This window comes from Triticum aestivum, chromosome 1A (genome assembly GCF_018294505.1).
Source record: "Triticum aestivum cultivar Chinese Spring chromosome 1A, IWGSC CS RefSeq v2.1, whole genome shotgun sequence".
In the NCBI taxonomy this organism is placed as follows: domain Eukaryota; kingdom Viridiplantae; phylum Streptophyta; class Magnoliopsida; order Poales; family Poaceae; genus Triticum; species Triticum aestivum.
The window spans coordinates 56,392,808-56,464,896 of NC_057794.1; the positions used below are offsets into that span (position 1 = coordinate 56,392,808).

General features: G+C 44.1%; 1 protein-coding gene and 2 long non-coding RNA genes across 7 annotated transcripts; all 3 read right to left on the reverse strand.

Moving 5' to 3' along the window:
- Nucleotides 1-12,292: 12,292 nt before the first annotated feature.
- Nucleotides 12,293-15,419, reverse strand: LOC123189604 (uncharacterized). 2 transcript variants are annotated; one of them, XR_006495907.1, is made up of 5 exons: nucleotides 15,266-15,419; nucleotides 14,233-14,432; nucleotides 13,589-13,775; nucleotides 12,902-13,065; nucleotides 12,293-12,730 (listed from the first exon to the last, which is right to left on the reverse strand). It is a non-coding gene; the product is annotated as an uncharacterized lncRNA (long non-coding RNA). The 2 variants fall into 2 exon arrangements; XR_006495906.1 differs by having other exon boundaries at nucleotides 14,233-15,419.
- Nucleotides 15,420-15,502: 83 nt separating this feature from the next.
- LOC123189612 (uncharacterized) lies at nucleotides 15,503-16,301 on the reverse strand. 3 transcript variants are annotated; one of them, XR_006495908.1, is made up of 3 exons: nucleotides 15,890-16,295; nucleotides 15,676-15,760; nucleotides 15,503-15,571 (listed from the first exon to the last, which is right to left on the reverse strand). It is a non-coding gene; the product is annotated as an uncharacterized lncRNA (long non-coding RNA). The 3 variants fall into 3 exon arrangements; XR_006495910.1 differs by having other exon boundaries at nucleotides 15,662-15,760; XR_006495909.1 differs by having other exon boundaries at nucleotides 15,503-15,760; nucleotides 15,890-16,301.
- Nucleotides 16,302-18,506: 2,205 nt separating this feature from the next.
- LOC123189622 (calmodulin-interacting protein 111) lies at nucleotides 18,507-27,124 on the reverse strand. 2 transcript variants are annotated; one of them, XM_044602091.1, is made up of 14 exons: nucleotides 26,876-27,124; nucleotides 25,346-25,421; nucleotides 25,186-25,235; nucleotides 24,736-25,050; nucleotides 24,187-24,348; nucleotides 23,259-24,094; nucleotides 22,984-23,173; nucleotides 22,085-22,292; nucleotides 21,133-21,590; nucleotides 20,298-20,724; nucleotides 19,484-19,564; nucleotides 19,169-19,359; nucleotides 18,858-19,073; nucleotides 18,507-18,782 (listed from the first exon to the last, which is right to left on the reverse strand). In XM_044602091.1, exons 4-13 carry the CDS (start codon nucleotides 25,027-25,029, stop codon nucleotides 18,903-18,905), a joined length of 3,018 nt encoding a protein of 1,005 aa, XP_044458026.1. In that variant the 5' UTR covers nucleotides 25,030-25,050; nucleotides 25,186-25,235; nucleotides 25,346-25,421; nucleotides 26,876-27,124; the 3' UTR covers nucleotides 18,507-18,782; nucleotides 18,858-18,902. The 2 variants fall into 2 exon arrangements, with proteins under 2 accessions (XP_044458026.1, XP_044458019.1); XM_044602084.1 differs by having other exon boundaries at nucleotides 24,736-25,058; nucleotides 26,876-27,123.
- Nucleotides 27,125-72,089: the final 44,965 nt, after the last annotated feature.

Genomic DNA, 72,089 nt, shown 5'->3' on the forward strand with positions numbered 1-72,089 from the left:
ACATGACAAGTAACGATGCTAGGTGTGCCCAATCGCGGTAGTAGGTGATACCGACGAAGGGGGGAAAACATCCGGGAAAGTATTCCCGGTGTTTTGCGTTTTCGGACAGATGAACCGGAGGGGAAAAGTTGCGAGTTCGATAGGTTAGGGGTGTGTGGCGGACGAACGGACTGCGTATCCGAAATCGTCTCGTCGTTCTGAGCAACTTTCATGTATAAAGTTTTTCCATCCGGGCTACGGTTTATTTTATATTGATTTTCTAAAGTTTAAATCATTTTTAGAATTTATTTAATTAATTTAATCAACATTATCCAGAATAGTGTCTGCTGACGTCATGATGACGTCAGCATGACGTCAGCAGTCAACAGGGGTTGACTTGGTCAACCTGACGTGTGGGTCCAGTGGGACCCACCTGTCATACCCTGTTTAGGCTAATCAGGTTTTAGCTAAACTAATCACAGTTTAATTAGACTAATTAGTTAATTTGATTAATCTAATTATGATTAATTAACTTAATTAATTCCTTAATTAATTAATTAATTAATTAATTAATTTTATTATTATTAATTTTAATTCCTTTTTTTTAATAAAACGTTCTGGGGCATGGGGCCCCCATGTCATTGGCCCCAGGGGGCCGATGCGGGCACGGGCGCGTGGGTGCCTGATACGGCACCCGCCCAGGCCAACCGCGGTGGCGGGACTGGCGGGGCACGGTGGGGTGCCGGCGACGCAGGGAGGCAGGGGGCGTGCGCTCGTGGAGCCGGGCAAGGACGGCGACGAGCGGGCACGATGGAGGCGGGGCCGCTGTGAGCGCGGCCGAGGCGCGGGCCCGGCGCGTCGAGCGCGCATGCGGGCGCAGGCCGATGGCCGCAGGGGGTAGAGGGGCTCCGGGGTGCCGGAGCACGGCAACGAGCGGGCGAGGCGGTGTGGTCCGATGACCAAACGCGGCCACGGCGGGTGCGGTGGGGAACGAGGGGGAAGAGGAGGGGGACCTCGGCCGAGCGAGGGGAGGGACGCGGGCGCGGTGAGCCGGCGCAAGCCGGAGCGCGGCAAGCGCGGCACCGGAGCGGGCTCCGGCCACGGCGACCGAGCGCGCGCGGGGGGGGGGAGATGGGATCGATCCCAGGGGGATCGGGGGCGCGAAGGGGGGGGGGGAAGCTCACAGCGGGGGGCGTAGGGTCTCGGGAAAGCGGGCTCGGGGGCGGTCGGGGGCGACCGGCGAGGAGGAGGGCGGTGAGGCGCTCGACGGCGACGGGGCGGTGGCGTGCAGCGTGGTGGTCGTCGGGGGCGGCACGGGACCTCCCCGATCCAGTCGAGTGGGGGCGCCTGGGAGGAGGCAGGGGCGGCGTCCGACAGGGTGGAGGTCCGGCGGCGGTGGGCGTCGTCAGGGGGGCGGGGGGGGGGGCTCCAGGCGGCGGCGATGGGCGCTCGATCCCGATTGGATCGGGCGAGAGGGAGAGATGAGGGAGAATGTGGGGAATCGGGGGGAGTGGGTAGTGGGGGATCTGGGGTTAGGGTTTCGGGGCGTGGGGGTTATGGGGGTGGCCGACTGGGCCTGGGATCGGCCCAGTTGGGCCAGGGTCCAGGGGGGGTTTCTCTTCCCTTTTTTTTTGTATTGTTTTCTGTTTTCTTTTTATTTATTTTCTTTTCTGTTTTTATTTATTTATAATCACTTAGGCATTTTATAAAATTGTGAACCTTACACCATAATTATCTTTATAATATTTGGCAACCACCGAACATTTTTGTTTTAATTTTTGAAAACTTTTATTGTTTTCTTTTATTTAAATTTTGAATTTGTTTCGGTTCTGAACTATCGAGAGTTTATCACAGTAACCGTGGTGACGTGGCATCATTAGCGGGGAATCACTGTAGCTTAATTATCCGGGCGTCACAATTCTCCTCCACTACAAGAAATCTTGTCCCGAGATTTAGGAGGGGAGTAAGGGGGAAAGTTCTGGTTACGATATTCTAACGGATCTTCTCGAAGAAGTTAATCCCTTTCGTTGATGTCTTCAATTCTCTGCTTCAGGTCATTATGGTGAAGTCGTCCTTTTCTTGGGGCACTCCAACGTACTTACGAATAGGTAAGGGGCAGCTCAGCTATGACAAAATGTTTATGAGGGAAACCATCTGGGTTTAACCTTTGAATGAGCATAAGATTATCTCTCGAGTTGAACATATAAAATACATCAAGAGTAAGGTACGAAGGTACCATGAGAAGTTTCAAATGGATAGGCAATCGTTCGATGCCTAAAGCAACACGCGAAAGGGGTCCGGAGCAACGAGATTGAGTATTGCGTCTGTTACCAGAATAGATCACTAGGACGGTGGTCCGTGAATTACATACAAGGCCACGCACGAGGAATAACTTTAGGAACAGGAGGTGTACAGGAGATTCAGGTTTCGATCCTGTGGAACTGTGGGTTATGGGCCCACCATGTGGGTTAAAGTAGGAAGGGCAGTGACGTCTTGCAAGATCATGTAAGCAAGGCATGTCAGAGGATAGCCTGTTAGTTATGTCGGCAACAACATCGATACCAAGGGCGAGGGACGAAGAGAACCATTCTCCTGCTCGTTGAACGAGGCGGACCAATAGGCAAAGTTCTCATCCATCGGTGGTTACCAGAATGTCATCAACAATAGAAACAAGGTCTTACTGACAGAATTGTACACCGAGGTGTTTACCTAAGTAGGAGAAAACTACTGCTTACATCATATAGATCACAAGAAGGTTTAAACAATCCCAATGGAAAGGAAAAGTGATTGTCAGGTTTAAGCAGAACAATGGAAAGGAAAATGTGTTTAAACACATATTTCAAGGGTATATCCTTCCCAAGGACAAGCAGAGTAAGATATCCATGACAGGATATAATGTAGAAAACCCTTTAGAAACGGGGAGAGAAACTTCATGACATTACCCATACAACGGTGTTTGGATAATTTAGCAGGAAACATTTAGCATTGGCTACAAATGTCCTTGTTGACAATCGGAGTACCACAAACATGCTTCGAGATAGCATTACATGGTCTTCAAGCAAGTTCAGGCTTTGTAAACAAAAAGGGTCCATCAGGAAGAACTTATAGAATAAGTCTTACAATTTCCTCATGGAAGAAAGGATAGCCTGGCTGAAAAGGGAAACTATAACAATTGGGCCTCCAGCCAGGTGTGCTAGGCATGACATCACCTTACCGGGTCACATAAGGACCATTGTTGTAACTCTTGGAAATATGTTCCAACCATCATATCTGACCTAGATTCAGATCTGATTAGTGCCAGGATACCTCCGACTTAGTAAGCCTGAGAAGAAAAGGTGCAACACAATTGACGAGATGACAATGTAAGGTTCTCGGGAAATGAACTATGAAGTGATTTCCGTTAACAAGAGTTCATCATTAATCCAAGGAGAGGACAAAGAGGTGTCTGGTGAACTCAACGGCAATTCATCGAGATTTCCAAAAGATGGATTTCCACAATTAAGTGAACAAGGAGATAACATTTGTCAGATCAAATGATATAAGGAAGTATGCTCACGGAAAACATACACAATTAAACATTGGTTGAAAGGTGCGCCCAAAATATGGGTTGGGTTGCACGACCAATGTCAGAATGGTGATTCAATAATCAATAGCCTAAGAATAAACTTTCGACCACTAACTTCAAAAATAGGGTTGCTAGAAGGAAAGAATCCAAACAACACTGTTCACTTGTTGGAATTAACACGGGGACCAAGAAAGAATGGTGATGGTGAGAAGTATTTCCATGTCAAGAATTCTCAAGAGGTGGAACAAATCTCAGAACATTCTTGACATAAAGGATGGTAATACTCCGCGGTAGAATATAACATAAGTTGGATAGCAAGGAACCCAAGGTACAACACAATACAGGAACAAGTTTTGTGTTGGAGGGAATGCAATAATGTTGTCGCTGATAACACCAATCATCGAGGGCAAGGATGGTATTCCTCATCATGGTTTCAATAGATCTCTTGGAAGAGCTCAGAATGTTGATGATATTCACGACACATTTGTCGCGAGAGTTCATGAAGATGTAATCGATCGGTGATGACATCAAGTCAAAGTAATGATAAAGTGAAAGGTTATCGGAACCAAGGGTACGACACAAACTCGAAACCAAGCTTGTTGTTCAAGGCGAAATGATAAGACGATGATGATCGACGTAAGGTTAGTTCATCGTCGAAAATTGTGCTCCGGGAAGAAGGACCGGGTAGCACAGTTAGAATCGTCACGACAATGATATAGCCAGACAGGCTAGGAATGGCGTGATTGGGTACAAACTCGTACTTATAGAAGCTTACTGAAGAGTTGTTGAACCGAAGAGCGGACTCGGTTCAGTTATCGGTGTCTTTGAGTGTTCAATAACTCAGAGCCCGCGAAAAATTGGAATCAGTGGGAAGGTAGCACTTGATGAAGAACTCATAAGGAGTTATGCAGTTCCATGATAGTCTCGAGATACCAGGGGGGTAATACTCGACACAAGATCAAAGTAAAGGTGGGACTGGTGTATTGATCCATAGAAGACAATTGCTTTAACTTGTCCGAGAAATGAGATCAAAGAAGAACAATCATGGTCGGAACCACGGTTGCAAAAGGCCAGATCCTAGATATAAGATGAACTTATACCAAAGGAATAATTTATTTAAAAGAAGCTTTAATGATATGATCTACATCGTGTCCATGGGCATGAACACAAGTTCAAGGTCGACTCGCACTTCTCCAATGCATATCCTTTCATTCACTTCTCACGTTCGATGAAGTTGCAGTGTTGAAATTTTATCTGGTGAAGCACCAGAAGAGTATGACTCGTGAAAACTTTCGGGTTCACACGGTTTAGAGAAGGCATATGTTCAACCCACAGGGGCTTCTTAGAAACGTATACCACAAGTTTCAAGAGCAAATAACACAAGCTCGAAAGTAGAGCAAGGTTGAGAAAGTAGATGATACAATTATCAAGGGCATTATGTATCCAAGGGAAGGCTCACAAGGTTATTGAATATGAAGGATGCTGACGGATAAAATCCAACAATGGGCCTGATGGTCCACAAGGGATCTGACGTGAGCATCGGTACTCAACTAGAGGAAGCAAATTATAGAAACAACTGACTAACTCAATTGTCAAATGCAAAGGAATTATGATTTCCAAATCAAGGGATCAGAAGCAATGCTCTGATTAGGGGTGGATAAGTTGAATAGCCTTAGGGTACAATCAAAGACAATTGGATTGGTCGAGAACCAATTCCAGTTAAAAGGATGGCAGCTCAGCCGAAAAATTAATTTATAAGGATCAATGATGATTGCGTGTATTCGCAAACATATTGAGTCAACGGACTCAAAATGATAATGACAAGGAATGTCATTAAGACTACGAGACTTATGGGATTAACCATAATGCAAGCAAGCAAGAATTTCAAGAGCCAAAGGCTCCAGAGGATTTTCGGAAGATCGAATATTATTTTGAAGACTTTCGTGAAACACATGAACAACTGGGGATAGCGGTTACTCGACAAGTGCGAGAATTATCCATAGGGGTATTCAGGTGACAAGGAATTGCAAGACAGTAGGCACAAGATATTCTCGGATCAATAGAGAGAATTTCGGGGTATCTTGTAATAACAAGATCAACTGGGAATAAAAGTAAGAACGTCAAGTGTATGTATTTATCCATAGGGATATTTCGATGGTAGGGAATTGCAAAAGCAACGGACATAAGGTCTCAAAAGAGTTTCGGCGAGTAACTTCGAAATCTTCTGGTGCCGTCGGCGATCACCTGGACTGAAGGGGCTCTCCGGGAGAAAGTATTTTCGAGAACCTAAAGTCAGATTATAGTAGAAATCGTTTAACCCGAGTAGAAGAGAGTTCAGAGTCCCAGAGTAAAGGTCGAGGAGTAAAAGATCCTAATACCACCCAATGGCGACGTGGGCCCATGGGCCGCACAGCCATGTTAGTAAAAGTTTTGTAAAGTCTAGACTCGACTTCGGCCAAGGAGTTGGAAGGGGGATTCCTACAGGCAGTCGGCTCTGATACCAACTTGTGACACCCCCGATTCAATCGTACACTAATCATGCACGCAAATGTGTACGATCAAGATCAGGGACTCACGGGAAGATATCACAACACAACTCTAAAACATAAATAAGTCATACAAGCATCATAATACAAGCCAGGGGCCTCGAGGGCTCGAATACAAGTGCTCGATCATAGACGAGTCAGCGGAAGCAACAATATCTGAGTACAGACATAAGTTAAACAAGTTTGCCTTAAGAAGGCTAGCACAAACTGGGATACAGATCGAAAGAGGCGCAGGCCTCCTGCCTGGGATCCTCCTAAACTACTCCAGGTCGTCGTCAGCGGCCTACACGTAGTAGAAGGCACCTCCATTGTAGCAGGAATCGTCGTCGATGGTGGCGTCTGGCTCCAAGGCTCCAGCATCTGGTTGCGACAACCAGGTAGAAGGGAAAAGGGGGAAAAGAGGGAGAAAAGCAACCGTGAGTACTCATCCAAAGTACTCGCAAGCAAGGAGCTACACTACATATGCATGGGTATATGTGTAAGGAGGCCATATCGGTGGACTGAACTGCAGAATGCCAGAATAAGAGGGGGATAGCTAGTCCTATCGAAGACTACGCTTCTGGCAGCCTCCGTCTCGCAGCACGTAGAAGAGAGTAGATTGAAGTCCTCCAAGTAGCATCTCCAAGTAGCATCTCATAGCATAATCCTACCCGGCGATCCCCTCCTCGTATCCCTGAGAGAGAGCGACCACCGGTTGTATCTGGCACTTGGAAGGGTGTGTTTTATTAAGTATCCGGTTCTAGTTGTCATAAGGTCAAGGTACAACTCCAAGTCGTCCTGTTACCGAAGATCACGGCTATTCGAATAGATTAACTTCCCTGCAGGGGTGCACCACATAACCCAACACGCTTGATCCCATTTGGCCGGACACACTTTCCTGGGTCATGCCCGGCCGCGGAAGATCAACACGTCGCAGCCCCACCTAGGCAAAACAGAGAGGCCAGCACGCCGGTCTAAACCTAAGCGCGCAGGGGTCTGGGCCCATCGCCCTGAGCACACCTGCACGTTGCGTGGGCGGCCGAAAGCAGACCTAGCCTAGTGGCGTTCCAGTCCAATTCGGCGCGCGCCGCTCCGTCGCTGACGTCTGAAGTGCTTCGGCTGATACCACGACGTCGGGATACCCATAACTACTCCCACGTAGATGGTTAGTGCGTATAGGCTCGTAGCCGACTCAAATCAAATACCATGATCTCGTTAAGCGTGTTAAGTATCCGCGAACGCCGAACAGGGCCAGGCCCACCTGTCTCCTAGGTGGTCTCAACCTGCCCTGTCACTCCGCCACAAAGTAACAGTCGAGGGCCGTCGGGAACCCAGGCCCACCTCTACCGGGATGGAGCCACCTGTCCTTTCAGCCCCCTCATCAGAATCACTTGCGGTTACTCATCGAGCTGACCCGACTTTAGTCACCATCTGTATAGTATGTATGTATGTATATACCCGTGATCACCTCCCGAGTGATCACGGCCCAATAGTATAGCAAGGCAGACTGACAAGAATGTAGGGCCAATGATGATAAACTAGCATCCTATACTAAGCATTTAGGATTGCAGGTAAGGTATCAACAGGTGTAGCAACAATGTCAGGCTATGCATCAGAATATGATCAACGGAAAGCAGTAACATGCTACACTACTCTAATGCAAGCAGTATAGAGTAGAATAGGCGATATCTGGTGATCAAGGGGGGGGGCTTGCCTGGTTGCTCTGGCAAGAGAGAGGGGTCGTCAACTCCGTAGTCGAACTGGGCAGCAGCAGCGTCGGTCTCGTAGTCTACCGGAGAGAAGAGGGGGAAGAAATAATGAATACAATGCAAACAAATGCATATCGATGCATGACATGACAAGTAACGATGCTAGGTGTGCCCAATCGCGGTAGTAGGTGATACCGACGAAGGGGGGAAACATCCGGGAAAGTATTCCCGGTGTTTCGCGTTTTCGGACAGATGAACCGAAGGGGAAAAGTTGCGAGTTCGATAGGTTAGGGGTGTGTGGCGGACGAACGGACTGCGTATCCGAAATCGTCTCGTCGTTCTGAGCAACTTTCATGTATAAAGTTTTTCCATCCGGGCTACGGTTTATTTTATATTGATTTTCTAAAGTTTAAATCATTTTTAGAATTTATTTAATTAATTTAATCAACATTATCCAGAATAGTGTCTGCTGACGTCATGATGACGTCAGCATGACATCAGCAGTCAACAGGGGTTGACTTGGTCAACCTGACGTGTGGGTCCAGTGGGACCCACCTGTCATACCCTGTTTAGGCTAATCAGGTTTTAGCTAAACTAATCACAGTTTAATTAGACTAATTAGTTAATTTGATTAATCTAATTATGATTAATTAACTTAATTAATTCCTTAATTAATTAATTAATTAATTAATTATTTTTATTATTATTAATTTTAATTCCTTTTTTTAATAAAACGTTCTGGGGCATGGGGCCCCCATGTCATTGGCCCCAGGGGGCCGATGCGGGCACGGGCGCGTGGGTGCCTGATACGGCACCCACCCAGGCCAACCGCGGTGGCGGGACTGGCGGGGCACGGTGGGGTGCCGGCGACGCAGGGAGGTAGGGGGCGTGCGCTCGTGGAGCCGGGCAAGGACGGCGATGAGCGGGCACGATGGAGGCGGGGCCGCTGTGAGCGCGGCCGAGGCGTGGGCCCGGCGCGTCGAGCGCGCACGCGGGCGCAGGCCGATGGCCGCAGGGGGTAGAGGGGCTCCGGGGTGCCGGAGCACGGCAACGAGCGGGCGAGGCGGTGTGGTCCGATGACCAAACGCGGCCACAGCGGGTGCGGTGGGGAACGAGGGGGAAGAGGAGGGGGACCTCGGCCGAGCGAGGAGGCGCGAGGGAAGGGACGCGGGCGCGGTGAGCCGGCGCGAGCCGGAGCGCGGCAAGCGCGGCACCGGAGCGGGCTCCGGCCACGGCGACCGAGCGCGCGGGGGGGGGGGAGATGGGATCGATCCCAGGGGAATCGGGGGCGCGAAGGGGGGGGAAGCTCACGGCGGGGGGCGTGGGGTCTCGGGAAAGCGGGCTCGGGGGCGGTCGGGGGCGACCGGCGAGGAGGAGGGCGGTGAGGCGCTCGACGGCGACGGAGCGGTGGCGTGCAGCGTGGTGGTCGTCGGGGGCGGCGCGGGACCTCCCCGATCCAGTCGAGTGGGGGCGCCTGGGAGGAGGCAGGGGCGGCGTCCGACGGGGTGGAGGTCCGGCGGCGGTGGGCGTCGTCAGGGGGGCGGGGGGGCTCCAGGCGGCGGCGATGGGCGCTCGATCCCGATTGGATCGGGCGAGAGGGAGAGATGAGGGAGAATGTGGGGAATCGGGGGGAGTTGGTAGTGGGGGATCTGGGGTTAGGGTTTCGGGGCGTGGGGGTTATGGGGGTGGCCGACTGGGCCTGGGATCGGCCCAGTTGGGCCAGGGTCCAGGGGGGGTTTCTCTTCCTTTTCTTTTTTTTGTATTGTTTTCTGTTTTCTTCTTATTTATTTTCTTTTCTGTTTTTATTTATCTATAATCACTTAGGCATTTTATAAAATTGTGAACCTTACACCATAATTATTTTTGTAATATTTGGCAACCACCGAACATTTTTGTTTTAATTTTTGAAAACTTTTATTGTTTTCTTTTATTTAAATTTTGAATTTGTTTCGGTTCTGAACTATCGAGAGTTTATCACAGTAACCGTGGTGACGTGGCATCATTAGCGGGGAATCACTGTAGCTTAATTATCCGGGCGTCACAAGCATAGACAACAAGGTTATTCCTAAATGTAAACAAAACAGAATGTTTTGCACATCCAAGTTTCAGTCACCAAATTTGAGTGTTTTAAAAGGAAAGTGAGCGAGGTAGGCTGACATACTGGACCAAGCAAATACAATGCTTTTGTATTACCTGTGGAATAACATGGTCTAAATTAGATATCACAGATAGGGAAAGAGATAATGTGTATGAGCGAGACCCAAATTAACAATCTACCATATCATACAAAAAAAGGAAAGCAACAGAATAGTAAAACTATGCTTTTATATGCTGAATCATATTTTTGAACAGACTATCGACTTGAAAGAAAGGAATTAATCATGGTGAGCTCAATTTTATAGACAACAGGTGTCAGCGAAGTTGTATTTTTCTGAACACATGTTGTGGCAGTGACTAATCTTCTTAACTTCTTTCTTCAAAAAGCATGTCTTGCAGTTTTCTGAAGATTTTCATCAATTGTATCCTTGGTCTACAATTGTTTGAAGAATTGTATGCAAATCAATGTATCCTTGGGCACAATCAAATTTACGAAAAAGGGTTTCCCCCCTTTATTTATATTATAAAGCACCAACACAACATCGAAGCATCCGATACAAACGCACGCCACACACAGCCAAGGCAAGATACACGAATGCTGGGCACCGACACACAACCTCAACAACTATGAAGCACCTATAAGATGTGCAAAACAGATCCGCTTAGAGCCGATGGAGACTACCACCATGAGGAGCGATCGTCTGGGAGGATGTGCGACGGACACGTCGGACCGAGGACTCCAAGACGGTGCCTCCAGGAAGGGCACGACCACAAACATCGTCACTGTCCGATCCGAAGATCAAGTTTTCACCCGGAGTAAGACGGAAGGAGTAGAAGCACCACGACGGAGCCTGCAAGGAGGAACACGTCGTCCACGGACGCCATCACCAACCAGTGCACGGACTGGGTAGGTGATGGACCGCGGTGCTTCAACCCCTCCGCCGTAACCCCAGTCCGCCAACCACCCGCAGCCATGCCGCCCGAGCGGCCATGGTTGCCTGTCTGTAGCCGAGCCGTGCAATCCGCCCACGACCAACTCGGCTCCCACGGCCAGGGTCGCCGCACTGCCATGAGACCACCCCGAGAGTCACCAAAGGCCACAACTTGCCCAGATCCGGGACCCCAACCACCTCCAGAGCAGCCGGCGGCAAACCTGGCTCGAGAAGGGTCGCGGCCATACATCGACCGGGGGAAAGGGGAGGCGGGGAAGTGGCTCATGGCCACGACCGGCGCCCGTGCCAGCTCCAACCCCCCCCCCCCCCCCCCCCCCGAAACCATGTTTCTCCCTCGCGCCGAAGGCCTAGACCATGAGGAAGCACCAGCCGCTGCCCGATGCATGAGAGGAAGGATGGCAGAGCTGCCGCCGCCTAGAGACGCCACCAGGGGGTCCTCCCGTGCCGAGCGTCGCCACCCAGCCGCAAGGGCCCAACTGGGCGGGAGCTGCCCACCTCCCCCGCTCCCCCCCCCCCCCCACACACACACACCAGAGATCCACGGCGAGAGGGCCGCCCGCGACCCGCGGCGCCGGATGCGACGCTGAGGCGCTGTCGGAAGCAACCGCCGTCGACGCCATCCATCGGCCCGCATCACCACCATGCCGCCTGCCGCCATCACCGGCCTACTCTTGAGCGCCGCTGCGCCCGGCACCGAGCGCCGCGTCCCCGCCCGCGAGATCTCACCCGCGACATACCCCACACGCGGGGGAGGTAGGGGCCCCGCTGCCACCGGCGTCCTTTGGCGGGGGCAAGGGTGGAGGAGGGAGGAGGGGGTGCTAGCGGCGGAGATCTGGAGCCCCCTCCCCGACACCTCGCGGGTGGCGGCGGGGGAGGGGATAGGGTTCTTTCTGGATGATCTCGGCACTATCAAATTTCAGGAAACAACCAGGCTGGTGTGCCTTTTTTTTACAGAACTCTATGGCTGGAGAGCCTTTTCGTGGGTAAGCAGGTGGATCAGAACATTTGGTGCCTATTTAACATTTTATAAATATAACTACTATGAAAGCCACACCCAACAGCCAGCTATTTGACCTTCGTAAACCTTCTTTGCCAAGTTATACAAAGCAACAACACATGTTTTGCTGTCTATTTTTTTTATTTTTCTCATCAAACAGACACCACATATGAACATCTAAAACTTTTTAGTTAGCTTCAAATCCATAGATATGAGCATCTTAAATTCTTTAGTTAGCCTACATTGATATGAGCACAGCCAATTGAGTAGGGAGAATAGACAGTATACCATGTCAACATCACCATTAGTAGACAAGCACATAATCCATGATATATGTACACGGTACACCATTGCATTTTTTTAGTTGAAAAGAGATCAGAAGCATCCTAATGAGTTACATCGAGATAATCTGATTGCATGTGTTTTAAACGTCCATGCTGGGCCGTGTCTTGATCAACACGCATGCAGATTCGAAAGCACATCTCATATTTAATTTCTACTGAGTATAAACATGAACTTGAGTTGTTTTACTCAAACATATAGTAAGGATAATCCTATAAGAACTGTACAGGCAAAAAGACACATTCTGGTTACCCTGCCACCGGCCCATCTCATAGCAGTTCAGACAAACACACACATAACATGATAAGAGTACAAAAAACATCAGAACTCACTGACATGCATGGCACAAGCTAGCAAAACAGAATGATTAGATTATTTAGAGATGCATCAACACCAATCACGAATTGGACCGGAGCATGTTATCCGCTTGTCCAGCAGAAAATTAAAGAGGTGGTGCCTTTTGGAAACAAACCGCTCCATCTTGATCCCATTCAACTCAATTTCTGATGCTACCTACAACACACAGTTGTGTCTTGTGGCCTTGTGGGGATAAATATGTACATCTGCCAGGAGAAATTATGCATAAAATTGAGCTATGAGCTATGTTTTATTTAGAATGCCAGGTCATAAAATTGAAAATTTGGAAAAATTAATGGGATGCAAATCATTTTGTGGTTTGAGTGCTGCTCATTGTACATGACTGACTTGGTTGAAGTGAAGAAAAATAAAAATACCTCTTGGTTTTGGTTGAGCTTTCCTGCAAGTGGTAGCAATAGGGGTTTTTTCCCACAACTTGGGGCTCCAAGAAGAAGAGCCATCCATTTATGTATGTGCACGAAACAAACGCAGCTTGGTTACTGTATTTTGAAGAAAAAGTTTCAGAGATCTTGGTGCTCACCTAAATAAGATCGCAGAAGAAAATGTATCATGAGACATTCTACATTGCAAAAATAGGAAACTAAAATACTTGAAAACTTGGAGGGTTCTACATCAGTAGACCTCAACCAAACCCCTCCATCACTATGAGCATTGTAGAATATTTCAAGCTTGTGAAACAAACAAAAAAGCAGGCTAACAATGTAAAGATAATTGTATGTAAAATATTTTATGGTGATGAATGTCAGGATGAGTGAAGGTGAACCGAAAGAAGATAAGAAACTGATATATTGGGTTAGAAGAAATTTGCAACAATGGATGATAGGAATCAGAACATACCAAGGGCATTTATTTACATTCAGATGTCGATTTTCAAAAAGAGTCTGCTCCCCAAATATAAGCCGAACCTTTAATTTCAGTATCTTTTGAATTCATGAAACAAACTCTTTTTGTGTATCAAGACGAGTGGAATCAAATCTTCAGAGCACAAGAAGTACGTCCAATAATTAACAATGATTCACAGCGAAATTGCATAGTATCCTCACCTGCTACTGGTTCCTGCCCTCTACATTAACACCCGGGGCAACCACCGCCATGGCATCTTGTGGATCTTGTCGCCGATGACACAACCTTTGAGCATGATCCTGGATAACATATGCAGTGTCACCGCCGTCGGCTCGTGCTTGACTGGGACAAGGTGTCTAAACAGGGGCTTCCTCCCAAATCCTCACCCTGCACGTACAGAATAAAAATGACGAGACGAGCACATCATGAATTAAGCAACTATAAATGTAACCTACACGGATATTAGTGTCCTAATCTTTGACCACATATCCCAACTGAACCTGTAAGGTACACATAATCAGGAACACACGCATATACATGCCAATTCCTCTGGTTTATCTGTAACATGCTATAACTTTTTATACTCTGCATCTTGTGTCAATTGGCAAAATGTTCATTAAATCACTGATTTTTAAAGATGCAAGTACATCTGAGCCATTTAGTAGTATCAGCTATAACTACATATCATAAAACTAAAATGCAGAATCATCTAGGAGTAGATCTCAAGGCGCAGTAATTGTTTAAGATATCCTTTTTTATCAGTGCCTGCAATGTTTATGCCTACACTAATAAGTCCAGTTTTCAGTCACAATTTTCAGACATGTAACACTGCAAATCGACATACCTTTTGATCCAGCCTGGAGCTTTAGGATCCATTGTGCCTACCGACTGCTTGGAGGCCGGCGGCAAGACCTCCCTTCCAGCATCGGCCATGCTCTCTGCCGCATAGATCTGGCCATCCGCGCTAAACGCCGGCACGTCGGGTTGGCTATGCCGATGGCCATGCAGGCAGCAAGGTCCAGGAATTGACACCAAAATCTGTACCTGGAAACAACACAAAAACCATATGGTGTCTATTAGGAGAAGATCATCCAAAAGAAAAATCAAAGAAGGGGAAGAAAAAGAAAGTGAACAACTGAAAACCAAGCACCAAACACTCAACAAATAGCCAAAATACACCAACAAAATTCCAAAGAAGCAACAAAAGAAAGAAGAAGAAACCAAGAGAGAAATAGGACATGCCAATCATATAATGGGTATGAAAGAAATTAGCCAACTTAAGTTAGGACCTCACTTAATTAGTCAAAGCAACATCAAAAATATTATTTTGCTCCTTGCTAGTTGCTGTAAAAAGGCATACAGCGATTCCATATTATCGGGTGGTTCTTAACTTCTTATTGCATAACTTTTCATGAACAATATGATATAATATCTTGGATGCTCCAATCTCCAAACTGTAAACCTTCCATCTGATATAGCGGCGATAGTGAATCATAATTGAATGGAGCACTATAACCGTCAGATTCACCAGTCTAATTAATATTTTAGAGCTACTTACACCAAAACCCTGGCCCTGTGTTACCATGGAGATGGCCTGAAAGAAACCACGGTTCCTTCAGGAAAAAACCCCAGCAAAACTCACTGCTTCCTCTCTATTACAATGAAAATAAATTAATTCAAACAAACAATACATGCTGCGTTGTAGCCCCTAATACGATATTAGTAGTTTTACTACTATTTCTAGACACCAAAATAGTATGAACAATTAAATCATTGGCTACAAATCAAGCAATCCCTGCTCGATTTTGAAGTTCTTTTAGCGAAAGTTGAATTGAACATGAAAAAATCAAACAATATACAGAGAGGAGCTGGTACACCTGTGGATGGGTTGGAAATGAAGTTGATGTATACAACGACACTATCTCGACGAGGACGCCCGCCGCCACGCACGGCTGGGATCTGAGCGACCACCACGAGCACACTCGTCAGGATATCCGCTTGATTTTGTTGGTATGCATATCATTTTTCTTCCTGTAACACAGATATCTTTTGCATTAAGAACAATACACATGTCTCCATCTTCCACATGAGGTGCATAGGTTGGCTTGTCCTTGCCTTGAGACACAACAGCTATTTGGGATGCCACATGAGACTCATACTGGGTAGTCATTTGGGGATTTCAACTGCAATGTCAGTTTCATTTTCCAGTGAGAGCCAAAGAGTTGTAGTTTCTTTCACTCAAACTATAAGCTGGACGCAAGAAAGAATCATACTGGACAATTATTACAAGATTTAACTGCAGGCTACTTTTGTTTTTCAGGCAGGATCAAAGGGTTGTAGCTTCTTTCTCACAATCCAATAAATGAGTGAATCTGCACCAAATCAAAATAAGCATCAGATTGGATGTGAGATGGAGCAAAGAGGGATAGGATGGGATTGGATTGGGAGAAGCACGGACCAAAGCAAAACGAATTAACCAAACCTCATTCAGTCCAACATACCAAATCAACCTAAAAGCACACCGAACTTATCCAGACCCATCGCCGTCAGCGGGCTGGGCACTCGGCAGGCACGTCCATGCCTTGTGCGCCACCAGCCTCTCCACCGCGAACGGCCTCCCCTGCACCTGCGGGGCTCTCCTGGTCCTCTTCTTCTTCCTCCTCCCCTCCTCCTAAGACCACCACCCCGGCACCCAACGGAGTTCAAAGAACAGCGGAACCCGATGGCACATCGATCATAGGGAGCGCCATGGCGCGGCGGAGGAGAAGAATCTGGGATGGGGGAGGCGGCGGCGGCGAGAGTTAGCATGGGAGAAAGAGGGAAGAGGAGAGGAGGAGGCGGCGGCAAAGAGGGAAGGCGCCGTGGTCTCGTGGAGTCTTGAGCGAGACCAGGTTAGGTTAGGCCAATCCTACATGCGTGAGCGACTTTGACCAATCCCGTTGCGTTCATTTTGTCGTTTCTTATCCGACGTGGCTAGTGCGAGAGGACGCCCCTTCCGCACACGTTAATGTTTCTCGATTTGCTATCAGACTGGAAAATAGAAATTGCATTAGTGTGCAAAAGGTAGCCAAGGGTCGTGGTGCGATGTTTGTCAACATTAGCCACATTGTTGGTCCATCCAATTCCAGTGCTCTGATATAGTGGGCTCTGTTTAGTTTATAACTTTCCTGATCATTTTGGTCCATCCAATTCTAGTGCTTCTTCCATGTGCGAAACATACATAGTGCTCGTAAATGGCAGTCATGTACCAAATTTTCAAGCAAGCTCCGTAGTGATGGTTCACCTAATAAGATGCTTCTCTCCTACTGCACTTTCAGTGTGAAATGGTAAAACTGAAATTGAGTTGGGTTTACATTGGAATTGTTGCTGACTGCTAAAATGCCTACTCCAGCCTGAGTATCATTTTTACCTTTGACAGTCGCTAAACTGAAATCTAAGCGTGGATGGTTTTGAACCTCGGAACATGCAGAACCAGAAGCCGAGGACGAGATCAGACAGCAGGTAGCCAAGGAGGAGGCAGAGTGTGGCAGTCATGGTCGTGGGCGGGGCAGAGGCGGGGGGGCCAAGACGGCGACTCCGGAGCCAATGCCGTCAGGAAGGGGCAGAGGCCGTCCTAAGAAGGGAACCGGCAGCCCTGGCGCTTCTCCTCTGGAAGCCGGGAGCTCAGGACAAGGTGGGAAGAAGAGCGGGAAGCGAGGGAGGCCTCGCAAGTGATCGGCCGAGTTTTTTTGGGTCAGATCAGCTGGCAGCGATAGTGGTTGTTACTCTTTGGTGCTGCCGTGCCAGTGCTGCAGGTCCTGATTATGCCATACTAATCTGATGGCTTTGAACTCCTAGTCTAATGGAGATGGCAAGGGCTAGATTCATTACCTCCTGCAAATTGTGGATGCTAGCCATGGACACTGTAGGCACGAGCAGTGATGCTTTGGCGGCTGATGTTTTTTCTTTTGCGCGAAATGGATGCAGAACAGAGTAACAAGAATGCGCAGTTTTTTCTTTTTTGAAGTTAACAAGAATGTTAAGTTTTATCAAAAAGAAAAACACGTTCAGGAAAAGTCGGACTGGCGCGAGAATCCCCGGGCCCGATGTTACCTTCCGTCAGAACTAAGAAATGGAAAAAATGTGCGTGATACGGTGATAGTATACCGATGAACGTCGGCCCACACCTCCTGATGCTGCTCGGCGTGGAGACGCCGTCGCCGGGGCGTGCGGCGAGTTCTTCGTGGAATCGTGGTGGGAAAATGGGAGAGGCTGCTGCGGTATGACCTCGAGAGCCGCAGCAAGCCGGAGCTCCACGAGTGCAACCGCGCGCGGGTAGCCGGCGGCTAGACGCGCTCTACCGCCACTACAGTGCGTCCCCCTTCTCCAAGTGAGAAAGGCTACTGGTGTTTTTTTTTAGAAACTATCGATCTTTAGCAGTTGATGTGATGTGGTGATCAAAAGGTGCTCGATTTAAGGTGACAATGCACTGTAACATGGTCCATTCTTAGTTTCATTCCTGAGTTACGGCTAGAAGAAAGGTTCAATTTATCATCGCTACTTTTTTGAATGACTATGTGTTGTGTCATGGAACAACAAACTTAGATACAAGGACATTGATCAACACAAGATTATAATTTGCATTGTGTAAGTCGATGTGACTTATAACTGGAGCAACAAATTATTGACAGCAAAATAATTTGCATGGCAACACTTCCAATTCTCGAACAGGACGGGATCCTTTCCGGCTTCAAGAATCTTGCTTCTTCTCAATAAACATAAACTTCAACGGAGCAACAACAAACCGAACTTAAGTGACGTCTACGGCGCAACAACAAATCAAACTTAAGTGACGTATAGGTCCTATTTGCTGGGTGCAGGGGAATAGGATTGGCCTACTGCAGTACTGCTGTGATGGTCGTCGCCGCCAGAGAGCGCCGGCACTAGATTGAGATTGAGGGGACGCTTGCGGCTGTGAGACACGGAGCCGGCTGCGTCCATGGCCGGAGTGGTGAGAGACGAGCCAAGGAGTGGGAATGCTGCAGGCGTCGGGCAAAAGGGTTGGGCTTTTCACCCCGCAGTCGCGTTTTCACCGGCTCTCGAGCTGGGATTCCAAACTCTCCACGCCAAAATTTCACGTGCGCAAGATTCCTCAATCCCATTACTGGCAGTCAAAATGTGCACAAATTTTACACACTCACTCCACGGGTACATGACTAGCAAAAAATTGCACAGGCAAAACTGTGTTCAGTAATCAGTATCCTCTCTCTTTCAAGAGCCACTACTATAAAAGTATTACTAGATGGAACCATTGGACATCGAGGAAAAAGATGCAACTCTTGACTTGCACTACTAGCCTCTACCAGAAACAAAAAGAATTCCAGCTACAGGAAATGCTGGAGGATCATACTGCAACTGTCAACACAAATTCATGTTAGGACCGAATGATGAGTCATTGAGGTAATGAGGAGGAGATAAGGAATGGCTTACAGTGAACTGCTCTCCTCTATGTACACTTGTACATATAGAAGGATACTAAATGGGAGGTTCGGTACGTATTCCCGGCGTTGTTGCGTTATCTGTGTCATCAACGAGACGGCGGAACCGCGCCGCAAGTTCTTGGTAGAACTGCATATCTGATGGACTTACTCGGTCGATTGCCGACTTGAAGTGTGTAATTGCTACTTCTGGGATGTCAAAGTTCTCCTGGTAAAAATCCAAATAATTTATCAGCAAGCTTCTAGTGAAGAAAACACATCCAGTCCTTGTGTACCAGAATGGGCAAAGGGCAGGTAGCATACATCAAGAGCAGCTACAGCGGCTTCCCTGCAGACGAGCTTTATGTCGGCGCCGGTGTAGCCTTCTGTGAGTCTAGCAAGTTCGTTTAGATTGACATCGTGACTGCAAGGAATGCTGCGTGTATGAATCCGGAAAATATCCTCACGGTCAGCTTCATCTGGTGGTTGAACATCAAGCAGTCTGTCGAAACGACCTAGTGCATACATCATTCATGAAGTTAAAACCAACAAAAGATAGAGAGCATTGCATGTGTAACTCAACAAGGAACATAGACCATAAAATGCATGTGCATAATCTGTGTAGTTAAGACAGATGACCTGGTCTCAGAAGTGCAATATCGATTTTGTCAGGACGATTCGTAGCTGCAATAACAGTGACACCAATCTTCTGGTCCAAACCTGTTGCAATCATGGTAATTATAGATGATAAAAACCTAACTGGCAAAGATATGTAACAACTAACATGAGTCCAGATCGTAGGTTTTCAGCATTTCCAACTAAGAATGAAAAGACAAGCAAATACTCCCTCCGTTCGGAATTACTTGTCGCAGAAATGGATGTATCTAGACGTATTTTAGTTCTAGATACATCCATATTCGAGACAAGTAATTCTGAACGGAGGGAGTAGCACAGAGCCCAGTAACTAATACTCCCTCTGTCCCATAATATAAGACATTTTTGCAAGTAGCTTGCAAAAACGTTATATTTGGGACGGAGGGAGTAAGATAGTAGGATACCGGGGCCTCAATTTTGACTAGTAATTGTCCATTTTAATGAATGTAATCTAGGTTTACTATCTAAGATTATTCTGTTAATTGTACCAAGAAAGAACAACCTGTGCGGAATCAACCAGTAGAACCTAAAGAAATAGTAGAAACGTCATATCTGCTCTAATTTACATGCTTGACTGCTTGGTTTGTGTAGTACTCACTCCGTTGCTTGGTTTGGGACAGAGGGAGTAGTCATCAATTAAATCAACGACAGCCTATAATACAAGAGTAACCCACTTTCCAGTATTTAACTACTTAATAAAAAATCAATGATTTGATCAAATAAAGACTGAGGTAACAAGTGACCAGTTGCTGGACTACCATCATGGACCAACCAACAGTCCCTAAGTACCAAGGCTTACCATCCATTTCCTGTAGCAACTGACTGAGTACCCTATCAGCAACAGATATGCCATTACTTCCATGGCCACGAGTTACTGCAAGCCCATCTATTTCATCAAAAAATAATATTGCAGGCGCATTATCCTTCGCCTTAGCAAATAATGATCTCACTGCCTTTTCAGAGTCACCAACCCATTTGCTGAAAAGCTCAGGACCCTTAACTGCAAGGAAATTCATTTTTGCTTCAGAAGCTACAGCGCGAGCCATTAATGTCTTACTGCAACCTGGTGGTCCAATCATTAGCAATCCTCTAGGAGGGCGGATCCCTAAGCGTTCAAACGCGTCTGGGCATTTCTGTGGCAACTGGATGGCTTCAATTAACTGCTTCTTGATCCTGGCTTGACCACCAACATCTTCCCATCGTACCTTTGGAAGCTCTAGCATTACCTGTACAGGAAATGATGGAAGAAGCATTAACATTGTGCTACGTTCTACAGATCACACACATATTTTTACTGATGTTGGTGTCTATTTCCCATAAGATAGCAACACACCAGGGTGCATCTCGAACAACCAAATCAAGAACACCTTACATTAAACTGAAATTGTTATACCAGAACTTCACATCAATTGTTCTGAAATGTGCAACTTTTAGTTTAGTTTCCACTGCTCATCAGTTGGAGTCCATGACACAAATATTGACACAAACATATGAAAAGAAAGAAAAAAAAGCAAGAGAGAAGAAATGATGCTTACAAGACAAGAACTATTATGAAAAAAATCACAGCAAGTAATAAGAGAAGAAATCTGAGAAAGAAACACTAAATGAACATATAAGGTGGGTAAAAATGATACCTCACGCATCGCACTTGGTCTAATTTTCATTTTAGCTTGTTCAAAGTCTTCTTTAGTCACCAACAATAGCAACTCATCTTTCTTATCATCCGGCTCGCTACTTTCTATGGTATCACCTCTACTGGTCCAGCAATGATCCTCCATTGACATGGTTAACTTTGAGAGAGATGATGATAATGAGCTTATTTCATAACCCAAAAGACCATCAATTTCTTGAATATTCGTCTTTTCTGCATTTGTGTCACGATCACCAAGTAGTTGGGTTGAACTTTCCTTTACACTGATATAACGGCGAAGAGCACTCAATGCAGCCTCGTTGCATAGTGCAGCTAGATCAGCACCCATGAATCCATGAGTGGCAAAAGCAAGGGACTCAACTTCCTCACTAGTGAGGGAGTGGTGAACTCCACTTAGAAGGTGGTGAAGTATGTCCAGCCTCTGTCCTGGAGATGGTACTCCTGCAAGTGAATCAACAATTGATCAACTTTGACTTGCTCAACAACTTGTCAACTGGACAACCCTATTATTCAACGGCTTATCATCGAAGACAGCCAGCTTGCATTTGACGCTATCTGTAAGCAGTCAACCTCAGTTTACCCTAAGTTCTGAAAACAGCTAGTACTAAAGTGATGCAGATAACTTTATATGGGGCATGATGTCTCTAAAGTATCGCAAAGTACTTAAAATGCAAGATAACAAATTGCCTATTTTTCGCCGGGGGAGGAGGGGCATTAATCAATCGCCTACAATTATTTGTTGATACCACCCTAAATGGATGATGTTACCAGCAAAAGGAATCCTCATGTATTCGGCACATATACTAGCACTGGATTTAGTTGCACACAAATACCTTTTGTTAGGGGATGATTGCACACAATACCTTAAAAAAGAACAGCACTGACCTAGAATAGATATAGAACTGCGGTACATGAAAAACATCAGAGATTTCTACCTATTTCAATTTCTTGATCGAATCTTCCTGGTCGTAGTAATGCACGATCAATACTTTCAAGACGATTTGTAGCAGCAATCAAGATAACACGATCATTACGGCCAATCTCATCCATCAGTTTTAACAGAGTGGCCACCATTCTAAGAGACAACTCCTCACCTCCATCCTTCCTGGCTGGAGCAATCGCATCCAATTCATCAATAAATATCTAATATCAATGAAGATACATATTATCAATCCTCAATGTTGTTATCAATTAAGACATCACATACTTCCTCATTGTAATATAGAGAAACCATTGGTAATTAAATAATTCAATTCATAGACATCAATAATCATATTGCTAATCATTCATAAGTCCTCATTGAAGTATAGAGAAACCATTTGTAATTAAATACTTCATTCAATCCATAAACATTGATAACAGGAGATATTACTAATTTTGATCACTAATAACTCAAGAGATAATGGATGATAACACCTAGCTTACCCAAAATCTAGTTCATAAGATATATTTGTTTTTTTATCTTCTTCAACTTTTGTATCTTCTTCAATTGCAGTAAGTGTTATATTGATTTTAAAATGGTAGTAACTTCTAACTTCACTTAAAATGTTAAAAAATGGTGTAAAGGATGAGGTTCCTCTAAAGATGGATGACCAATGTTTTCATCTAGAATACTAAGGGTAACCATCTGAGGATAGGAATCATTTTAACTCAGGTTCTAGAAGTCGTGAACAAAAAGATTGCTCATTTTTCTATCCCACATGATACAGGGTGAGGGAGAAAAGGTTAAAAAATTGTGACATTAGCTTCCTAAAAAGGTAGTAGACTAAGAGTATTTCAACTGCTGTTGACATGACAATGAAAAGAAGTGGTTGGCATTAGAAGAAAATCTAACCACAGCAGGTGCAGCTTGCTTAGCTGAAGTGAAAACATCATACAATGTTTGTTCACTTTCACCGTGATACTGACTAATGATCTCTGGTCCATTGATTGTAAAAAGATTGGCTCCCAGATCATAGGCACATGAAGAAGCAAGAGAGGTTTTCCCTGTTCCAGGTGGACCATAAAGAAGAAGACCTTTATACCTGAAATGAAAGAAAATAGTATATCGTTAACTAACAAATAAATGTGTTTGCAATCTAGGGGGGGGGGGGCAAGTTCACGCTATACCTTGGTAAATCATGCAAACCATTCCTTGGCAGACCAATTTGATCTGCCAGCGAAAACGAAATCATTTCTTTTACTTTTGCTGACACTTCCGATAACCCACCAAGCCTTTGATCATGATTGGCATCTTCACTTGCTGTATCAGCACAGATGGAATATTCTGGTGGGAACCCTAGCTTATCTGACCCAAACTCCTTTGAAGATGACAAATCAGAAAGGTGCACTTTTGTGGTTCTCTCGACAAGGAACAAAGCAGGGGTTTCAACCAATTTACCAGAGACATCTGCACTAGACATTGAATTTTTTTTCTCACGCACTACATCCAGGGCAGAACCATCTGTTTCTGCTCGCAGAACTACGAACATAGATAGTTTTCCGCACATTGAGAGAGGGACATAGTTTCCTTTCAGCAAGTGCCTACCATCAAGCCACCGTGATGCAGAAGTCTTCAGCAAGTCACTTATTTTATCATCTGCTAATGCTGATTTTGCAGTGGCTTGATCCAAGCACAATGAAAAGCCACTGTTAGATGCACCATCATGGGATTCATTTCTGCATGGAGGAGTTGAAGGAATCCTTTTAGGTGACTCCATAACCATCACATTTCTTACAGGATGGCAATCAGATTCCGACTTATTATGACTGGACGGTACAACTTTCGTTGGAACTAGACTGAGATAAAGATCGCTGCATTTTATCACACGCAAAAACTCGCCAGAATCAGCTCGCTTTGGGGCTTGGGATGTATATAGGGGGCTAATTAGCAAAGAACGACCTACTGCAGGGTATCCCAGTGTGCAGGCAAGATCCCAAGAGAGCTTGATGTCATTCTTTTGAACCTGATAAGAGTGACCATCCAATCAGAAACTTTTACAGTTTGGCATTCGCGGCATTTATACACCAAGAGAAGAAAGATAACAAAGGCACATACCTCACGTGAAGGGAAAACTGTGGCAGTCACAAAGTTCACCCCAGCTTCATTAGAGATGAGATCATTGTCCACATCAAGATCAAAAAATCTGTTGCACTCCTCAAATAAACTATCAAGTGGGAAGCCATCTAAACTGTTATTACTTGAAGAAATGAGTGACACCTAAGAACAAGGAGACGAAGCTCAGCTGACTAGAACAAAACAACACATAGACACTGGTAAGCTGAAGTTTTATCTCTGTTGGAAAATCCATGGGAAGCTCGAATGTCAGTTCTACAACCAGGGTACCGCAATCCACTGTATGTGTTAATCTTATTTTCAGCAAGCTGTAAATATGATTCTTTGCGGCGGTATTGAAAAACAGTGTGGATCAATCAATGTATATTCAGTTGACCAGATGTTACACTAGTAGAGCAAAGATACATCTACACAGTCAAAGGTGGGCACACAGTCGAAATTTTAACAGCAATAATTGATGTTACATGGAGCATGGTTTGTATTGAAAACACAAGTGTAGTGCTTAGTTAACAAGTTTGGTGAGGAGCATACAAAGACGAGGCACCCAGGCCGAAGCCCGGTGCTAGCCATGGCGGGCTCGGCAAGCCAGAGCCTCCCCTCGCCACCGCGGCTCCCGCCCCTGGAGACCACATCGGAGACGGTGCCGGCGAAACAACCCGCGCCTCCGCGGGGTACGAGAGCCGGGTACCGCGCCGCCGCCGCTGCAGCGGTGGACGAGAGGTCCAGGATGCAGCCCCCGGTGCCTTCACGGGCGCGAGAGGGAGGTGTACGAGGTGACGGCTGCGGGGATGCCGACGGCTTCTTCTTCTTGCCCTTCGAAGACATGGCAGCAGTTCCGGCGAGCTTCTGGGAACCTAACACAGATATGATACATGGATACACAAATTTGCCATTTTGGAAAAACTTCAATGTGGGGATACGTTTTGCTATTATTTTTAATTCACAAAAAAATATGTATAGAAGCTAGGAACAGCAGATCACCTTCTTGCTTGCTCTCCTGAGCTAAAATGCGCCGATACGTGTATCAGTATCTACAGATAGGTAAATTCGTCATTTTGGAAAAGCACCAATAAAGGGATACGATTTATTATTTTTAAAATTCACAAAAAAATATGTATAGAAGCTAGGAGCAGCAAATTACCTTCTTGTTTGCTCTCCTGAGGATGCCAAAGCAGCTCCAAGCCTCTCCAATTGACAATGTTGGTGCCCTGTTCCAACTGCAGGTTCCAAAGGGATAGAATTAGAGTATGTTTGGTTGAGCTGCGAGTTCTGAGAAAGCAGCCGTGAGCTGCGAGCTGTGAGAAAGCGGCTGTGAGCTGAGAACTGTGAAAAGGTTGGAAGTTATTTGGTCGAGACAACTGTGAAATTGTAGATTTGGCATGAATTTTCCATAATGCCCCTCGGGGCTGAAAGAATGTTTATGTACTAAGCAGTGACTTTTACATTGTTAGGCATTTCAACAACCATTTTGGAAAGGAAAATTAGACAATTCATGGCTAACATATAGGAAATTCAATGATTATATTGTAGTGTTTCATACTTCATGCGTATAAATATTAACAAATAAGATATGGACCATACAGAACACAAATTGTTCACATGATGATGGCCTTCATCAACATAGCTAACCTATCTTGCTCTCACAAAACACGCATCGGCTATCCTACTACAAATATTGTTCAAGATATCTTCGCTTTCCTACTCTTGAACGTGATTCGCTTGTGTTGGTGACACCCCCTTTCGTAGCACTGGGAGGTACGTACACATGCAATTCAATACCTTCCTAGCATATATACTGAAACATAAATTAATGTTAACATCAAACCCCGAAAATGAAGCCTTGTGCAACATTGCTAGTAAGGTTGACTAGGTGAAAACCCGAAGAATGATTGACTAGTGTAACAGGAAACACATAATTGTAAGAGAAATTGTAATATTGTAGGAGTATGAATAAACAAGAAACCAACAATGAAAGACTTGCAGCATGGCATAACACGAATGGTGGAACCTGAAGATCAATCAATAACATGCAAATGGAGAAGCAGTCACTTTCAATGGTAGTATTTAGGTCTGACTGCTAAAATCAACAACACAGCATAATACACCACCATATTCCCAATCACAAACAAGATTTGAGGCATCAATCATGCCAACAATACCACTAGTACTAATGTGTAAACCAATTTCGGCCAGTATAACCAAGAGAAAGCTCCTGCTTTCTCAAAATGCATGTTACTGCTAAGCTTTGATTTCAGGCCAAGACGGTGCAGATAAAACAATTAAATCTTTTATTTTCCATATAAACGGTGAGCCATTGCATGTTTCACTGCTAACATGTTTACACCAAAACATTTGCTCAACTGAAATTCAAACAACAATTTGTAAACATTTGCCCCTACAAGCATTATCACAAACACCTATCAAGCAAAATCCTTTCACATGTAAACTTGAACATGCATTGGAAATATCATGCAGAAAATACTCATCAAGAAAAAGGCATCATTATGCTCATAATATCCAATCTACAGCAAGTACGCATCCAATGCAAAAATCATTAAATCAGAACAAATGAACAAACAAGGATGCAAGAGGAAGGAGGGAGGGGGAATGAGGGAAGAGGGAGAAGGGGGGGGGGGGGGGGGGGGGGGGGGGGCGAAGGAGTGGTGGCTACCTCCCTAAGGACTGGTCTACGGCGTAGCTCCGGTCGGCGGCGTGCTGGGCGGGAGCGGCTGCTCGGCAGAGGGAAGCGCTACTGGGATCCTGTACCGGCGGCAGGGCAGCGGAGGCTTCGGCCCGCTTAGTGCGCCGCGGCTGAGGACCGGCAGTAGCGGCGGCGGGCCGGCGGCGGCTAGGAACTAGCTAGGGAGCGTCAGCTCGTTTGCTTTTCCGTTTCCTCGACTACCATATTTTTTTTGGTTGTACTTGACGAGGAGCACCTAGTCCAGCTTGGCCTCCGCGGGCACACCTGGCAGCCACGCACGCAGGGCCTTGTTCTTCCCGGAAACGTATCTAGTGCACCAACACTTATGGTGCTACCGATGCACCGAATGCCGTACAACATTTTAAAAAATCTGAAAAAAAATTAAGCACATTGACATAACATTAATGTATGTCATCACAAAATTTCGTATCAAAATTTGAAATACTTTTTAAGAATAAAAATCACAAAATTAACATCAGTGTGATAATGGGCCAAATCTAAAGCTCAACCTATATTATGTACTATCAGTGTTGAATTTGCCATTTTTGTTTTAGGAGCTTTCTTTCGAATTTTGACTTAAAATTTTGTGAGAATCTACATTAATATTGTGTCAATGTGCTACAATTTTTTTAGAATTTTTCAAACATTTAAAATGTGTGACTTGAGTTCGGTGCACCGGTAGCACCACAAGCACCGGTGCACCAGATATTCTCCTTGTCCTTCCCAGGGAAATATCTGGTGCACCGGAGCTTGTGGTGCTACCGATACACGGGAAAGTATCTAGTGCTCTCAGGCTTGGGGTGCTCCCGGTGCTCCAAATGTCCGAAAAACATTTTTAAAATGTTCAAAAAATTCTGAAAAAAATGCAGCACATCGATGGAACATCGATGTCTCTTGTCACAAAATTTCAAATCAAAATTCGAAACATTGCTTGAGATACAAAAATGACAAAATTTTGTACATAACATAAGCTGGGCTTTAGTTTTGGCCCATTATCACATTGATGTCAAATTTTTCATTTTTGTATCTCGAGCAATGTTTCGAATTTTGATTTGAAATTTTGTGACAAGAGACATTGATGTTCTGTCGATGTGCTGCATTTTTTCAGAATTTTTTGAACATGTAAAATAATGTTTTTCGCATCGGAGCACCGGGAGCACCCTAGGCCTGGGAGCACTAGATACTTCCCACCGATACACCAAGCTCACATTGTATTCTTAAAATATTCGAAAAATTCTGAAAAAATTAGCACACTCACACAACATTAATGTAGGTTGTCATAAAATTTCAAGTCAGAATTCAAAACCTAACTCAAAAAACAAAAATAACAAATTCAATGTTGAATAGTACATAACATAACGGGCTTTAGATTTGGTCCATTATTACACTGAAGTCAAATTTGTCATTTTTGTATCTCAAAAAATATTTTAATTTTTTACACAAAAAATTGTGACATCATACATTGATGTTGCGTCAACGTGCTAGATTTTCTTCTTCTTCAGATTTTTAAAAACATTCTATGGCATTCGGTGCACGGGTAGCACTACAAGTGCGGGTGCACCGGATACATTCCCTGTCCTTCCCCTCCCCGGCACGCCACTCGGTGCACTTGTACAGACAGTTGGTCTGGTGCCCCTAGGTGAAGCGGCTAGTACAACATTGCCACATTGGCGAAGATGCTCTTGAGCGTAGAGTTCCATCCAGAGTAAGTCAGAAACACTCTCACCCTCCTAGTACATGAGAGCATCTCCACTCGCGCCCCCAACACCCCCCAGGGTGACTTTTTTCCTGTCGGCACCGGAAGAAAACCCAGTCGCCCCCTAGGACGCCAAGTTCCGCCGGTTCGGCGGGGTGATCCCAGGGCGAACCCAGTGCACTGGGGGCGCTTGGGGGCTCCGGCGGAAGGAAAAGCGACGCATGGGCCACCCCTGTCAGGTGAAAAACGCTTTTTGCATGTCCAGATCCCCCCCCCCGCGCGCGCACTACCCCTTCCGCCGCCATGCCGATCTTGGCGTCGCCTACCTGTCCATCGCCGCTAGAAAGGCCATTTCCCCGCCGGAAAGAGATGGTTCGCGGCGGCAGCTCCACCCAACTCCTTAATATATCAAAATAATCATATGCAACCTTAATATAAAAAGCCAACATGTCATTATCATTGTACTCATATTGGAATCGAGGATGTTTAGTATCCTTCCTAAAGCAACAAGTTGTATGATATTGAGCACACAAAATTCTAGAATAACAATGCAACCACAGGTTGGTTCGGATGCTCTCTTGAATTTGTTATGCATGTGCAATAGGAGTCGGGGTTTTATTTCTGTGCGAGACGAGAAGGGAACGACGCAGCAGGGCACATCCAACGTTGACAACAATCTCAATGGCTTAGACAGGAACTGATCTCGCGTCTGCGCCGGTCGACCAACACAGACCGTGATGACCCACAAGTATAGGGGATCTATCGTAGTCCTTTCGATAAGTAAGAGTGTCGAACCCAACGAGGAGCAGAAGGAAATGATAAGCGGTTTTCAGCAAGGTATTCTCTGCAAGTACCGAAATAAGTGGTAACAGATAGTTTTGTGATAAGATAAATTGTGACGAGCAACAAGTAACAAAAGTAAATAAAGTGCAGCAAGGTGGCCCAATCTTTTTTGTAGCAAAGGACAAGCCGGAACAAACTCTTATAATAAGAAAAGCGCTCCCGAGGACACATGGGAATATCGTCAAGCTAGTTTTCATCACGTTCATATGATTCGCGTTTGATACTTTGATAATTTGATATGTGGGTGGACCGGTGCTTGGGTGCTGTTCTTACTTGAACAAGCGTCCCACTTATGATTAACCTCTATTGCAAGCATCCGCAATTACAACAAAAGTATTAAGGTAAACCTAACCATAGCATGAAACATATGGATCCAAATCAGCCCCTTACGAAGCAACGCATAAACTAGGGTTTAAGCTTCTGTCACTCTAGCAACCCATCATCTACTTATTACTTCATAATGCCTTCCTCTAGGCCCAAATAATGGTGAAGTGTTATGTAGTCGACGTTCACATAACACCACTAGAGGCTAGACAACATACATCTTATCAAAATATCAAACGAATACCAAATTCACATGACTACTAATAGCAAGACTTCTCCCTTGTCCTCAGGAACAAAAGTAATTACTCACAAAGCATATTCATGTTCATAATCAGAGGGGTAATAATATGCATATAGGATCTGAACATATGATCTTTCACCAAATAAACCAACTAGCATCAACTACAAGGAGTAATCAACACTACTAGCAACCTACTAGCACCAATCCCGGACTTTGAGACAAGAATTGGATACAAGAGATGAACTAGGGTTTGGAGATGAGATGGTGCTGGTGAAGATGTTGATGGAGATTGCCCTCTCCCGATGAGAGGACCGTTGGTGATGACGATGGTGATGATTTCCCCCTCCCGGAGGGAAGTATCCCCGGCAGAACAGCTCTGCTGGAGCTCTAGATTGGTTCCGGCAAGGTTCCGCCTCGTGGCGGCGGAGTCTCGTCCCGAAAAGTTCCTTCTTATTTTTTTTCTCATCGAAAGACCTCATATAGGAGAAGATGGACGTCGGAGACCCACCAGGGGGCCCACGAGGTAGGGGGCGCGCCCTAGGGGGCGCACCCCCCACCCTCGTGAGCAGGGTGTGGGCCCCCTGGCCTTCATCTTTGGCGAGGATTTTTCTTTATTTATTTTAAGATCTTCCGTGGAGTTTCAGGACTTTTGGAGTTGCGCAGAATAGGTCTCTAATATTTGCTCCTTTTCCAGCCCAAAATTCCAGCTGCCGGCATTCTCCCTCCTTATGTAAACCTTGTAAAATAAGAGAGAATAGCCATAAGTATTGTGACATAAAGTGAAATAATAGTCCATAATGCAATAAATATCGATATAAAAGCAGGATGCAAAATGGACGTATCAACTCCCCCAAGCTTAGACCTCGTTTGTCCTCAAGCGAAAAGCTGATAACAATAAATATGTCCTCATGTTTAGAGGTAGAGGCGTCGATAAAAATAAAATACGGACATGAAGGCATCATGATTATTCTTATAATAGCAACATATATAGATTTTGTCATATGATTACTTATGTTCAAGTGATGATCTATTCACAATGCAAGAGTATAAATCATAAACCTTATTGGGCTCCAACAAACTATAATCTCAGTCATTGGAGCAATTGCAACTTATCATAACATCGGAAAGAGTCTATGTCAGAGCTAAAAAGCAAGTCCACATACTCAACTATCATTTAGTCCTCCATAATTGCTAACACTCACGCAATACTTGTGGTTACGGAGTTTTAATCGGACACAGAGAAAGATAGGGGCTTACGGTTTTGCCCCACAACCTTTTTCTCAAGGGTAATGTCAACAATAATGGTTCATGCTCCCCTACATCCAATTAGATATATATATCATGTTCTTTCCAACATGCCGAGCTTGCCAAAGGATAAAATAAAAAAGAAAAAATGAAGATCACCATGACTCTTGCATAAGGTAGAAGATAATAGTAAAGGATAGGCCCTTCGCAGAGGGAAGCAGAGGTTGCCATGCGCTTTTATGGTTGGATGCATAAAATCTCAATGCGAAAGAACGTCACTTTATATTGCGCCTTGTGATATGAACCTTTATTATGTAGTCTGTCGCTTTTATTACTTCCACATCACAAGATCGTATAAAGCTTATTTCTCCCACACCAATCAATCATACATATTTAGAACAATTTTTATTGCTTTGCACCGATGACAACTTACTTGAAGGATCTTACTCAATCCATAGGTAGATATGGTGGACTCTCATGGCAAAACTGGTTTAAGGGTATTTGGAAGCACAAGTAGTATTTCTACTTGGTGCTGAGAATTTGGCTAGCATGAGGGGGAAAGGCAAGCTCAACAAGTTAGAGGATCCATGACAACATACTTTATCTCAGATATAAGAAAGACATAACTCATTACGTTGTCTTCCTTGTCCAACATCAACCCTTTAGCATGTCATATTTTAATTAGTGCTCCCAATCATAAAAGATGTCAATGATAATATATCTATATGTGAAAACCTCTCTTTCCTTATTACTTCCTATTAATTGCAACAATGACCAAAGCTATGTCTGCCAACTCCCAACAACTTTTAATCATCATACCCTTTCTATGTGAAGTCATTACTCTCAATAAGATCAATATGAACTTTTTGTTTCTTTTTATTCTTTTCTTCTTTCTTTTTATTCACCCAAGATCATGGCAAAATAATCAAGCCCTTGACTCAACACTAATCTTTATTATATATAGCTCACGGACTCGATTACAAAGAGAGATCATAAAGCAAACTCAAAACTAGATCATGCCATAAACTTTATTCTACTAGATCAAGATACTACTAATAGGATCGAACTAAGAAAAACGATAAAGATAGGAGTTGTGACGATACCGGGGCACCTCCCCCAAGCTTGGCAGTTGCCAAGGGGAGTGCCCATACCCATGTGATTATATCTCCTTTGTCGGTGAAGAAGGTGGAGGTGACGGATAATCGCACATCGAGCGTAAGAGGTCCTCCAGCTTGCGAATAATGCCCTTGAGTGCGACAATATGCTCCTTCAACAAAATATTTTCTTGTGTGAGATACTTGTTTTGTATATGAGCTAACTCAATCATATTGAAAGCTTCGACCTCAGTTGGGGTAAGAAGGTTATGATCAAGTTGAAGGATGTCTTTTGCTGCCGGAGCTTGATCCTCCGTGGCCTTCTTGATCCTTTCATCCTTGTTGACCCTCGTGGGTTCTTCCCTCTTCAGATCTATCTTCATTAGCCAAGCATCGTTGTCACCATTGTTGGAGGAGGGAGACGACATGATGCCTAGCCTGGAAAACCCTGACAAAAAAAAGCTCGAAACAAGAACAGAGGAGATTTGCATGATACGAGAGTCAAAACCTTCGGGAGGTTATATAATGAATTTTTACCGAGCAAAATACGTATCGTGCAAGAAAATGGAGTCCGGAAGGCACACAAGGTGCTCACGAGGTAGGGGGCGCGCCCACCACCCTCGTGGGGCCCTCGTGTCCTTCCCGGGATGCTACTTATTTTTCTATTTTTCTAAATATTCCAAAACGGAGAAATATTGCCTTAAAAATTGTTTTGGAGTCGGTTTACTTACCGTACCACATACCTATTCCTTTTCGGAGTCTGAAACATTCCGGAAAGTGTCCCTTATGTATTCCTCCGGGGTTACGGTTTCAATAATATTGGTTTCAACATTTATGGGATTACTTGAGATATAATGTTTGATTCTTTGACCGTTTACCACCTTCAGATTTGTTCCTTCAAAGTTGTTGATCTTTATGGCACCGGAACGATAGACCTCTTCGATAACATAGGGGCCTTCCCATTTAGAGAGAAGTTTTCCTGCAAAAAATCTTAAACGAGAGTTGTATAGCAATACATAATCACCTACATTAAACTCACACTTTTGTATCCTTTTGTCATGCCATCTTTTAACTTTTTCTTTAAACAACTTGGCATTCTCATATGCTTGGGTTCTCCATGTTGGGGATCGTAGCAGAATTTTAAAAAAATTCTACGCATCATCAAGATCAATCTATGGAGTCATCTAGCAACGAGGGAGAGGGGAGTGCATCTACATACCCTTGTAGATCGCTAAGCGGAAGCGTTCAAGTGAATGGGGTTGATGAAGTCGTACTCGTTGTGATCCAAATCACCAATGATCCTAGTGCCGAACGGACGACACCTCCGCGTTCAACACACGTACAGCCCGGTGACGTCTCCTACACCTTGATCCAGCAAGGGGAGAAGGAGAGGTTGGGGAAGACTCCATCCAGCAGCAGCACGACGGCGTGGTGGTGGTGGAGGAGCGCGGGACTCCAGCAGGGCTTCGCCAAGCACTACGAGAGACGAGGAGGAAGAGGGGTAGGGTTGCGCCAATAGGGGAAGGACTTCATGTGTTGGGATGCCCCTTTGCCTCCACTATATATAGGGGGAGAGGGAGGGTTGCGCCCCCACCTAGGGTTTCCACCCTAGGGGTGGCGGCAGCCCCAATCCCCATCTGAGTGGCGGCCAAGTGGGGGGGAGGGAGGCGTGCCAGGCATGGGCCTTAGGGCCCATCTGCCCTTAGGGTTTGCCCCCCTCTTCTCCCTAGGCGCATGGGCCTTGGTGGGGAGGCGCCCCAGCCCACCTAGGGGCTGGTCCCTTCTCACACTTGGCCCATGTATGCCTCTGGGGCCCGTGGCCCCTCCCGGTGGACCCCCGGACCTCTCCGGTGGTCCCGGTACACTACCGGTGATGCCCGGAACACTTCCGGTGGCCAAAACCATACTTCCTATATAACAATCTTTACCTCCGGACCATTACGGAACTCCTCGTGACATCAGGGATCTCATCCGGGACTCCGAACAACACTCGGTAACCGTGTACATACTTTCCTTATAACCCTAGCGTCATCGAACCTTAAGTGTGTAGACCCTACGGGCTCGGGAGTCATGCAGACATGGCCGAGACAACTCTCCAGTCAATAACCAACAGCGGGATCTGGATACCCATGTTGGCTCCCACATGCTCCACGATGATCTCATCGGATGAACCACGATGTCAAGGATTCAATCAATCCCGTATACAATTCCCTTTGTCTAGCGGTACGATACTTGCCCGAGATTCGATCGTCGGTATCCCGATACCTTGTTCAATCTCGTTACCGGCAAGTCTCTTTACTCATTCCATAACACATCATCCCGTGATCAACTCCTTGATCACATTGTGCACATTATGATGATGTCCTACCGAGTGGGCCCAGAGATACCTCTCCGTTTACACAGAGTGACAAATCCCAGTCTCGATTCGTGCCAACCCAACAGACACTTTCGGAGATACCTGTAGTGTACCTTTATAGCCACCCAGTTACGTTGTGACGTTTGGCACACCCAAAGCACTCCTACGGTATCCGGGAGTTGCACAATCTCATGGTCTAAGGAAATGATACTTGACATTAGAAAAGCTTTAGCATACGAACTACACGATCTTTGTGCTAGGCTTAGGATTGGGTCTTGTCCATCACATCATTCTCCTAATGATGTGATCCCGTTATCAACGACATCCAATGTCCATGGTCAGGAAACCGTAACCATCTATTGATCAACGAGCTAGTCAACTAGAGGCTTACTAGGGACATGTTGTTGTCTATGTATCCACACATGTATCTGAGTTTCCTATCAATACAATTCTAGCATGGATAATAAACGATTATCATGAACAAGGAAATATAATAATAACCAATTTATTATTGCCTCTAGGGCATATTTCCAACAGTCTCCCACTTGCACTAGAGTCAATAATCTAGTTCACATCGCCATGTGATTAACACTCACAGGTCACATCGCCATGTGACCAACATCCAAGAGTCTACTAGACTCAATGATCTAGTTCACATCACTATGTGATAAACACTCAAAGAGTTCTGGGTTTGATCATGTTATGCTTGTGAGAGAGGTTGTAGTCAACGGGTCTTGCCATATTCAGATCCCTATGTATTTCGCAAAACTTTATGTCATATCGTAGATGCTGCTACCACGTTCCACTTGGAGCTATTCCAAATTATTGCTCCATTATACGTATCCGGTATCTCTACTCAGAGCTATCCGGATAGGTGTTAAGCTTGCATCGACGTAACTCTTTACGTCGAACTCTTTATCACCTCCATAACCGAGAAACATTTCCTTATTCCTCTAAGGACAATTTTGACCGCTATCTGGTGATCCAGTCCTAGATCACCTTTGTACCCTCTTGCCAGACATGTGGCAAGGCACACATCAGGTGCGGTACTCAGCATGGCATACCGTATAGAGCCTATGACAAGAGCATAGGGGACGACCTTCGTCCTTCCTCTTTCTTCTGCCGTGGTCAAGCTTTGAGTCTTACTCAACTTCACACCTTACAACTCAGGTAAGAACCCCTTCTTTGACTGATCTATTTTGAACTCCTTCAAAAACATGTCAAGGTGTGCGTTCTTTGAAAGTATCATCAGGCGTCTTGATCTATTTCTATAGATCCTGATGCCCAATATGTAAGCAGCTTTATCCAGGTCTTCCTTTGAAAAACACTCTTCAAACAAACGTTTATGCTTTCCAGAAATTCTAATTTTCGGATCAACAATATGTCATCCACATATACTTATCAGAAATGTTGTAGTGCTCCCACTCACTTTCTTGTAAATACAAGTTTCTAGCAAACATTGTATAAACCTAAAAGCTTTGATCACTCCATCAAAGCATATATTCTGACTCCGAGATGCTTGCTCTAGTCCATAGAAGGATCATTGGAGCCAGCATACCTTTTAGCATCCTTAGGATCGACAAAACTTTGATTGTATCACATACAACTCTTTCTTACGAAAACTGGTAAGAAAACTCGTTTTGACATCCATCTGTCAGATTTCATAATCGAAAAATACAGCTAATGCTAACATGATTCCGACGGACTTAAGAATCGCTACACGTGAGAAACTCTCATCGTAGTCAACTCCTTGAACTTGTGAAAAGATTCTTTCCCACAAGTCGAGCTTCATAGATGGTAACATTACCGCCTACGTCCGTCTTCTTCTTAAAGATCCATTTATCTCAATGGCTCGCCGATCATCGGGCAAGTCCACCAAAGTCCATACTTTGTTCTGATACATGGATCCTATCTCGGATTTCATGGCTTCTAACCATTTGCAGGAATACGGGCCCACCATCTCTTCTCCATAGCTCATAGGTTCATTGTTGTCTGACAACATGATATCTAAGACAGGATCACCGTACCACTCAGGAGTAGTACATATCCTTGTCGACCTACGAGGTTCGATAGCAACTTGATCCGAAGCTTCATGATCACTATCATTAACTTCCTCTTCAACCGACATAGGCGCCACAGAAACATCTTTCTGTGTTGCACCACTTTCTGGTTGAAGTAGAGGTTCAACAACCTCATCAAGTTCTATCTTCCTCCCACTCAATTCTTTCGAGAGAAACTCCTTCTCGAGAAAGGACCCGTTCTTAGCGACAAACAATTTGCCCTCGGATCTGAGATAGAAGGTGTACCCAACTATCACCTTTGGGTATCCTATGAAGATGTGTTTGTCTGCTTTGGGTTCGAGCTTCTCCGGCTGAAGCCTTAAGCATTGCAGCCCCAAACATTAAGAAACGACAACTTTGGTTTCTTGCCAAACCAATGTTTGACGTCGTCTCAACGGACTTAGATGGTGTCCTATATAAAGTGAACGCAGCTGTCTCTAATGCATATCCTCAAAATGAAAACGGTAGATCGGTAAGAGACATCATAGATCGCACCATATCTCATAGGGTTCGATTACGACGTCCGGACACACCATTACCCTGTGGTGTTCCAGGTGGCTTCAACTGTGAAACAATTCCACAATGTCTTAAGTGTTTGCCAAACTCATAACTCAGAAATTCTCATTGATCAGATCATAGGAATTTGATCTTCTTGTTATGATGATTCTTAACTTCACTCTGAAATCGCTTGAACTTTTCAAATGTTTCAGACTTGTGCTTCATTAAGTAAATATACCTATATCTACTCAAATCGTCAGTGAAGATGAGAAAATAGCGATATCCACTGCACGCTTCAATTCTCATTGGATCACACGCATCAGCATGTATGATTTCCAACAAGTCACTTGCCCGTTTCATTGTACCTGAAAACGGGGTCTTAGTCATCCTGCCCATGAGGCATGGCTCGCATGTGTCAAGCGATTCAAAATCAAGTGACTCCAAACATCCATCAATATGGAGTTTCTTCATGCATCTTACGCCAATATGACCTAAGCGGCAGTGCCACAAGAAAGTGGTACTATCATTATTAACTCTACATCTTTTGGCGTGAACATGTGTATTACCACGACCGAGATTAATGAACCATTCACATAGGGTGCATGACCATGAAAGGTATTATTCATGTAAACAGAATAACCATTATTCTCTAATTTAAATGAATAACCGTATTGCAATGAACATGATCTAATCATATTCATGCTCAACGTAGACACCTGATACCATTTATCTAGGTTCAATACTAATCCCGAAGGCAGATGGAGCGTGCGATGGTGATCTTATCAACTTTGGAAATACTTCCAACACACATCGTCACCTCGCCCTTAGCCAGTCTCCGTTTAGTCCGTAGCTTTTGCTTCAAGTCACCAATAATAGCAACTGAACCGGTATCCAATACCCAGGTGCTACCAGGAGTACTAGTGAGGTACACATTAATAACACGTATATACTTTGTTGAAGTTGCCAGCCTTCTTATCTACCATGCATTTGGGGTAATTCCGCTACCAGTGACCGTTCCCCTTACAATAGAAGCACTTAGTCTCGGGTTTGGGTTCAACCTTGGGTTCCTTCACTGGAGCGGTAACTGGTTTGCCATCCATGAAGTTTCCCTTTTAGCCCTTGCCCTTCTTGAAACTAGTGGTCTTGTTAAACCATCAACACTTGATGCTCCTTCTTGATTTCTACCTTTTGCGGTCTTAAGCACCGCGAACAGCTCCGAGATCAACTCCATCCCTTGCATGTCATAGTTCATCACGAAGATCTAGTAGCTTAGTGATAGTGGCTAGAGAACTCTATCAATCACTATATTATCTGGAAGTTTAACTCCCACTTGATTTAAGTGATTGCAGCACCCAGACATTCTGAGCACATGCTCACTAGCTGAGCTATTCTCCTCCATCTTGTTGGCAAAAGAACTTGTCAGAGGTCTCACACCTCTCAACACGGGCATGAGCCTGAAATCCCAATTTTAGCTATTGGAACATCTCATATGTTCTATGGCGTTCAAAACGTCATTGGAATCCTGATTCTAAGCCGTAAAGTATGGTGCACTAAACTATCAAGTAGTCATCAGGATGTGTCTATCAGGTGTTCACAACATCCACAGATGACGTTGTAGGGGTTTGCACATCGAGCGGTGTATCAAAGACGTAAGCCTTCTGTGTAGCAGTGAGGACACTCCTCGAACTACGGACCTAGTCCGCATCATTGCTTACAATATCTTTCAACTTAATCTTTCTCTAGGAACGTATTGAAACAGGGAGCTACAACGTGAGCTATTTATCTACAACATATTTGCAAAGACAATTTAGACTATGTTCATGATAATTGAGTTCATCTAATCAAATTATTTAATGAACTCCCACTCAGATAGACATCCCTCTAGTCATCTAAGTGAAACATGATCCGAATCGACTAGGCCGTGTCCGATCATCACGTGGGACGGACTAGTCATCAATGGTGAACATCTCATGTTGATCATATCTTCTATACGACTCATGTTCGACCTTTCGGTCTTCTGTGTTCCGAGGCCATGTCTGTACATGCTAGGCTCGTCAAGTCAACCTAAGTGTATTGCATGTGTAAATCTGGCTTACACCCGTTGTATTCGAACATTAGAATCTATCACACCCGATCATCATGTGGTGCTTCGAAACAACGAACCTTCGCAACGGTGCACAGTTAGGGGGAACACTTTTCTTGAAATTTTAGTGAGGGATCATCTTATTTAAGCTACCGTCGTTCTAAGCAAATAAGATGTAAAACATGATAAACATCACATGCAATCAAATAGTGACATGATATGGCCAATATCATTTTGCTCCTTTTGATCTCCATCTTCGGGGATCCATGATCATCGTTGTCACTGGCATGACACCATGATCTCCATCATTGTGTCTTCTTGAAGTTGTATCGTCATCTATTACTTCTACTACTATGGCTAACGCTTTAGCAATAAAGTAAAGTAATTACATGACGTTTATTTTGACATGCAGGTCATAAATAAATTAAGACAACTCCTATGGCTCCTGCCAGTTGTCATACTCATCGACATGCAAGTCGTGATTCCTATTACAAGAACATGATCAATCTCATACATCACATATATCATTCATCACATCCTTTTGGCCATATCACATCACACGACATATGCTGCAAAAACAAGTTAGACGTCCTCTAGTTGTTGTTGCAAGTTTTTACGTGGCTACTATAGGTTTCTAGCAAGAACGTTTCTTACCTATGCCAAAACCACAACGTGATATGCCAATTTCTATTTACCCTTCATAAGGACCCTTTTCATCGAATCCGATCCGACTAAAGTGGGAGAGACAGACACTCGCTAGCCACCTTATGCAACTAGTGCATGTTAGTCGGTGGAACCATTCTCACGTAAGAGTACGTGTAAGGTCGGTCTGGGCCGCTTCATCCCACGATGCCGCCGAATCAATATAAGACTAGTAACGGGAAGTAAATTGACAATATCGACGCCCACAACTGCTTTGTGTTCTACTCGTGCATAGAAACTACGCATAGCCCTAGCTCATGATGCCACTATTGGGGATCGTAGCAGAATTTAAAAAAAATATCTACGCATCACCAAGATAAATCTATGGAGTCATCTAGCAATGAGGGACAGGGGAGTGCATCTACATACCCTTGTAGATTGCTAAGCGGAAGCGTTCAAGTGAACGGGGTTGATGAAGTCGTACTCGTCGTGATCCAAATCACCGATGATCCTAGTGCCGAACGGGCGGCACCTCCGCGTTCAACACACGTACAGCCCGGTGACGTCTCCTATGCCTTGATCCAGCAAGGGGAGAAGGAGAGGTTGGGGAAGACTCCATCCAGCAGCAGCACGACGGCGTGGTGGTGGTGGAGGAGCGCGGGACTCCAGCAGGGCTTCGCCAAGCACTACGAGAGACGAGGAGGAAGAGGGGTAGGGCCGCGCCAACAGGGGAAGGACTTCATGTGTTGGGATGCCCCTTTGCCTCCACTATATATAGGGGGAGAGGGAGGGTTGCGCCCCCACCTAGGGTTTCCACCCTAGGGGTGGCGGCAGCCCCAATCCCCATCTGGGTGGCGGCCAAGTGGGGGGGAGAGGGAGGTGCACCAGGCATGGGCCTTAGGGCCCATCTGCCCTTAGGGTTTGCCCCCCTCTTCTCCCTAGGCGCATGGGCCTTGGTGGGGAGGCGCCCCAGCCCACCTAGGGGCTGGTCCCTTCTCACACTTGGCCCATGTATGCCTCCGAGGCCCGTGGCCCCTCCCGGTGGACCCCCGGACCTCTCCGGTGGTCCCGGTACACTACCGGTGATGCCCGGAACACTTCCGGTGGCCAAAACCATACTTCATATATATCAATCTTTACCTCGGGACCATTACGGAACTCCTCGTGACGTTCGGGATCTCATACGGGACTCCGAACAGCACTCGGTAACCGCGTACATACTTTACTTATAACCCTACCGTCATCGAACCTTAAGTGTGTAGACCCTACGGGCTTGGGAGTCATGCAGACATGGCCGAGACAACTCTCCGGTCAATAACCAACAGCGGGATCTGGATACCCATGTTGGCTCCCACATGCTCCATGATGATCTCATCGGATGAACCACGATGTCAAGGATTCAATCAATCTCGTATACAATTCCCTTTGTCTAGCAATACGATACTTGCCCGAGATTCGATCGTCGGTATCCTGATACCTTGTTCAATCTCGTTACTGGCAAGTCTCTTTACTCGTTCCGTAACACATCATCCCGTGATCAACTCCTTGATCACATTGTGCACATTATGATGATGTCCTACCGAGTGGGCCCAGAGATACCTCTCCGTTTACACGGAGTGACAAATCCCAGTCTCGATTCGTGCCAACCCAACAAACACTTTCGGAGATACCTGTAGTGTACCTTTATAGCCACCCAGTTACGTTGTGACGTTTGGCACACCCAAAGCACTCCTACGATATCCCGGAGTTGCACAATCTCATGGTCTAAGGAAATGATACTTGACATTAGAAAAGCTTTAGCATACGAACTACACGATCTTTGTGCTAGGCTTAGGATTGGGTCTTGTCCATCACATCATTCTCCTAATGATGTGATCCCGTTATCAATGACATCCAATGTCCATGGTCAGGAAACCATAACCATCTATTGATCAACGAGCTAGTCAACTAGAGGCTTACTAGGGACATGTTGTTGCCTATGTATCCACACATGTATCTGAGTTTCCTATCAATACAATTCTAGCATGGATAATAAACGATTATCATGAACAAGGAAATATAATAATAACCAATTTATTATTGCCTCTAGGGCATATTTCCAACACTCCATTCATCAAGTGAGCTAATATCAAATAACCTCTTCTCACCGGCAAGTTTAAAATCATAGTTGAGCTCTTTAATAGCCCAATACGCCTTATGTTCTAGTTCGAGAGGTAAGTGACATGCTTTTCCATAAACCATTTTATAGGGAGACATGCCCATAGGATTTTTATATGCAGTTCTATAAGCCCATAATGCATCATCAAGTTTCTTGGACCAATTCTTTCTAGACCTATTAACAGTCTTTTGCAAAATTAATTTGAGCTCTCTATTGCTCAACTCTACTTAACCACTAGACTGTGGGTGATAAGGAGATGCAATTCTATGATTAACATCATACTTAGCAAGCATTTTACGGAAAGCACCATTAATACGTCTCCAGCGTATCTATAATTTTTGATTGCTCCATGCTATATTATCTACTGTTTTGGACTATATTGGGCTTTATTTTCCACTTTTATATTATTTTTGGGACTAACCTATTAACCAGAGGCCTAGCCCAGAATTGCTATTTTTTGCCTATTTCAGTGTTTCGGAGAAACAAAATATCAAACGGAGTCCAATCGGAATAAAATCTTCGGGAACGTGATTTTCTCACCGAACGTGATCCAGGAGACTTGGACCCTACTCCAGGGGGTCAAAGAGGAGGTCACGAGGGTGGGTGGCGCCCCCCCTAGGGCGCGCCCCCTGCCTCGTGGGCCCCTCGGTGCTCTACCGACGTACTCCTTCCTCCTATATATACCTACGTACCCCCAAACGATCAGAACAGGAGCCAAAAACCTAATTCCACCGCCGCAACTTTCTGTATCCACGAGATCCCATCTTGGGGCCTGTTCCGGAGCTCCACCGAAAGAGGGCCGTCATCACGGAGGGCTTCTACATCATCATAGCCCCTCCGATGAAGTGTGAGTATTTTACCTTAGACCTTCGGGTCCATAGTTAGTAGCTAGATGGCTTCTTCTCTCTTTTTGGATCTCAATACAAAGTTCTCCCCCTCTCTTGTGGAGATCTATTCAATGTAATCTTCTTTTTGCGGTGTGTTTGTTGAGACCGATGAATTGTGGGTTTATGATCAAGTCTATCTATGAATAATATTTGAATCTTCTCTGAATTCTTTTATGTATGATTGGTTATCTTTGTAAGTCTCTTCAAATTATCCGTTTGGTTTGGCCAACTAGATTGGTAGTTCTTGCCATGGGAGAAGTGCTTAGCTTTGGGTTCGATCTTGCGGTGTCCTTTCCCAGTGACAAAAGGGGTAGCAAGGCACGTATTGCATCGTTGCCATCGAGGATAACAAGATGGGGTTTATTTCATATTGCATGAATTTATCTCTCTACATCATGTCATCTTGCTTAATGTGTTACTCTGTTTTTAACTTAATACTCTAGATGCATGCTGGATAGCGGTCGATGAGTGGAGTAATAGTAGTAGATGCAGAATCGTTTCGGTCTACTTGTCACGAATGTGATGCCTATATACACGATCATGCCTAGATATTCTCATAACTATGCTCAGTTCTGTCAATTGCTCAACAGTAATTTGTTCACCCACCATAGAATACTTATGCTCTTGAGAGAAGCCACTAGTGAAACCTATGCCCCCCGGGTCTATTCTCATCATATCAATCTCCATCACTTTAATCTTGCTTTGTTTTTTTACTTTGCTTTTACTTTTTACTTTGCATCTTTATACCAAAAATACCAAAAATATTATATCTATCAGATCTCACTCTCGTAAGTGATCGTGAAGGGATTGACAACCCCTAATCGCATTGGTTGCGAGTAGCTATCGTTTTGTGCGGGTAGGAGGGACTTGAGCGTGACCTCCTACTGGATTGATACATTGGTTCTCAAAAACTGAGGGAAATATTTACGCTACTCTGTTGCATCATCCCTTCCTCTTCGGGGAAAACCAACGCAAGCTCAAGACATAGCAAGAAGGATTTCTGGCGCCGTTGCCGGGGAGTCTACGCAAAAAGTCAACATACCAAGTACCCATCACAATCCCTATCTCTCACATTACATTATTTGCCATTTGCCTCTCGTTTTCCTCTCCCCCCACTTCACCCTTGCTGTTTTATTCGCCCTCTCTCTCTCTATCCTCCCTCTCTATTTGCCTCTTTTACCCATTTGCTCTTGTTTGCTCATGTGTTAGATTGCTTGTTTGTCGCGATGACTCAAGATAATACCAAATTGTGTGACTTCACCAATACCAATAATAATGATTTCCTTAGCACTCCGATTGCTCCTCTTGCTAATACTGAATCTTGTGAAATCAATGCTGCTTTGTTGAATCTTGTTATGAAAGATCAATTCGCCGGCCTTCCTAGTGAAGATGCCATTACTCATCTGAATAGCTTCGTTGATCTATGTGATATGCAAAAGAAAAAAGATGTTGATAATGATGTCGTTAAATTGAAGCTATTTCCTTTTTCGCTTAGAGATCGTGCTAAAGCTTGGTTTTCGTCTTTGCCTAAAAATAGTATTGATTCATGGAACAAGTGCAAAGATGCTTTTATCTCTAAGTATTTTCCTCGCGCTAAGATCATCTCTCTTAGAAACGATATTATGAACTTTAAACAACTTGATCATGAACATGTTGCACAAGCTTGGGATAGAATGAAATTAATGATACGTAATTGCCCTACTCATGGTTTGAATATGTGGATGATTATACAAAAAATTTATGCCGGATTGAATTTTGCTTCTAGAAATCTTTTAGATTCGGTCGCGGGAGGCACTTTTATGGAAATCACATTAGGATATGCTACTAAACTCCTAGATAATATTATGGTTAATTATTCTCAATGGCATACTGAAAGAACTTCTAATAAAAAAGTGCACGCGATAGAAGAAATCAATGTGTTGAGTAGAAAGATGGATGAACTTATGAAATTATTTGCTACTAAGAGTGTTTCTTCTGATCCTAATGATATTCCTTTGTCCACTTTGATTGAGAATAACAATGAATCTATGGATGTGAATTTTGTTGGTAGGAATAATTTTGGTAACAACGCTTATAGAGGGAATTTTAATCCTAGGCCATATCCTAGTAATCCTTCTAATAATTATGGGAATTCCTACAACAACTCTTATGGAAATTATAATAAGATGCCCTCTGAATTTGAGAATAGTGTTAAAGAGTTTATGAATTCACAAAAGAATTTTAATGCTTTGCTTGAAGAGAAATTGCTTAAAGTTGATGATCTGGCTAGGAACGTTGATAGAATTTCTCTTGAGATTGATTCTTTAAAGCTTAGATCTATTCCTCCTAAGCATGATATCAATGAGTCTCTCAAAGCCATGAGAATTTCCATTGATGAGTGCAAGGAAAGAACCGCTAGGATGCATGCTTCCAAAGATGCCTTTATTAAAGCGTGTTCTTCCAATTCCTATGAAAATCAAGATGAAGATCTAAAAGTTATTGATGTGTCCCCTATTAAATCTTTGTTTTGCAATATTAATCTTGATGAAACTGAATATGATCTTCCTTTACCTAGAAGGCGTTCTAAATATTCGGAGTATTTAGATCTTAATGATGAAATTGATGAAAGTGGGATTGAAAGAAATAAAAATCTAGATGTTGCTAAACCCACTATATTGGATTTCAAGGAATTTAATTATGAAAGTTGCTCTTTAATTGATTGTATTTCCTTGTTGCAATCCGTACTAAATTCTCCACATGCTTATAGTCAAAATATAGCCTTCACCGAACATATTGTTGATGCCTTGATGCAATCTTATGAAGAAAAACTTGAGTTGAAAGTTTCTATCCTTAGAAAACTCTATGATGAGTGGGAACCAACTATTAAAATTAAAATTAAAGATCATGAGTTTTATGCTTTGTGTGATTTGGGTGCTAGTATCTCTACTATTCCCAAGACTTCGTGTGATTTGCTAGATTTCCGTAATTTTGATGATTGCTCTCTAAACTTGCATATTGCGGATTCCCCTATTAAGAAACCTATGGGAATAATTAATAATGTTCTTATTGTTGCAAATAGGAATTATGTGCCCGTAGATTTCATTGTTCTTGATATAGATTGCAATCCTTCTGACCCTATTATTCTTGGTAGACCTTTCCTTAGAACGGTTGGTGCGATTATTGATATGAAGGAAGGGAATATTAGATTTCAATTTCCATTAAAAAGGGCATGGAACACTTTCCAAGAAAGAAAATAAAATTACCATATGAAACTATCATGAGAGCCACTTATGGATTGCCTACCAAAGATGTCAATACCTAGATCTATCCTCGCTTTTATGCCTAGCTAGGGGCGTTAAACGATAGCGCTTGTTGGGAGGCAACCCAATTTTATTTTTATTCCTTGCTTTTTGTGAAGGAAATATGCCCTAGAGGCAATAATAAAGTTATTATTTTATTTCCTTATATCATGATAAATGTTTATTATTCATGCTAGAATTGTATTAACCGGAAACATAATACTTGTGTGAATACATAGACAAACTAAACGTCACTAGTATGCCTCTACTTGACTAGCTCGTTAATCGAAGATGGTTATGTTTCCTAACCATAGACATGTGTTGTCATTTGATTAACGGGATCACATCATTAGGAGAATGATGTGATTGACATGACCCATTCCATTAGCTTAGCACCCGATCGTTTAGTATGTTGCTATTGCTTTCTTCATGACTTATACATGCTCCTATGACTATGAGATTATGCAACTCCCGTTTGCCGGAGGAACACTTTGTGTGCTACCAAACATCACAACGTAATTGGGTGATTATAAAGGAGCTCTACAGGTGTCTCCAAAGGTACATGTTGGGTTGGCGTATTTCGAGATTAGGATTTGTCACTCCGGTTGTCGGAGAGGTATCTCTGGGCCCTCTCGGTAATGCACATCACATAAGCCTTGCAAGCATTGCAACTAATGAGTTAGTTGCGAGATGATGTATTACGAAACGAGTAAAGAGACTTGCCGGTAACGAGATTGAACTAGGTATTGAGATACCGACGATCGAATCTCGGGCAAGTAACATACCGATGACAAAGGGAACAACGTATGTTGTTATGCGGTCTGACCGATAAAGATCTTCGTAGAATATGTAGGAGCCAATATGAGCATCTAGGTTCCGCTATTGGTTATTGACTGGAGACGTGTCTCGGTCATGTCTACATTGTTCTCGAACCCGTAGGGTCCGTACGCTTAACGTTACGATGACAGTTTCATTATGAGTTTATATATTTTGATGTACCGAAGATTGTTCGGAGTCCCGGATGTGATCACGGACATGACGAGGAGTCTCGAAATGGTCGAGACATAAAGATTGATATATTGGACGGCTATATTCGGACACCGGAAGTGTTCCGGAGAAGTTTCAGATAAAACCGGAGTACCGGGGGTTACCGGACCCCCCCCCCCCGGGGGGGGGGGGGGTTAATGGGCCTCATGGGCCCAAAGTGGAGAAGAGGAGGGGCGGCCAGGGCAGGCCGCGCGCCCCCTCCCTCTCTAGTCCGAAATGGACAAGGAGGGGGGGGGCGGTGCCCCCCCTTTCCTTCCTCTCCTCTCTCCCTTCCTTCCCCCTCTCCTAGTTGGACAAGGAAAAGGAGGGAGTCCTACTCCCGGTAGGAGTAGGACTCCTCCCTGGCGCGCCTCCTCCTGGCCGGCCGCCCCTCCCCCTTGCTCCTTTATATATGGGGGTAGGGGGGCACCTCTAGACACACAAGTTGATCTTGGTGATCGTTCTCTTAGCCGTGTGCGGTGCCCCCCTCCACCATAATCCTCGATAATATTGTTGCGGTGCTTAGGCGAAGCCCTGCGATGGTAAAACATCAAGATAGTCTGCACGCCATCGTGTTGACGGAACTCTTCCCCGACACTTTGTTGGATCGGAGTCCGAGGATCGTCATCGAGCTGAACGTGTGTTAGAACTTAGAGGTGCCGTAGTTTCGGTGCTTGATCGGTCGGGCCGTGAAGACGTATGACTACATCAACCGCATTGTCATAACGCTTCCGCTGTCGGTCTACGAGGGTACGTAGACAACACTCTCCCCCCTCATTGCTATGCATCACCATGATCTTGCGTGTGCGTACGAAATTTTTTGATATTACTACGTTCCCCAACAGTGGCATCCGAGCCAGGTTTTATGTGTTAATGTTATTTGCACGAGTAGAACACAAGTGAGTTGTGGGCGATATAAGTCATACTGCTTACCAGCATGTCATACTTTGGTTCGGCGGTATTGTTGGATGAAGCGGCCCGGACCGACATTACGCGTATGCTTACGCGAGACTGGTTCTACCGATGTGCTTTGCACACAGGTGGCTGGCGGGTGTCAGTTTCTCCAACTTTAGTTGAACCGAGTGTGGCTACGCCCAGTCCTTACGAAGGTTAAAACAGCACCAACTTGACAAACTATCGTTGTGGTTTTTTGATGCGTAGGTAAGATTGGTTCTTGCTTAATCTCGTAGCAGCCACGTAAAACTTGCAACAAACAAAGTAGAGGACATCTAACTTGTTTTTGCAGGGCATGTTGTGATGTGATATGGTCAAGACGTGATGCTAAATTTTATTGTATGAGATGATCATGTTTTGTAACCGAGTTATCGGCAACTGGCTGGAGCCATATGGTTGTCGCTTTATTGTATGCAATGCAATCACCCTGTAATGCTTTACTTTATCACTAAGCGGTAGCGATAGTCGTAGAAGCATAAGATTGGCGAGACAACAACGATGCTATGATGGAGATCAAGGTGTCGTGCCGGTGACGATGGTGATCATGACGGTGCTTCGAAGATGGAGATCACAAGCACAAGATGATGATGGCCATATCATATCACTTATATTGATTGCATGTGATGTTTATCTTTTATGCATCTTATCTTGCTTTGATTGATGGTAGCACTATAAGATGATCCCTCACTAAATTATCATAGTAAAAGTGTTCTCCCTAAGTATGCACCGTTGCGAAAGTTGTTTGTGCTGAGACACCACATGATGATCTGGTGTGATAGGCTCTACGTTCAAATACAACGGGTGCAAAACAGTTGCACACGCAGAATACTCAGGTTTAACTTGACGAGCCTAGCATATAACAGATATGGCCTCGGAACACGGAGACCGAGAGGTCGAGCGTGAATCATATAGTAGATATGATCAACATAGTGATGTTCACCAATGAAACTACTCCATCTCACGTGATGATCGGACATGGTTTAGTTGATTTGGATCACGTGATCACTTAGAGGATTAGAGGGATGTCTATCTAAGTGGGAGTTCTTTAGTAATATGATTAATTGAACTTAAATTTATCATGAACTTAGTACCTGATAGTATCTTGCTTGTTTATGTTTGATTGTAGATAGATAGCCCGTGTTGTTGTTCCGTTGAATTTTAATGCGTTCCTTGAGAAAGCAAAGTTGAAAGATGATGGTAGCAATTACACGGGCTGGGTCCATAACTTGAGGATTATCCTCATTGCTAAACAGAAGAGTTACGTCCTGGAAGCACCGCTGGGTGCCAGACCTGCTGCTGATGCAACTGACGACGTTAAGAACATCTAGCAGAGCAAAGCTGATGACTACTCGATAGTTCAATGTGCCATGCTTTTCGGCTTAGAATCGGGTCTTCAACGACGTTTTGAACGTCATGGAGCATATGAGATGTTCCAAGAGTTGAAGTTAATATTTCAAGCAAATGCCCGGATTGAGAGATATGAAGTCTCCAATAAGTTCTATAGCTGCAAGATGGAGGAGAACAGTTCTGTCAGTGAGCATATACAATTGGGAGTTAATCTTCCAGATGATTGCGTCATTGACAGAATTCTCCAATCACTTCCACCTAGCTACAAGAGCTTCGTGATGAACTATAATATGCAAGGGATGGATAAGACAATTCCCGAGCTCTTCGCAATGCTGAAAGCTGCGGAGGTAGAAATCAAGAAGGAGCATCAAGTGTTGATGGTCAACAAGACCACTAGTTTCAAGAAAAAGGGCAAAGGGAAGAAGAAGGGGAACTTCAAGAAGAACAGCAAGCAAGTTGCTGCTCAGGAGAAGAAACCCAAATCTGGACCTAAGCCTGAAACTGAGTGCTTCTACTGCAAGCAGACTGGTCACTGGAAGCGGAACTGCCCCAAGTATTTGGCGGATAAGAAGGATGGCAAGGTGAACAAAGGTATATGTGATATACATGTTATTGATGTGTACCTTACTAATGCTCGCAGTAGCACCTGGGTATTTGATACTGGTTCTGTTGCTAATATTTGCAACTCGAAACAGGGACTACGGATTAAGCGAAGATTGGCTAAGGACGAGGTGACGATGCGCGTGGGAAATGGTTCCAAAGTCGATGTGATCGCGGTCGGCACGCTACCTCTACATCTACCTTCGGGATTAGTATTAGACCTAAATAATTGTTATTTGGTGCCAGCATTGAGCATGAACATTATATCTGGATCTTGTTTGATGCGAGACGGTTATTCATTTAAATCAGAGAATAATGGTTGTTCTATTTATATGAGTAATATCTTTTATGGTCATGCACCCTTGAAGAGTGGTCTATTCTTATTAAATCTCGATAGTAGTGACACACATATTCATAATGTTGAAGCCAAAAGATGCAGAGTTGATAATGATAGTGCAACTTATTTGTGGCACTGCCGTTTGGGTCATATCGGTGTAAAGCGCATGAAGAAACTCCATACTGATGGACTTTTGGAACCACTTGATTATGAATCACTTGGTACTTGCGAACCGTGCCTTATGGGCAAGATGACCAAAACACCGTTCTCCGGTACTATGGAGAGAGCAACAGATTTGTTGGAAATCATACATACAGATGTATGTGGTCCAATGAATGTTGAGGCTTGTGGCGGATATCGTTATTTTCTCACCTTCACAGATGACTTAAGCAGATATGGGTATATCTACTTAATGAAACATAAGTCTGAAACATTTGAAAAGTTCAAAGAATTTCAGAGTGAAGTTGAAAATCATCGTAACAAGAAAATAAAGTTTCTACGATCTGATCGTGGAGGAGAATATTTGAGTTACGAGTTTGGTGTACATTTGAAACAATGTGGAATAGTTTCGCAACTCACGCCACCCGGAACACCACAGCGTAATGGTGTGTCCGAACGTCGTAATCATACTTTACTAGATATGGTGCGATCTATGATGTCTCTTACTGATTTACCGCTATCGTTTTGGGGTTATGCTTTAGAGACGGCCGCATTCACGTTAAATAGGGCACCATCGAAATCCGTTGAGACGACGCCTTATGAACTATGCTTTCGCAACAAACCAAAGTTGTCGTTTCTTAAAGTTTGGGGCTGCGATGCTTATGTGAAAAAGTTTCAACCTGATAAGCTCAAACCCAAATCGGAGAAATGTGTCTTCATAGGATATCCAAAGGAAACTATTGGATACACCTTCTATCACAGATTTGAAGGCAAGACTTTTGTTGCTAAATTCGGAAACTTTCTAGAGAAGGAGTTTCTCTCGAAAGAAGTGAGTGGGAGGAAAGTAGAACTTGATGAGGTAACTGTACCTGCTCCCTTATTGGAAAGCAGTACATCACAGAAACCGGTTTCTGTGACACCTACACCAATTAGTGAGGAAGCTAATGACGATGCTCATGAAACTTCAGAACAAGTTTCTACTAAACCTCGTAGATCAACCAGAGTAAGATCCGCACCAGAGTGGTACGGTAATCCTGTTCTGGAAGTCATGCTACTAGATCATGATGAACCTACGAACTATGAAGAAGCGATGGTGAGCCCAGATTCCGCAAAATGGCTTGAAGCCATGAAATCTGAGATGGGATCCATGTATGAGAACAAAGTGTGGACTTTGGTTGACTTGCCCAATGATCGGCAAGCAATTGAGAATAAATGGATCTTCAAGAAGAAGACTGACGCTGACGGTAATGTTACTATCTACAAAGCTCGACTTGTCGCAAAAGGTTTTCGACAAGTTCAAGGGATTGACTACGATGAGACCTTCTCACCCGTAGCGATGCTTAAGTCTGTCCGAATCATGTTAGCAATTGCCGCATTTTATGATTATGAAATTTGGCAGATGGATGTCAAAACTGCATTCCTGAATGGATTTCTGGAAGAAGAGTTGTATATGATGCAGCCGGAAGGTTTTGTCGATCCAAAAGGAGCTAACAAAGTGTGCAAGCTCCAGCGATCCATTTATGGACTAGTGCAAGCCTCTTGGAGTTGGAATAAACGCTTTGATAGTGTAATCAAAGCATTTGGGTTTGTACAGACTTTTGGAGAAGCCTGTATTTACAAGAAAGTGAGTGGGAGCTCTGTAGCATTTCTGATATTATATGTGGATGACATATTACTAATCAGAAATGATATAGAATTTCTGGATAGCATAAAGGGATACCTGAATAAGAGTTTTTCAATGAAAGACCTCGGTGAAGCTGCTTACATATTGGGCATTAAGATCTATAGAGATAGATCAAGACGCTTAATTGGACTTTCACAAAGCACATACCTTGACAAAGTTTTGAAGAAATTCAAAATGGATCAAGCAAAGAAAGGATTCTTGCCTGTGTTACAAGGTGTGAAATTGAGTAAGACTCAATGCCCGACCACTTCATAAGATAGAGAGAAAATGAAAGATGTTCCCTATGCTTCAGCCATAGGCTCTATCATGTATGCAATGTTGTGTACCAGACCTGGTGTGTGTCTTGCTATAAGTCTAGCAGGGAGGTACCAAAGTAATCCAGGAGTGGATCACTGGACAGCGGTCAAGAACATCCTGAAATACCTGAAAAGGACTAAGGATATGTTTCTCGTATATGAAGGTGACAAAGAGCTCATCGTAAATGGTTACGTTGATGCAAGCTTTGACACTGATCCGGATGATTCTAAATTGCAAACCGGATACGTGTTTACATTAAACGGTGGAGCTGTCAGTTGGTGCAGTTCTAAACAAAGTGTTGTGGCGGGATCTACATGTGAAGCAGAGTACATAGCTGCTTTGGAAGCAGCAAACGAAGGAGTCTGGATGAAGGAGTTCATATCCGATCTAGGTGTCATACCTAGTGCATCGGGTCCAATGAAAATCTTTTGTGATAATACTGGTGCAATTGCCTTGGCAAAGGAATCCGGATTTCACAAGAGAACCAAGCACATCAAGAGACGCTTCAATTCCATCCGGGATCTAGTCCAGGTGGGAGACATAGAGATTTGCAAGATACATACGGATATGAATGTAGCAGACCCGTTGACTAAGCCTCTTCCACGAGCAAAACATGACCAGCACCAAAGCTCCATGGGTGTTAGAATCATTACTGTGTAATCTAGATTATTGACTCTAGTGCAAGTGGGAGACTGAAGGAAATATGCCCTAGAGGCAATAATAAAGTTATTATTTTATTTCCTTATATCATGATAAATGTTTATTATTCATGCTAGAATTGTATTAACCGGAAACATAATACTTGTGTGAATACATAGACAAACTAAACGTCACTAGTATGCCTCTACTTGACTAGCTCGTTAATCGAAGATGGTTATGTTTCCTAACCATAGACATGTGTTGTCATTTGATTAACGGGATCACATCATTAGGAGAATGATGTGATTGACATGACCCATTCCATTAGCTTAGCACCCGATCGTTTAGTATGTTGCTATTGCTTTCTTCATGACTTATACATGTTCCTATGACTATGAGATTATGCAACTCCCGTTTGCCGGAGGAACACTTTGTGTGCTACCAAACGTCACAACGTAACTGGGTGATTATAAAGGAGCTCTACAGGTGTCTCCAAAGGTACATGTTGGGTTGGCGTATTTTGAGATTAGGATTTGTCACTCCGGTTGTCGCAGAGGTATCTCTGGGCCCTCTCGGTAATGCACATCACATAAGCCTTGCAAGCATTGCAACTAATGAGTTAGTTGCGAGATGATGTATTACGAAACGAGTAAAGAGACTTGTTGGTAACGAGATTGAACTAGGTATTGAGATGCCGACGATCGAATCTCGGGCAAGTAACATACCGATGACAAAGGGAACAACGTATGTTGTTATGCGGTCTGACCGATAAAGATCTTCGTAGAATATGTAGGAGCCAATATGAGCATCCAGGTTCCGCTATTGGTTATTGACTGGAGACGTGTCTCGGTCATGTCTACATTGTTCTCGAACCTGTAGGGTCTGCACGCTTAACGTTACGATGACAGTTTCATTATGAGTTTATACATTTTGATGTACCAAAGATTGTTCGGAGTCCCGGATGTGATCACGGACATGACGAGGAGTCTCAAAATGGTCGAGACATAAAGATTGATATATTGGACGGCTATATTCGGACACCGGAAGTGTTACGGAGAAGTTTCGGATAAAACCGGAGTACCGTGGGGTTACCGGACCCCCCCCCCGGGGGTTAATGGGCCTCATGGGCCCAAAGTGGAGAAGAGGAGGGGCGGACAGGGCAGGCCACGCCCCCCTCCCTCCCTAGTCCGAATTGGACAAGGAGGAGGGGGCGGCGCCCCCCCTTTCCTTCCTCTCCTCTCTCCCTTCCTTCCCCCTCTCCTAGTTGGACAAGGAAAAGGAGGGAGTCCTACTCCCGGTAGGAGTAGGACTCCTCCCTGGCGCGCCTCCTCCTGGCCGGCCGCCCCTCCCCCTTGCTCCTTTATATATGGGGGTAGGGGGGCACCTCTAGACACACAAGTTGATCTTGGTGATCGTTCTCTTAGCCGTGTGTGGTGCCCCCCTCCACCATAATCCTCGATAATATTGTAGCGGTGCTTAGGCGAAGCCCTGCGACGGTAAAACATCAAGATCGTCACCACACCGTCGTGCTGACGGAACTCTTCCCCGATACTTTGCTGGATCGGAGTCCGGGGATCGTCATCGAGCTGAACATGTGCTAGAACTCGGAGGTGCCGTAGTTTCGGTGCTTGATCGGTCGGGCCGTGAAGACGTACGACTACATCAACCGCGTTGTCATAACGCTTCCGCTGTCGGTCTACGAGGGTACGTAGACAACACTCTCCCCTCTCGTTGCTATGCATTACCATGATCTTGCGTGTGCGTAGGATTTTTTTTGAAATTACTATGTTCCCCAACATTTTGCTCCTGCTTAGTAATAAATAAATTATTTAGACTCGGTTTTGGTTGTGTTTTTTGTGTTTAATTAGTGTTTGTGCCAAGTAGAACCATTGGGAAGACTTGGGGAAAGTCTTGTTGAACTTGCTGTAAAAAACAGAAACTTTAGCGCTCACGAGAACTGCTGTCATTTTCATTTTAAGAGTGCTATTGAGTTAATTCTTTTTGCAGATGATTAATAGATAAATTCCTCACGTCCAGAATTTTATTTTAGAATTTTTGGGGTTTCAGATCTTGCTCTAGCTACAGATTACTACAGACTGTTCTGTTTTTGACAGATTCTGTTTTTCGTGTGTTGTTTGCTTATTTTGATGAATCTATGGTCAGTAAAATAGTTTATAATCCATAGAGAAGTTGGAATACAGTAGGTTTAACACCAATATAAATAAATAATGAGTTCATTACAGTACCTTGAAGTGGTCTTTTGTTCTCTTTCGCTAACGGAGTTCACGAGTTTTCTATTTTGAGTTTTGTGTTGTGAAGTTTTCAAGTTTTGGGTGAATTCTTGTGATGGATTATGGAACAAGGAGTGGCAAGAGCCTAAGCTTGGGGATGCCCATGGCACCCCCAAGATAATCCAAGGAAACCAAAAAGTCAAAGCTTTGGGATGCCCCGGAAGGCATCCCCTCTTTAGTCCACTTACATCGGTAATTTACTTGGAGCTATATTTTTATTCACCAACATGATATGTGTTTTGCTTGGAGCGTCTTGTATTATTTGTGTCTTTGTGTCTTAGTATGCCACAATCATCCTTTCTATACACACCTTTTGAGAGAGCCATACATGAATTAAAATTTGATAGAATACTCTATGTGCTTCACTTATATCTTTTGAGCTAAGTACTTTTGCTCTATGTGCTTCACTTATATCTTTTGAGCTAGTTAATTTTGCTCTATGTGCTTCACTTATATCTTTTGAGCGTTATAATTTTGCTCTATGTGCTTCACTTAGATCTTTTAGAGCACGGTGGTGGATTTGTTTTAAAGAAACTATTGATCTCTCATGCTTCACTTAAATTATTTTGAGAGTCTCTTAATAGCATGGTAATTTGCTTAATAATAATATGCTTGGTATTCAAGATTTGTGAAACTTTCTTTTGAGTGTGTTGAATACTAAGAAAAGATTGAAGCACGATAATTGTTTTGAGATATGGAGGTGATAATATTAAAGTCGTGCTAGTTGAGTAGTTGTGAATTTAAAGAATACTTGTGTTAAAGTTTATGATTCCCGTAGCATGCACGTATGGTGAACCGTTATGTGAGGAAGTCGAAGCATGATTTATTTATTGATTGTCTTCCTTATGAGTGGCGGTCGGGGACGAGCGATGGTCTTTTCCGACCAATCTATCCCGCTAGGAGTATGCGCGTAATACTTTGCTTTGATAACTTCTAGATTTTTGCAATAAGTATATGAGTTCTTTATGACTAATGTTGAGTCCATGGATTATACGCACTCTCACCCTTCCATCTTTGCTAGCCTCTCTAATACCGCGCACCTTTCGCCGGTATCATACACCTACCATATACCTTCCTCAAAACAGCCACCATACCTACCTATTATGGCATTTCCATAGTCATTCCGAGATGTATTGCCATGCAACTTTCCACCATCTAGTTCATCATGACACATTCATCATTGTCATATTGCTTAGCATGATCATGTACTTGACATAGTATTTGTGGCAAAGCCACCGTTCATAATTTTTTCATACTTGTCACTCTTGATTCATTGCATATCCCGGTACACCGCCGGAGGCATCCATATAGAGTCATACTTTGTTTTAGAATTGAGTTGTAATCATTGAGTTGTAAATAAATAGAAGTGTGATGATCATCATTCAATAGAGCATTGTCCCAAAAAAAGAGAGAAAGGCCAAAGAAAAAAAAAGAAGGCCCAAAAAAGGAAAATAAATAAAAAGGGGCAATGCTACTATCTTTTTTTTCCACACTTGTGCTTCAAAGTAGCACCATGATATAGCGAGTCTCATATATTGTGCTTCAAAGTAGCACCATGTTCTTCATATAGAGAGTCTCATATGTTGTCACTTTCATATACTAGTGGGAATTTTACATTATAGAACTTGGCTTGTATATTCCAATGATGGGCTTCCTCAAATTGCCTAGGTCTTCGTGAGCAAGCATGTTGGATGCACACCCACTAGTTTCTTTTGTTGAGCTTTCATACATTTATAGCTCTAGTGCATCCGTTGCATGGCAATCCCTACTCACTCACATTGATATTTATTGATGGGCATCTCCATAGCCCGTTGATACGCCTAGTTGATGTGAGACTATCTTCTCCTTTTTGTCTTCTCCACAACCACCATTCTATTCCACCTATAGCGCCATATCCATGGCTCACGCTCATGTATTGCGTGAAGATTGAAAAAGTTTTGAAAAAGTTAGAGTATGAAACAATTGCTTGGCTTGTCATCGGGCTTGTGCATGATTTAAATACTTTGTGTGGTGAAGATGGAGCATAGCCAGACTATATGATTTTGTAGGGATAACTTTCTTTGGCCATGTTATTTTGAGAAGACATAATTGCTTTATTAGTATGCTTGAAGTATTATTATTTTTATGTCAATATAAACATTTGTCTTGAATCTTTCTAATCTGAATATTCATACCACAATTAGGAAGATTTGCATTGAAATTACGCCAAGTAGCACTCCGCGTCAAAAATTCTCTTTTTATCATTTACCTACTCGAGGACGAGCATGAATTAAGCTTGGGGATGCCTGATACGTCTCCAACGTATCTATAATTTTTGATTGCTCCATGCTATATTATCTACTGTTTTGGACTATATTGGGCTTTATTTTCCACTTTTATATTATTTTTGGGACTAACCTATTAACCGGAGGCCCAGCCCAAAATTGCTGTTTTTTTTGCCTATTTCGGTGTTTCGGAGAAACAGAATATCAAACGGAGTCCAAACGGAATAATATCTTCGGGAACGTGATTTTCTCACCAAACATGATCCAGGAGACTTGGACCCTACTCCAGGGGGTCAAAGAGGAGGTCACGAGGGTGAGGGGCGCGCTGAAGGAAATATGCCCTAGAGGCAATAATAAAGTTATTATTTATTTCCTTATATCATGATAAATGTTTATTATTCATGCTAGAATTGTATTAACCGGAAACATAATACAATTGTGAATACATAGACAAACAGTATGTCACTAGTATGCCTCAACTTGACTAGCTCGTGTTGGGGAACTTAGTAATTTCAAAAAAATTCCTACGCACACACAAGATCATGGTGATGCATAGCAATGAGAGGGGAGAGTGTTGTCTACGTACCCTCGTAGACTGATAGCGGAAGCGTTATGACAACGCGGTTGATGTAGTCGTACGTCTTCACGGCCCGACCGATCAAGCACCGAGATTACGGCACCTCCGAGTTTTAGCACACGTTCAGCTCGATGACGATCCCCGGACTCCGATCCAGCAAAGTGTCGGGGAAGAGTTCCATCAGCACGACAGCGTGGTGATGATCTTGATGTTCTACCGTCGCAGGGCTTCGCCTAAGCACCGCTATAATATTATCGAGGAGTATGGTGGAAGGGGGCACCGCACACGGCTAAGAAAACGATCACGAGGATCAACTTGTGTGTCTAGAGGTGCCCCTGCCCCCGTATATAAAGGAGCAAAGGGGGGTGCGGCCGGCCCTAGGAAGAGGCGCGCCGGAGAAGTCCTACTCCTACTGGGAGTAGGACTCCCCCCCCCTTTCCCTAGTTGGATTAGGACTTGGGGGGAAGGAGGAGAGGGAAGAAAGGAAAGGGGGGCGCCGCCCCCTCCTTGTCCAATTTGGACTTGGGGGGGGGGGGAGGGGCGCGTGGCAGCCCCTAGGCCTCCTCTCCTCTTCCTCCACTAGGCCCATTAAGGCCCATTAGGTTACCGGGGGGGGGGGGGTTCCGGTAACCTCCCGGTACTCCGGTAAAATGCCGATTTCACCCGGAACACTTCCGATGTCCAAACATAGGCTTCCAATATATCAATCTTTATGTCTCGACCATTTCGACACTCCTCGTGATGTCTGTGATCACATCCGGGACTCCGAACAAACTTCGGTACATCAAAATATATAAACTCATAATGAAACTGTTATCGTAACGTTAAGCGTGCGGACCCTACGGGTTCGAGAACAATGTAGACATGACCGAGACATGTCTCCGGTCAATAACCAATAGCGGAACCTGGATGCTCATATTGGCTCCCACATATTCTACGAAGATCTTTTATCGGTTAGACCGCATAACAACATACATTGTTCCCTTTGTCATCGGTATGTTACTTGCCCGAGATTCGATCTTCGGTATCTCAATACCTAGTTCAATCTCGTTACCGGCAAGTCTCTTTACTCGTTTCGTAATACATCATCTCGCAACTAACTCATTAGTTGCAATGCTTGCAAGGCTTATGTGATGTGCATTACCGAGAGGGCCCAGAGATACCTCTGCGACAATCGGAGTGACAAATCCTAATCTCGAAATACGCCAACCCAACATGTACCTTTGGAGACACCTGTAGAGCTCCTTTATAATCACCCAGTTACGTTGTGACGTTTGGTAGCACACAAAGTGTTCCTCCGACAAACGGGAGTTGCATAATCTCATAGTCATAGGAACATGTATAAGTCATGAAGAAAGCAATAGCAACATACTAAACGACCGGGTGCTAAGCTAATGGAATGGGTCATGTCAATCACATCATTCTCCTAATGATGTGATCCCGTTAATCAAATGACAACACATGTCTATGGTTAGGAAACATAACCATCTTTGATTAACGAGCTAGTCAAGTGGAGGCACACTAGTGATGTTTAGTTTGTCTATGTATTCACACAAGTATTATGTTTCCGGTTAATACAATTCTAGCATGAATAATAAACATTTATCATGATATAAGGAAATAAAATAATAACTTTATTATTGCCTCTAGGGCATATTTCCTTTAGTCTCCCACTTGCACTAGAGTTAATAATCTAGATTACACAGTAATGATTCTAACACCCATGGAGCCTTGGTGCTGATCATGTTTTGCTCGTGGAAGAGGCTTAGTCAACGGGTCTGCAACATTCAGATCCGTATGTATCTTGCAAATCTCTATGTCTCCCACCTGGACTAGACCCCGGATGGAATTGAAGCGTCTCTTGATGTGCTTGGTTCTCTTGTGAAATCTGGATTCCTTTGCCAAGGCAATTGCACCAGTATTGTCACAAAAGATTTTCATTGGACCCGATGCACTAGGTATGACACCTAGATCGGATATGAACTCCTTCATCCAGACTCCTTCGTTTGCTGCTTCTGAAGCAGCTATGTACTCCGCTTCACATGTAGATCCCGCCACAACGCTTTGTTTAGAACTGCACCAACTGACAGTTCCATCGATTAATGTAAACACATATCCGGTTTGCGATTTAGAATCGTCCGGATTAGTGTCAAAGCTTGCATCAACGTAACCATTTACGATGAGCTCTTTGTCACCTCCATATACAAGAAACATATCCTTTGTCCTTTTCAGGTATTTCAGGATGTTTTTGACCGCTGTCCAGTGATCCACTCCTGGATTACTTTGGTACCTCCCTGCTAGACTTATAGTAAGACACACATCAGGTCTGGTACACAGCATTGCATACATGATAGAGCCTATGGCTGAAGCATAGGGAACATCTTTCATTTTCTCTCTATCTTCTGCATTGGTCGGGCATTGAGTCTTACTCAATTTCACACCTTATAACACATGCAAGAATCCTTTCTTTGCTTGATCCTATTTTGAACTTCTTCAAAACTTTGTCAAGGTATGTGCTTTGTGAAAGTCCAATTAAGCGTCTTGATCTATCTCTATAGATCTTAATGCCCAATATGTAAGCAGCTTCACCGAGGTCTTTCATTGAAAAACTCTTATTCAAGTATCCCTTTATGCTATCCAGAAATTCTATATCATTTCCGATTAGTAATATGTCATCTACATATAATATCAAAAATGCTACAGAGCTCCCACTCACTTTCTTGTAAATACAGGCTTCTCCAAAAGTCTGTACAAAACCAAATGCTTTGATCACACTATCAAAGCATTTATTCCAACTCCGAGAGGCTTGCACCAGTCCATAAATGGATCGCTGGAGCTTGCACACTTTGTTAGCTCCCTTTGGATCGACAAAACCTTCCGGCTGCATCATATACAACTCTTCTTCTAGAAATCCATTCAGGAATGCAGTTTTTACATCCATCTGCCAAATTTCATAATTATAAAATGCGGCAATTGCTAACATGATTCGGACAGACTTAATCATCGCTACGGGTGAGAAGGTCTCATCGTAGTCAATCCCTTGAACTTGTCAAAAACCTTTTGCGACAAGTCGAGCTTTGTAGACAGTAACATTACCGTCAGCGTCAGTCTTCTTCTTGAAGATCCATTTATTCTCAATTGCTTGCCGATCTTTGGGCAAGTCAACCAAAGTCCACACTTTGTTCTCATACATGGATCCCATCTCAGATTTCATGGCTTCAAGCAATTTTGCGGAATTTGGGCTCACCATCGCTTCTCCATAGTTCGTAGGTTCATCATGATCTAGTAACATGACTTCCAGAACAGGATTACCGTACCACTCTGGTGCGGATCTTACTCTGGTTGATCTACGAGGTTCAGTAGTATCTTGTTCTGAAGTTTCATGATCATCATCATTAGCTTCCTCACTAATTGGTGTAGGTGTCACAGAACTGGTTTCTGTGATGTACCACTTTCCAATAAGGGAGCAGGTACAGTTACCTCATCAAGTTCTACTTTCCTCCCACTCACTTCTTTCAAGAGAAACTCCTTCTCTAGAAAGTTTCCGAATTTAGCAACAAAAGTCTTGCCTTCGGATCTGTGATAGAAGGTGTATCCAATAGTTTCCTTTGGATATCCCATGAAGACACATTTCTCCGATTTGGGTTCGAGCTTATCAGGTTAAAGCTTTTTCACATAAGCATCGCAGCCCCAAACTTTCAGAAACGACAACTTTGGTTTCTTGCCAAACCACAGTTCATAAGGCGTCGTCTCAACGGATTTTGATGGTGCCCTATTTAACGTGAATGCGGTCGTCTCTAAAGCATAACCCCAAAACGATAGCGGTAAATCAGTAAGATACATCATAGATCGCACCATATCTAGTAAAGTACGATTACGACATTCGGACACACCATTACACTGTGGTGTTTCGGGTGGCGTGAGTTGCGAAACTATTCTGCATTGTTTCAAATGTACACCAAACTCGTAACTCAAATATTCTCCTCCACGATCAGATCGTAGGAATTTTATTTTCTTGTTACGATGATTTTCAACTTCACTCTGAAATTCTTTAAACTTTTCAAATGTTTCAGACTTATGTTTCATTAAGTAGATATACCCATATCTGCTTAAGTCATCTGTGAAGGTGAGAAAATAACGATATCCGCCACGAGCCTCAACATTCATCAGACCACATACATCTGTATGTATGATTTCCAACAAATCTGTTGCTCTCTCCATAGTACCGGAGAACGGTGTTTTGGTCATCTTGCCCATAAGGCACGGTTCGCAAGTACCAAGTGATTCATAATCAAGTGGTTCCAAAACTCCATCAGTATGGAGTTTCTTCATGCGCTTTACACCGATATGACCTAAACGGTAGTGCCACAAATAAGTTGCACTATCATTATTAACTCTGCATCTTTTGGCTTCAACATTATGAATATGTGTGTCACTACTATCGAGGTTTAATAAGAATAGACCACTCTTCAAGGGTGCATGACCATAAAAGATATTACTCATATAAATAGATCAACCATTATTCTCTGATTTAAATGAATAACCGTCTCGCATCAAACAAGATCCAGATATAATGTTCATGCTCAACGCTGGCACCAAATAACAATTATTTAGGTCTAATACTAATCCTGAAGGTAGATGTAGAGGTAGCGTGCCGACCGCGATCACATCGACTTTGGAACCATTTCCCACGCGCATCGTCACCTCGTCCTTAGCCAATCTTAGCTTAATCCGTAGTCCCTGTTTCGAGTTGCAAATATTAGCAACAGAACCAGTATCAAATACCCAGGTGCTACTGCGAGCATTAGTAAGGTACACATCAATAACATGTATATCGTATATACCTTTGTTCACCTTGCCATCCTTCTTATCCACCAAATACTTGGGGCAGCTCCGCTTCCAGTGACCAGTCTGCTTGCAGTAGAAGCACTCAGTTTCAGGCTTAGGTCCAGATTTGGGTTTCTTCTCCTGAGCAGCAACTTGCTTGCTGTTCTTTTTGAAGTTCCCCTTCTTCTTCCCTTTGCCCTTTTTCTTGAAACTAGTAGTCTTGTTGACCATCAACACTTGATGCTCCTTCTTGATTTATACCTCTGCAGCTTTCAGCATTGCGAAGAGCTCGGGAATTGTCTTAACCATCCCTTGCATATTATAGTTCATCATGAAGCTCTTGTAGCTAGGTGGAAGTGATTGGAGAATTCTGTCAATGACGTAATCATCTGCAAGATTAACTCCCAATTGAATCAAGTGATTATTATACCCAGACATTTTGAGTATATGCTCACTGACAGAATTGTTCTCCTCCATCCTGCAGCTATAGAACTTATTGGAGACTTCATATCTCTCAATCCGGGCATTTGCTTGAAATATCAACTTCAACTCCTGGAACATCTCATATGCTCCATGATGTTCAAAACGTTGTTGAAGTCCCGATTCTAAGCCGTAAAGCATGGCACACTGAACTATCGAGTAGTCATCACTTTTGCTCTGCCAGACGTTCATAACATTTGGTGTTGCTCCAGCAGCAGGCCTGGCACCCAGCGCTGCTTCCATGACGTAATTATTCTGTGCAGCAATGAGGATAATCCTCAAGTTACGGACCTAGTCCGTGTAATTGCTACCATCATCTTTCAACTTTGCTTTCTCAAGGAACGCATTAAAATTCAACGGAACAACAACACGGGCCATCTATCTACAATCAAACATAAACAAGCAAGATACTATCAGGTACTAATTTCATGATAAATTTAAGTTCAATTAATCATATTACTAAAGAACTCCCACTTAGATAGACATCCCTCTAATCCTCTAAGTGATCACGTGATCCAAATAAACTAAACCATGTCCGATCATCACGTGAGATGGAGTAGTTTCATTGGTGAACATTACTATGTTGATCATATCTACTATATGATTCACGCTCGACCTTTCGATCTCCGTGTTCCGAGGCCATATCTGTATATGCTTGGCTCGTCAAGTATAACCTGAGTATTCCGCGTGTGCAACTGTTTTGCACCCGTTGTATTTGAACGTAGAGCCTATCACACCCGATCATCACGTGGTGTCTCAGCACGAAGAACTTTCGCAACGGTGCATACTCAGGGAGAACACTTCTTGATAATTAGTGAGAGATCATCTTAAAATGCTACCGTCAATCAAAGCAAGATAAGATGCATAAAAGATAAACATCACATGCAATCAATATAAGTGATATGATATGGCCATCATCATCTTGTGCTTGTGATCTCCATCTTCGAAGCACCGTCATGATCACCATCGTCACTGACGCGACACCTTGATCACCATCGTAGCATCGTTGTCGTCTCGCCAATCTTATGCTTCCACGACTACCGCTACCGCTTAGTGATAAAGTAAAGCATTACAGCGCAATTGCATTGCATACAATAAAGCAACAACCATATGGCTCCTGCCAGTTGCCTATAACTCGGTTACAAAACATGATCATCTCATACAATAAAATTTAGCATCATGTCTTGACCATATCACATCACAACATGCCCTGCAAAAACAAGTTAGACGTCCTCTACTTTGTTGTTGCAAGTTTTACGTGGCTGCTACGGGCTTAAGCAAGAACCAATCTTACCTACGCATCAAAACCACAACGATAGTTTGTTATAACGCCCTCGATGCGGCTATATCTCCCACGTGTCAAAGCATGACTTAGAGGCATAACCGCATTGAAATCAATGTCGCAAGTGAGGTAATCTTCACACAACCCATGTAATACATAAGGGAAAAGATACATAGTTGGCTTACAATCGCCACTTCACACAATTACATGAATAAATCATTACATCAACCAGATACAATCAAGGTCCGACTACGGAACCAAAATAAAAGAAGAACCCCAAATGCTACACAGATCCCCGATCGTCCCGACTGGGCTCCACTACTGATCAACTAGAACGAAACAACATAAAGGACAAGATCTTCATTGAGCTCCTCCTGAGCTTGGTTGCGTCATCTGCACGGACTCATCGACACCTGCAAGCTGGGTTTGGAAGTATCTGTGAGTCACGAGGACTCAACAATCTCGCACCCTCGCGATCAAGACTATTTAAGCTTATGGGTAAGGTAAAAGGTATGAGGTGGAGCTGCAGCAAGCGACTAGCATATATGGTGGCTAAACATACGCAAATGAGAGCGAGAAGAGAAGGCAAAGCACGACCGAGAAACTATGATCAAGAAGTGATCCTAGAACAACCTACGTCAAGCATAACTCCAACACCGTGTTCACTTCCCGGACCCCGCCGAGAAGAGACCATCACGGTTACACACGTGGTTGATGCATTTTAATTAAGGTCAACTTCAGGTTTTCTACAACCGGACATTAACAAATTCCCATCTGCCCATAATCGCGGGCACGGCTTTCGAAAGTTCAAATCCCTGCAGGGGTGTCCCAACTTAGCCCATGACAAACTCTCATGGTCAACGAAGGAGTAGACCTTCTCCCGAGACATTCCGATCAGACTGGGTATCCCCAGTTCTACAAGACACTTCGACAAGTTAAAACAAATCCAGCAATACCGCCCGAATGTGCCGACAAATCCCGATAGGAGCTGCACATATCTCTATCTCAAGGCACACTCAGATTGTCCTAGGTACGGGTAGGCCAGCCCAGAGTTGCCCCTGGTGCCCACCGGTAGCTGACAGGTTGGACCAACACTCAGAGGAGCACTGGCTCGGGGGGGGGGGGTAAAATAATGATGACCCTTGAGTCTGCAAAACCCAAGGGAAAGAAAAGGCTAGGTGGCAAATGGTAAAACCAATGTTGGGCATTGCTGGAGGAGTTTTACTCAAGGCAAACTATCAAGGGGTTCCCATAATAGCCCAACCGCGTAAGGAACGCAAAATCCGGGAACATAACACCGATATGACGGAAACTAGGGCGGCAAGAGTGGAACAAAACACCAGGCATAAGGCCGAGCCTTCCACCCTTTACCAAGTATATAGATGCATTAATTAAATAAGATATATTGTGATATCCCAACAAGTAAACATGTTCCAACAAGGAACAACATCTCCATGTTCCAACAAGGAACAAACTTCAATCTTCACCTGCAACTAACAATGCTATAAGAGGGGCTGAGCAAAGCGGTAACATAGCCAAACAACGGTTTGCTAGGACAAGGTGGGTTAGAGGCTTGGTTCAACAATATGGGAGGCATGATACGCAAGTGGTAGGTATCGCAGCATAGGCATAGCAAAAGAGCGAGCAACTAGCAAGCAAAGATAGAAGTGATTTCGAGGGTATGGTCATCTTGCCTGAAATCCCACAAGGAAGAAGAACGAGTCCATGAAGAAGACAAACGGACGTAGACGAACGGTTCCTCACAAACGCGACGTTATCGGTAACAACCCGAAGAAGCAACACCGGAAAGAAGCAAACAACATAGTAAACAACCACCACATAATCATGGCATGATGCACAATCAAGTATAATGCATGTACGGTTTAACGAAGCATGGCATGGCAAAATGCACAAGCAATCCTACAAATTAAGTGGAGCTCAACATGCAACGGGTTGCATATTGACGAAACACCACATTCAAATTATTTAGTTCGATCTCGTTTAGGTACCCAACAATATTAAATATTGTTAAACAGACAAGTGGTGAAGCATAAAGAAACTATCTATCTAGGCAAGTTTAAATGAGGCTGAAACAACAAACAACAAATTCCGGTAAATCCTCATATGCATATTTTAGATTTGGTGCTGTTCTGCCCTAAACCATATTTTAGAGTTGTTAAACATGCAAAACAAGTACACCATGTTAAACTAGACATTTTTCTACCCCATTTACATATAAAATTCATTAAATTCGGAGTTACTGTTATTAAGTTATGAAATAAATCATTTTTAACATGGCATAGGAGCAAATTTAAACAAACACCATTTTAAATATTTTAAACATGGATGAAAACGACATATTATTAAACTAGATGAAAAACTAAGCAAGTTTCATGTTAAGTTTGTTTTAATCCGATGCACGGTTTGTGAGATATTAAATGCATGAAGTTGAAGGCCTTTTCTGCAAAACTGCAGTCTCTGCATAATTGATAAAATTGCAGGCAGGGAAAAAACATGCATTGGGCTGAAACCACTGGAACTGGGCCGGACTAGTGGGCGCTGGATCTGGGACTGCTCACCAAGTGGCCTTGGGCCGGTTTAGACGGAGAGGGAGGCCTACAGGGGAAAACAGCAGCGGGCCGGCTCGGGCGGACTCGGTCAACGAAACAGGAGCGCTGCACTCGTCTCCCTCGCGTGGATGAAGTAGAGACTGGGCGCTGTCTAGGCGAACGAAGCAGATGGCAGGGTCAACAGCGAGGCATCCGGCGGAGCTCCGGCGATGGAGGGAGGCAGAGCTCGCCGGGGATGGACGGATCCGGGCGCGGAGAGGACCGGAGAGGATAGATCTGGCCCCGGGGCCTCATTCCCGGTGACGGCGAGCTCGGGAATCTCCGGGCGGCGGCGCTCCCTGGTGAGAGGGAGAGAGAGATTCGGTGAGAAGGGAGGGGGGAGAAACAAGAGGAAGAAGGGAAGGAGAGGTGCAGCCTAGTGGTGGCCACCGACAGCAGGGCTCCTCCTTGAGCTGCGGGAGCTGCTGCTGCTTGCGGGGATGCTCGAGGCAGGGGCTGCAGGTCCTCTGCTCTGGCTTGTAGAAGAAAGAGCAGCGCCATGTCCCTGGGGCGTGCTGATGCTCGCCGGCGGTGACGAGCGCAAATCCTCGGGCTTCCTGCGAGACGGGACAGAGACGAGAGAGAGATGAGATACAGAGAGGAGGAAAAATGGAGGAAGGAGAGGCCGCGACGGGGCTCATCTGCTCGGGCTCCGATCCAGAACGGGCAGGGAGGCAGAGGAGGGTTGGATCGAGGGGAAGCCTCGGTTGGTGGGGAGAGATCGAGAGGATATTTTTTTGGATCGGGGGTTTGGTGCGGGTTGGTCCGGGAGGGATCCCGAGGAAAAACAGGTGGAGTGGCGGCACGGTGGGATTGATGGGACAAGACCCTAGGATCTAGGGTTGGACCTTATATTTATAGCTGATGAAATCGGTTTAGGGTGGTTATGTCCCTCCGATCATAATCGGACGGACGGAAAAAAATAGGCTAGGTAACCCAAAAAGAAAAATAGAGACGTTTTGTAGATGTTTGGGGATGATCCGGACACGACAGTGCCGACTGCTCGGGTCGGGTCCAGGTAAGTTTCGGACGCGCACGAGAGGTCTATGTGCGGGGCAAAGAGGGGTAGGCTGGGCCTAGGAGGATTGTGGAGAGCGGTTTGGTCTGAGAGGAGAGGGGAGAGATGCAGCCCGGCACGGTTTCCGGAGACCGAAAACGTCCGACGTTAGACCGGCTATACTGCCGCTATAGTTATCCGTTGGGGCGTCAAACGGACCCCGAATGCGATGAAACTTGGCAGGCGGCCTACTAACAACAAAACAACAGCGCACGCCAACTTTCATACCATTCCGAGAACATTTTTCGGCCACTTATAAAATAATATCTCGGACATGCCGCGGGCGCGTGCAAGTGTGGTTGGGCTCAGAACGGACAACGGAAGGAACGAGGAGACCAGGACGGATGCAAGTTTTGAAAACTTGATGATGCAATGCACATGATGACATGACAAGATGCGACACGCAAGCAAATGACAAAGCAACAACAACGAAAAACTAGAGGACAACTGGCACATCGGTCTCGGGGCGTCACAACACTCCACCACTACGAGAGGATCTCGTCCCGAGATCTAGGATGGCACCGGAGAGAAAACGGAAGAGACAGAGAAGAGGTAAAACTAAGTTGCTTCTTTGACAAACGAGTGAAACCAAAGAACCTTGAGAGGGGTTGAACAAATTCGAGAAAAGAATACAACGAAGGTGAACAAGGTCGAAAACACTCCGTTAGAAAAGAGGGACAAAGAACATTGCGAAAAACCTTGAGGTTGGAGGGCAAGATATATATTGAAAATACTCCGATTAAGTCAAGATAGAGAAGGATTAAGAATGATATAATTTGGACAGCACTCCGTCTGAGAAGGGACGCAAAACTTGATAAGATGAGAGAACTTGAAAAGAGGGCACGACACTCCGGTAAAATGGATAACACGAAAAGAACATGATCCTGACAAGAACAAGAAGAAGGTTTGAAGAGAGCAACATCACAATGCCTCCAGAAGAAGTGAGAGAATGGAACTGAATGAACGGGGGAGAAAAAACAAGGCCTTGAGAGAGCACGCTTACACCAAAAGCTAGAACGAAGTTGTTGGGTTATCAACAATGAAAAGGATAAGCTTGATATGGACTTATAGAATACATCTCAAAATTATGAGGTGACAACCTGCCATTCACGGGAAAAAGAATTGGATTGATAAGAACAAGGAGACGAGAAGCTATCTCACCGGGAGGATAAATGAAGAACATGGATCATTTATGAGAACCATAAATAGCAACGATCCTTAGGGAAGGCTTTAGGTGAAACATGACACAAGATAGCTCCAACTAGTTGGTTGGTGGATTTAAAATACCTCATTCTTAATAACATGTGAATCATGAAACATTAACTCAAATTATCAAGAATGACATAATACCACCTCCAATGATAAGGTAGAAAGAATTGCACTCCGGATGCAAGATGAAGAATACTTGAGCTCCTTAGAAAAGAATCTCGATGAACACTTCGAGAAAGAATACAAATCCTTGATGAACCATCATGTAGAACCTTCATGAAGAACTCCGGTAAACAAAAGAATTACGAAGATAAAGAGAAGTTGGGAACACAAGGTGAAACCTTGTAATGATTTAGATGGATCTCCGTGATAAATAGAGCTTGGAACTCCGGAAAAAGAAAGATGAGCTATTGAACCCAAGAATTTGGAGAGCCTCCGGAATAAGGAACTAATCACTTGGATGAAACAAGAATAAGAATTACATTATGCTTATCCTTCACCAATTAAATTGATGACAAGCAACGGATTTGACATACTACTTATTCTCATAGAAGGATTAACATAAATATGGCGCCCAACTTGAGAAGGTCTTCAACGAACCACCGGTAGGATTGGAACAACGAATGAATTGATAAGATAAAGAAGGAAGAGAAATCTTGAAAGAACCACCGTAAGAATTGGAGATGAACGAAAATAAATGATAACGAATCACCGGGAAGAATTTGCAAATGAACGAAGATGCTTGAGAGAATCTAGATACATAAGAACGAAGGAATCACGAACTGATTAGAGATACTTGAACGAAGCACTGGTACAATTTTGGAGAACCATAGCTGAAAGCCGAGAATGAATAAATCTCAGATGATGGGCTCCGGATAATCAAACTGAACAGAATCTTGAATTGCTCCGGATAGGTGAAAAGAATTCTCACAATCAAAAACAATTATGAGAGGATGGCAACAAGCTAGAATCACGAATCTTGAAGAGAACGGACCAAGATTGAGAGGAAAAATCTTCTTCGTCTTCAAAATCCAAGAATGACGACGAGAAACACCACCATGAATTGTTTAGACACTCCGGAATGAAAATTAGAAAGGTTGAGCCAACGATGGAAAGAATTTGAAAGATCTTGGAGAAAGACATTTGATTGATGATAAATCATTCTTATGTCAATCTTTGAAACGAATTTGAAAAACTCCGGGAAAATAAGAAGAGTCGGGTAAGATCCTGGGAAAAGACCTGTGGGTTGGGGCCCACTCAAAAGAAACACGTTGAAATGATTAAAGGAGAGGTTGCATCGGTTGAGTTAAAAGGCCTGAATGAGATAACATCGTCAAAATAGCTTGAACGGATTAAGAGTGGAAACACGAATCTTCTGAGATATCTTTAGCACTCCGAAACAAAAGAATAGCAAGCGGGGAAGATTAAGAGGTGCACCGGCATAAATAGGCATTGGGCAAAAAGAAAAGGAGTATGCTCAATACCAAAGCTTGAACTAAATCCACCGGAGAAGAAAATGAGTGAAGAGTGACGAACTTGAAGCTTTGTTAGAATCTTCATGAGAATCACCGGATACGAACATTGAAAGAAAAGAATGAAGAGACTTCACAAGAATAAAAGGATACTTGATTAAGAAATCCGAGTCCTTGAGGAAAAAGGGTGGGTGGGCAGGAAAACAAAGGCAACTTGGAGATGGATGAAACAAACACCGTTGAGAAGAACTGGTACTAGATCTTGCGAATGTTGAAGATGATTGGATCCACTTGAAGAGAAACACGCCGGTTGAAAAAGGATTGACATGGCAATCTCGATTATCATGAAGGATTAGTGTTCACATCGGAGTATGAGAACACCGTTTAGGAAAGGTATGGAATCAACATTTGACTTCGAAGCAACTCGAATACCACAACTCAAAACAAAACAAAGGATTGGCTTGCAGAATAAGCCGGAACAAACATATGATAGAGATTTCGCCCGAAGTTTTCGTGGTGGGGCCTACACGGGCTTGATCGTACAACACCATCATGTACAAGGCAGTGCACATGACATACGAAGCGTCCCCGAGTCGGCATAGCCAAGGACTCTTTAAGACACAATGAGACCACTGTAAAACCAACCGTGAATAGGCGGACCACTAGAC

Coding starts and splice junctions, on each gene's coding strand:
- LOC123189622 (XM_044602091.1), bottom strand. CDS start 25,029: ATGTCTTCGAAGGGCAAGAAGAAGAAGCCGTCGGCATCCCCGCAGCCG. Junction 24,349..24,735: donor GGCCTGGGTGCCTCGTCTTT/GTATGCTCCTCA, acceptor CCTTGTTCTTAG/GTGTCACTCATTTCTTCAAG. Junction 19,074..19,168: donor CCGCTGTAGCTGCTCTTGAT/GTATGCTACCTG, acceptor GATTTTTACCAG/GAGAACTTTGACATCCCAGA.